Source organism: Triticum aestivum, chromosome 3D (assembly GCF_018294505.1).
Source record: "Triticum aestivum cultivar Chinese Spring chromosome 3D, IWGSC CS RefSeq v2.1, whole genome shotgun sequence".
Taxonomy (NCBI): Eukaryota; Viridiplantae; Streptophyta; class Magnoliopsida; order Poales; family Poaceae; genus Triticum; species Triticum aestivum.
This window is the reverse complement of record NC_057802.1, coordinates 361,870,075-361,941,658: the sequence shown is the minus strand read 5'-3', so window position 1 is coordinate 361,941,658 and position 71,584 is coordinate 361,870,075. Positions and strand designations below refer to the sequence as shown.

Sequence of the window (71,584 nt, the reverse complement as noted above, 5' to 3'; positions counted from 1 at the left end):
GGCTGCCATTAGAGGCATGAACCCTACCTCTGCCCCGGGTCCGGATGGCCTCCCGCTTAAATTCTTCCAGACCTTCTGGAATGTGATCAAGCCTGAGATCATGGCTATCTTCGACGAGTTCTTCGTTGGGTCCATCGACCTTGGGCGCCTCAACACGGGATCATTTCTCTCATCCCCAAGGTGACTGGGGCATCCGACATCCGCCAGTTTCGTTCGAACACGGTGATAAATGTGATCTTCTGGATCCTGGCAAAAGGGTACACCAATAAGGTGACCCTTCTTGCCGACCACATTACCCACCCCAACCAATCCGCCTTCATTCAAGGTCGGTATATCCTGGATGGGGTGCTAGTCCTTCATGAAGTCCTGCATGAGGTCCGATCCAAACACCTTAGGCGGTCTTCCTGAAGATCGATTTCCATAAGGCTTACGACACTGTTAGCTGGTCCTTCCTTCGGGAAGTTCTGCTCCGGAAAGGCTTCGACGAACGATGGATCACCAGAGTGATGCAGATGATCTCCTGCAGTCGCACTGCCGTGAACATCAATGGAGAGATTGGACCTTACTTCCCCACCCTTTGTGGGGTTAGACAAGGCGACCCTTTCTCCCCATTCTTGTTCAATATGGTGGTGGACGCTGTAAGTGCATCTAGTGCCATCCCTAGTTGGTTTTGGAGTATTGACGACAAACCTGGTTGAGGGACTAATGTGTTTGTGAGAATTGCAGGATAACACAGGTAGTAGTCCCTCATTGATTCGGTTTACCTACCGGAGTTGACCCCTAAAAATGTATGAAGACATTCAAGATAATGGTGGTATGTGAAGATATTCACATTGAAGACTATGACATGAGAAGACATCACGTGAAGACTATGGAGCGCGAAGACTTAGTTGTTTCGTTGTTTCCTTTTCTTCTTTGTTGAGTCATAGGAACCACCGTACTGTTAAGTGAGGTCCCAGTGAACAAAGTCAGAGTGACTGAAGTGATACTCACCCAGATCCTATGTCTTCGAGCGAACACAATGAGAGCAAATCTTATCCAGAGATGGATGAGTCAGCTTTACTTGTAGCCCAAGTCAAGTTGCCGCGTGTGTTTGAAATCTGACCGTTGGAACACGTGTCAGTTCCTTGGTGACCCAGGGTCATTTCGGACAAATCAGGTCGGGTTGCCTAGTGGCTATAATAGCCCACCCCCTACACCATAAATTGGGGGCTGCTCAGAGTTAGTGCACAGCTTTTGTCGTTTGAGAGCAACCCACCTCCGACGCTTTTGAGAGAGAGACATCCTTGCGAGGACAAAGCCCAAACACCCAGAGCCAAAGAGTGTTAGGCATCACTGAACTTTCTCTGTCCGCGTGACCTGAAGACTTGTTACACTTGAGGACTGTGAATCCTCCAGCCGGTTAGGCATCGCGTTCTGAGCATCCAAGAGTCATTGTGGATCGCCGATGAACGAAGCCTGTGAAGGTTTGGAAGTCTACCTTGAAGACTTACCAGAGTGATTGGGCGAGGACTGGGTGTCCTTAGCTCAAGGGGAATAAGGTGAAGACGTGGTCTTCTGAGTTGAATCTCAGCCTCCCTAACCAGACGTACAGTTGTCACAACAACTGGAACTGGTCCAACAAATCATGTGTCCTCACCAAGTGACTGGTTCTATCCTCTCCCTCTCTTTACTTACAATTTGTCTTCGTGAAGTCATTGCCTGCTTGCACTACCTGTTTGACTTCACTGTGTGACTACTATCATTGTTTGGCTTCATACTATCTTCCATCCTGATCTTTACTACCTAGCTGCTATTAGTCTTCGTGCTATCACTTCATTGCATACTTGACTATGGCTTGCTTAGTGTAGTCTACCTTCCGCTGCATATCAATAGGTTCATTTCTATTGTTTGTCTTTGAAACCCTCATGTTTTGAAGACTTTCATAAAAATCGCCTATTCACCCCCCCTCTAGTCGATAACTAGCACTTTCAATTAGTATCAGAGCAAGTACTCCCTTGTTCTGTGTGATTCGGTTTAACCACCTGGAGTTTTAGCTATGTTGACTGCATGGATAATCAAAGTCTCCGTTGCTTGCCCCGTCTTCGATGGAACTGAATATCCCTACTGGAAGAATAAGATGTGCATGCATCCTGAAGCCATTGATGTCGACCTCTGGTATGTCGTCAAGAATGGTGTCCCCAAGACTGGTGAAGGTGTCACCCCTGCTGATGTCAAGAAGTTCATTCAACTGGATTCTACTGCCAAGAACATCATCTGTGGTCATCTGACCAAAGGACAGTATGGCCGTGTGAGTGCTCTGGAAACGTCGAAGCTAGTCTGGGACTGGCTCTCCAAGGTCAACGAAGGCGTCTCAACCCAGAGAGATCAAAGGATCAGTGTTCTTCGCAACCTCTTCAACCGCTTCAAGAGAAACGACAATGAGAATGTCCAGCTCACGTTTGATCGCCTCACTGACATCACAAATGAGCTTCGTGCTCTCGGCGCCACTGAGATCACCAAGCATGAAATCGTCAAGACACTGCTGAGATCACTTGACAGCTCGTTCGACACCCTTGCCCTGATGATACAAGAACGCCCTGACTTCAAGACACTCGATCCGTCTGACATACTTGAGAGGCTCAACACACATGAGTTCCAGCTATCTGAGAAAAGAGATATCTATGGTCCCAACTATGGCCGAACTCGTGCTTTGAAGGCAAAAGCTGTTTCCTCATCTGAAGAAGAATCTGACTGCAGTTCTGGCGATCCTGAAGACATTGGAAAGGAGCTTGCTATGCTTGTGAAGAAGTTCCAGAAGTTCACTAAGAAGAAGGGCTTCGGAAAGTCTTCATGATCCAGCTCAAGAAATGATGAAGCTTTCACTCATGACTACAAGAAGAGAACATGTCACAAGTGCAAGAAATCTGGACACTACATCTCTGAGTGTCCACAGTGGGACAATGAGAACAACAAGAAGAAGAAGAGCAAGGAATATGATTATGATGACAAGAAGAAGAAGAAATCCTCAAAGTATTCTTCCAAGTCCTCATCCAAGTCTTCATCTCATAAGAAGAGCTCATCTGGCAAGGCTCGTGCTTTTGTTGGCAAGGAGATGGATTCAGAGGAGGAGTCTGCTTCTGAGGAGGCAGAGGTGGAGTCTGAGAAGGAGTCCGACCCTGGCGTTGCAAGTCTGGCTCTAGCTACAGCATACGTTGCCAAGTCTATCTTCAACACTGAAGACAATGGCCCCGTCACCAACGCCGATGCTAATGACAAGGACGACTCTGCTCCCACCTACTGCTTCATGGCACGTGGTGCCAAGGGTATGACACCTCATGCTTCAGAATGGATTATGGACAGCGGATGTACTAATCATATGACTGGTGATCGAAGTCTTCTCATGGACTCAACCTTACGTCCATCTGACAAGAGTCACATCACATTTGCTGACACTGGTAAAAGTAAGGTATTGGGTCTAGGTAGAGTTGCAATCTCAAAGGATCAACACATGGATAAAGTGATGCTTGTTGAATCCCTTGGTTTCAACTTAATGTCTGTCTCAATGCTTTGCGATTTGAACATGATTGTGATATTTGGAAAATATCGTTGCCTTGTACTAATGGAATCTGACAAATCTCTAGTCTTTGAAGGGTACCGGAAAGATGATCTGTACATGGTAGATTTCTCAGCAGGACCACAACTTGCCGTATGTCTTCTAGCAAAAGCTTCAGAGTGTTGGCTTTGGCATCGAAGGCTAGGGCATGCTGGCATGAGGAACTTGCACACTCTCGCAAAGAAGAAGCATGTCATAGGCATCGAGGGCGTCAAGTTCAAGAAGGATCACTTGTGCGGTGCCTGCGAAGCTGGAAAGATGACAAGGGCCAAGCATCCCTCGAAGACAATCATGATGACATCTCAACCCTTCGATCTGCTACACATGGACTTATTTGGACCTACTCACTACTCTACTCTCACTACTACTGCTTGTCTCTATGGCTTCGTCATTGTTGATGATTATTCAAGATATACATGGGTGCACATAATTCTCTACAAGACTGAAGTGCAGGATGTCTTCAGACGCTTCGCCAACCGTGCCATGAACAACTATGGTGTCAAGATCAAGCATATCAGAAGTGGCAACGGCACAGAGTTCAAGAACACCGGCCTCGACCTTTACATTAGGCATCACTCATGAGTTCTCAGCTCCGTACACACCTCAGCAGAATGGCATCATGGAGCGCAAGAACATAACACTCATTGAGATGGCTCGGACGATGCTTGATGAATACAAGACTCCAAGAAAGTTCTGGCCTGAAGCTATTGATACTGCATGCCATGTCATCAACCGTGTATATCTTCACAAGCTTCTTAAGAAAACATCCTATGAACTCCTCACTGGTAAGAAGCCAAATCTCAGTTACTTCAGAGTACTTGGTGCTAGGTGCTGGATCAAGGATCCACATCACACTTCAAAATTTGCATCGAAAGCACATGAAGGTTTTATGCTTGGATACAGAAAGGATTCGCACTCCTACAGAGTCTTGAACCTCTTTCTCTATAAAGTGGTTGAAACTGTGGATGTGCGGTTCGATGAGACTAACGGCTCGCAAAGAGAGCACCTTCCAAATGTGCTAGATGAAGTTCCACCTAGTGAATCCATCAAGCTCATGGGAACTGGAGAAATCATACCAAATGAAGCACAACCTGAAGAGGAACTTATCATTTCTGCACCTAATCAACCTGAAGACAGTGCTCAGCCCGAAGACAATCCTCCTAACGATGACAATGATCAGCAAGAGCAAAATCTTCGTCCGGTTCATCCTCGTGTTGCAAATGAAGTACAGATTGAGAAGATAATTGCGCCTGGTCCACTCACTCGTTCAAGAGCAACACAGCTAGCAAATTTCTGTGGGCACTTTGCATTTGTCTCAATATCTGAACCCAAGAAAGTTGCTGAAGCCTTCATGGAACCTGAATGGATTCAAGCTATGCAAGAAGAGCTTCAACAGTTCAAGCTGAACAATGTCTGGGAACTGGTCAAGCGTCCTGACCCCCGCAAGCACAACATAATAGGCACAAAATGGATATATCGCAACAAGCAAGATGAGCATGGTCAAGTTGTCAGAAACAAGGCTCGTCTTGTTGCTCAAGGATACACTCAAGTTGAAGGGATTGACTTCGATGAAACCTTTGCTCCTGTGGCTAGGCTTGAAGCTATTCGCATATTGCTAGCCTATGCAAACCATCACAACATCCTGCTATATCAAAATGGATGTGAAGAGTGCATTTCTCAATGGCAAGATTGAAGAAGAAGTGTATGTTGCACAACCTCCTGGCTTTGAAGATCCAAAACATCCTGATATGGTGTACAAGCTAAACAAGGCACTGTATGGCCTCAAACAAGCCCCTCGCGCTTGGTATGACACACTCAAAGACTTCCTGAAGAGCAAGGGCTTCAAACCTAGTTCCCTGGATCCCAAACTCTTCACGAAGACATATGATGGTGAACTGTTTGTGTGCCAAATATATGTGGATGACATTATCTTCGGGTGCACCAACCAGAAATACAGTGATGAGTTTGGACACATGATGCAAGAGCAATATCAGATGTCCATGATGGGTGAGCTGAAGTTCTTCCTTGGTCTTCAAATTCGTCAGCAAAGCAATGGCATCTTCATATCTCAAGAGAAATATCTCAAAGATTGCCTGAAGAAGTTTGGAATGCAAGACTGCAAAGGTTATACGACGCCAATGCCAACCAAGAGTCATCTGGGTCCTGACGCCAATGGTAAAGAGTTCGACCAAAAGGTATACCGCTCCATGATTGGTTCTTTACTTTATTTATGTGCATCTAGGCCAGATATCATGCTTAGTGTTTGCATGTGTGCTCGATTCCAAGCGGCACCAAAGGAATCGCATCACTTAGTTGTGAAGCGAATTCTTCGATATTTGGCTTACACCCCAACACTAGGATTATGGTATCCAAAGGGCTTAGAGTTTGATCTAGTTGGATTCTCGGATGCTGATTATGCTGGTGACAAGGTGGATCGCAAGTCTACATCAGGCACATGTCACTTTCTGGGACGATCACTTGTCTGTTGGTCTTCAAAGAAGCAGAACTGTGCATCACTCTCCACTGCTGAATCTGAATACATTGCTGCTGGATCTTGCTGCGCTCAGCTTCTATGGATGAAGCAAACACTCAAGGACTATGGCATCCATCTGAAACAAGTTCCACTCTACTGCGACAAAGAAAGCGCCATCAAGATTGCCAACAACCCAGTTCAGCACTCGAAGACAAAGCACATTGAAATTCATCATCACTTTATCAGAGATCATGTCATGAAGGAAGATATTGATATCATACACGTCAACACTGAAGAGCAATTGGCAGATATCTTCACAAAGCCCTTGGATGAGAAAAGGTTTTGCAAGTTGCGGTGTGAGCTAAATATCTTGGAATCCTCGAATGTCCTATGATCAGGCACACATCCTAACACTTATGCATGTTGATGACTTAGATGTGCAACACACGAAGTAATGTATGTCTTCAATCAATGAAGACTTACACTCTGAGTGTGAATACATTAATGCGGAATTCGACTTCGGAGCGCCACGATAATTGTACGCCGTGTCTGGGTCTAATACTTCCTATACGGTGGGTAACGCCACCACCAAACCTTATTTGAAGTGTTTCCCCTGGCGTTACATTTGCTAAGTCTTCGCATTTGGTTTGTCTTCAATATTAACATGACTTCATGTTTATCTTCACTATGTTGATTTGGTTTTATTCTGATATATACATATATTAGTGTTCTGTCCTCTACAGCATTCACTTATAGCTATGTCTTCTCGTTTGAATCTTTTGAACTAAGTGAATGTGATCGGACCCTAACCTCTCTATGCTTCCTATCTCAAACTCTATCTATCCAAATCATATGCATTCTGTTGAAACTGTCGAATGTCTTCTCTGCGTCCTTGTCAGCAGAAGATATAGAGACAAACATTAAATCTGTTTTAAATGCTCAATTCTTATTGCCTGGAACCCGGAGAAGCCGGAACGACCACCCGACAGTCCAGGCATGCGTGGGAACATGGGACAACTCCCAATGTGTTGCATGTTCGCCACGTGTCCCTCAGATGTGAACCGCCAGGGGCACCTGCGTAATTGCGCTGTGCCGTCCCTTTCCCTATAAATGCACATCCAATCGCGGTCAAAATCTTTCTTCCACCTCTCCACCTCGACAAACCCTAGCGCCACCGCTAGCTCTCGACGACGCCGGCGACGAAGTGCTTAGCTGCCGCGACCTCACTGACGCCATCTTCACGCCGGCCACGGACATCGTCTTCTCCGCCGCCGCCGTAGGTGTCCTCCGTCGCCAAGTTAGGGCACGGAAGATCGAACTGCTCGGCCTCATCTTCTACTCCGTCTAGCAGTTCATTGTGTGGTAAATTAAAACCCTCTTTTTACTGTCCTTTTTGATCCGATAGATTCATCCTTCCTACCAAAAGTGGTTTCTGCCTCCACAAATTTGGATCTATCCTGTTCTGCATCTCATATGATGCCTAGTATATTCACTTATGCTTCACACGTAGTTAGATTCCTCACTTGTACCTATTCTTGGATTCATACAAATTTGGAACCAACTCTCAACATATAAGTGAATGTCTTCGCGCTATGAGGTCAATGTCTTCTAAACTGATTTATCTTCAAAATCTTCTGAGAATGCATATGACCTCTTCCCCTTCCCTCGCATCTCTAATGCTGTCACAGGTACATGTCTGTGGGAGAATCCCTTGGTTCTCATAGTCTGCATTCATTTGCAGAATTCTTACAACATCATATCAACTCTCCCGAAGCCAGTTCATGTCTGACCAGCAGACGGAAGCCTTTGACAGTGTTGAAGCCATTCAGTCTGAACTTCATGGCAACGGATAAGTCAGCAAGGAAGGGTGGCAGACAGCGCCGTGGGAATACATCGAAGGATTTGCCACCAGACCTCTATGAGCTGTACAAGACAGATCCAGAGGAGGACTACAATCAGCGCAAGACACGAATCCAATGGATTCGAAGATATCGGGCAGAACAATGGTACAGGTACAGGTTCGTGACCCAGGAATATGCTGAAAAGAATGCCATCAAGCGGCACTGGGAAGACATTTTGTACAAAAATCTTCCACCCAGGTCCAGAGCTGAAGCCATTGAGCAAGGCTTCTACCCTTGCATGGTCCGTGGACCACAGCCTGCTGATGCCGACCCATCTTCTCTGCTATGGTGTCGTGACGACAATCTGTTCAAGCGCAACTTTCAGTTTGCCAAAAACTCGGCCAAAGAGAACAAGAAGTCGCGGGGATTAGACTTCTTGTTCTCATCATGCAGATGGCACATGCGAAGCTGAACCCAATCTTGTTGGGCCCTTCTACAACCTAGAAGGTCTCATCACTCACATTATGGTTCATGGGACAGTCGTGGATCAACCTGCAGATGACGCTGATTCTGACGAAGCGCCTGCACCACCGAAGCCTAAGAAGCTGAAGAAACCCAAGGCTTCGAAGCCTTCCACTGCACCAAAAGCTTCACGAGGAAGCCTCTGGCCACTGCTCCTCCTGCACCGAGTGTGCAGTCTGAAGATCTCTCACGCATCTCCAAGTCTGAGATGAAAAAGAAGAAGCCCGTGCACACCACTGGTCAAGCACTGACTCCTGCTGCTGTTCTAAGAAATGAGAACGACGCCATTGATCTGTCGAGTGACGACGATCTTGCTGATGATGCTCTAGAACTGCTGATAAAGGGCAAGCAAGAGGCGGGAATCTTCAATGATTTACCTCTCTTTGACGTGGAAGTGCTGAACAATTTCATTGATGAGTGGTTTGACACCCCCAATCTCAGCTTTCATGATCTGCAACTCCCCGTAGGCCTCAACGTCTCCTTCCATGCCGCCATTGCTCCTGAGCTGGCTCTTGCTCAGAAAATCGTTGAACTGAAGCACAAGATCGACTATGAAAAGGCTCAGTTCAAGAAGCATGTGGCCAAGCTCAGCGTGACAGACGTCCAAAACTTCAAGACTATGATGCATGAGCTCAAGGAAGCGTTTCACAAGAAACGTGATGAAGCCAAAGGTTCTCGAGGGCGAATGAAGCTTCTGGCTGCAAAGTGTGTTCAAGCTTACAATGAAGCTGAGAAGTGCAAGGCACTTGGGCGTCCTGGCATCGACCCCAAGATGGCTGCCAAGCAGAAGAAGCCTACTGTGGACCAAGCTGAACCATCCAGGCGGGAAGAACTCTCGCATTGTCTTCCCCGCTAGTATGACATGCGTGAAGCCTAAGGTCCTCACAGTGGCTTCAGAGCTTCAGAAAACCAGGGCAGCTGAAGCCAAAGCCAGAAAGCGCAAGACCAAGAACACCACTGACGATGCTCCACCCACCAAGAAGCGCAAGACCAAGAAGAAAGATCGGGCTGCTCCCACAGAGCCCCTTGTCGTCGAGCCAATTTCTGTTGCTCGTCCTGCATCTGCACAACAAGAGCGCCGTTTGATAGTTCATGAGCCTGCTTCCCCAGAGGCTCCTAAAGCTGAAGACATTCAAGCTATTGACCCCACCGCAGCTGAAGACATTGGTCATCAAGACAATGTTGAAGATGATGAAGTCCTTCCTCAGATCGAGCACAATATGGTATCATCGCCTGTTCTCACGAACAGCGAACTCATCAGCATTGGTCGTCCTTTGACGCCAATCGCCCATGATGACTCATGGGCTGATCACCCTCAAGAATCCCCCCGTGAAGAAGAAACACCAGTTACTCCCCCAACTCAAGTCACCACTCCGGTACTTGAAGATGAAGACTTTGTGGCCCAACCTACTCCATCTCCACAAGAGTCGCCAGCTTTCCGCAGGCTTCGTAAAGGACCAAGGCCACAAGTCACTCTTTCGAGTGTTCCAGAAGGAGAAGAGCGCCAATCAGTATCACGCCAAGTATTTCCTGAAGCCTCTCCTACTGCGAACGTCCCCGAGTCTGAAGCCAAGGTGGCTAAAGATATTCTGACTGCATCAGCCGATGACCAAGAAGAACCAAGAGTTGAAGAAGAACATGTTGCTACACCCCCAACCAACCCTGAAGTTGTTCTCGAGGAAAACGTGTCCGACCCTCTAGCTACTCGTGTGGAGGTCAACAACATTGAGGCGACCACCAACGCCAACATTGAAGCCAATAACGTTGTCATGGCTGACGCTAATGTGGCGCCTGAAGTTAATGTGGTGCCTGAAGTGATTGCTCCTGAAGCCAATGCTGCACCTGATGCAAATCTGCAGCCTGAAGTCAATGACACTGCTCCTGTACCGCCTCCAAGGCCACACACAATGGAGCAAGCATATGATCATGGTCATCTGGTCACTATTAGATGGCCCATTCTGGTTCCTCCGCCTATACCATGTTGAGCACAGGCCTTAGGTCCAGAAGCCTAAGCCAAGGTTGCCCAGGTTTCCAGGTACTGCCACTTCACCAGGGTCCTTCAATGCAAATGGCTTCATTGCGCACAACACTTTCTTTGATAGCGCCAAGAACCCCTACTCCAAGCCAAGAATATCATCTGATCGGTTCTAGAGCTATCTGCAGCGCAGTTACTATTCCTGTGTTCTCTATGATCAAGGTCGCATCTTCCCTCATATGCGTCTTGACTGTGAACCATTGCTGGATTGCCATGCCTTGAAGAAGCCCTTGACTGCTTCCGTGATGCTGGATTGCTGAACTTTGTGACTGATAAGGAGCATTGGAATGAAGAGCTTCTGCTGCAATTCTATGCCACCCTCCACATTCGTGGCTACAACAGGGATCCGAAGACATGGGTCCTTGAGTGGATGACAGGAAGCATACACCATGAAGCTAAAGCTCTTGACATTATTGAGCTCACTGGTCTGCCCACTCTAGGTGAACTATATGAACCTGGTTGTCAGCTTCAGCGCAATGCATTGGAGAGCATCTTTCAGAAGCCAGAGCCCAACATGAGCCAAATGCTGATCATGATGAAGCCTCTGCCACGCGACGTTGAATACCCAAGAGAGTTCTTTGTTGAAGACCTAGAGTATCTGCCCCGCACTATCTATCATATCATCAGGCGAACTCTATGGCCTGTCAAAGGACATTCTTCTGCAGCGACGCTTGAAGGAGCGATGAAGACATTGGTCTTTTATATCTTCAATGGCATCAGCTTCAATGCTCAAGACTTCTTTATCAGGCAATTGGCTGCATCAGGGTCTGATCTCTTTGGATTGAAATTCTACGCTCCATGGGTTATGCGCCTTATCAAGCTTCATTCTGCTGTCAACTATCAGCCTTCTGCTCGCAACCATCTCATATTTTTGCCAGAGGTTGATATGTCAGTTGAAGCCATATACCCAGAGCCTGCCAAGGAGCCTGTTTGTCTTCACAATGCTGATCACCAAAGCTTCACACAGCCCATTGAAGGAGTCCAGGCCGTCACTCATGTTTATCCTTTGGCTGGCAATACACGCTTACCTCACCATGCTCAAACTGAAGCCATTGAGAGCACTATTGCTCAAAGGCCTCAGAAGCGATCTCGTGTTCTCAATGACCGAGAGCTTCTCGTTGCCCTGCATCAGAAACAGGATAAGCATCACTACTGGCTGAAGCGGCAGATGCAAAGCCTCTTGGTGGACGTCAATCGAATTCGCAATCTTGCCACCAAGAATGCCTTTGTCACTCATGAAACCTGTCGGAGGTCATGGAAGAGTTTGACATTGCTGAGTGCTGAAGCAGATCTTCAAGACGATGGCTTCACTGAAAGATTCAAGTTTGACTCCACTCCTCCAAGGAATGTGTCTTGCGTCGAACTCCCTCTCTTGAAGACTCTGACTATTCCTCCTCAGCTGCAACGGTGAATGCCAGAGTCATAGATGACCAAGATGATGCTACCTCACCACCTCCAACTTCAGCGCGTATCGACACTGCACCAAGTTCTTCTGCACCGCCAAACCCCGACGCCGACCCTGCATCTTCTCCTACTCCTTCTGGGAACGAGTAGAGGCTCTATGTCTTCAAACCTTTTTGGTCCTTACTGACAAAAGGGGGAGAAGCATATGAGTTGATAGTCTTCAAGCGGGTCCATATGGGCGATTGCTTTATATTTTGCCTAGTGTTTACAACTCTCGCTTTTGATATATTTCGTTCTTTGAGTTGTAACACTTGAACTTGATGGTCGTCTACTACATTTTCTGCTATTCTGTGATGCGATGATAAATTCCGCATGTGCGATGATAAATCCCGCACTAAGTCATATTGCAGACGTCCATTTTTCATTATGCATGTCATTATCTTCGTTATATCAAATCATGCATGATGAATTGTCTTCATAAGTTGAAGAGGATCTCCACAAGTACAACCTGCCATGTGCATTTGCATTCCAAAAGCAAATTACTTATATGCACATCTTCAGGGGGAGCCTTTTGCTACTTATGAAGACAATACCTTTATCCTTTACAATTTCACATACTTTTATCCCCGTTGAAAACTTCAACCAGTTTGTCATCAATCACCAAAAAGGGGGAGATTGTAAGTGCATCTAGTGCCACCCCTAGTTGGTTTTGGAGTATTGACGACAAACCTGGTTGAGGGACTAATGTGTTTGTGAGAATTGCAGGATAACACAGGTAGTAGTCCCTCATTGATTCGGTTTACCTACCGGAGATGACCCCTAAAAATGTATGAAGACATTGAAGACAATGGTGGTATGTGAAGATATTCACATTGAAGACTATGACAAGAGAAGACATCGCGTGAAGACTATGGAGCGCGAAGACTTAGTTGTTTCGTTGTTTCCTTTTCTTCTTTGTTGAGTCATAGGAACCACCGTACTGTTAAGTGGGGTCCCAGTGAACAAAGTCAGAGTGACTGAAGTGATGCTCAACCAAATCCTATGTCTTCGAGCGAAGACAATGAGAGCAAATCTTATCCAGAGCTGGATGAGTCAGCTTTACTTGTAGCCCAAGTCAAGCTGCCGCGTGTGTTTGAAATCTGACCGTTGGAACACGTGTCAGTTCCTTAGTGACCCAGGGTCATTTCGGACAAATCAGGTCGGGTTGCCTAGTGGCTATAAATAGCCCACTCCCTACACCATAAATTGGTGGCTGCTCAGAGTTAGTGCACGGCTTTTGTCGTTTGAGAGCAACCCACCTCCGAAGCTTTTGAGAGAGAGAAATCCTTGCGAGGACAAAGCCCAAACACCCAGAGCCAAAGAGTGTTAGGCATCACTGAAGTCTTTCTGTCCGCATGACCTGAAGACTTGTTACACTTGAGGACTGTGAATCCTCCAGCCGGTTAATTAGGCGTCGCGTTCTGAGCATCCAAGAGTCATTGTGGATCGCCGGTGAACGAAGTCTGTGAAGGTTTGGAAGTCTACCTTGAAGACTTACCAGAGTGATTGGGCGAGGACTGGGTGTCCTTAGCTCAAGGGGAATAAGGTGAAGACATGGTCTTCTGAGTTAAATCTCAGCCTCCCTAACCAGACGTACAGTTGTCACAGCAACTGGAACTGGTCCAACAAATCCTTGTCCTCATCAAGTGACTGGTTCTATCCTCTCCCTCTCTTTACTTACAGTTTGTCTTCGTGAAGTCATTGCCTGCTTGCACTACCTGTTTGACTTCACTGTGTGACTACTATCGTTGTTTGGCTTCATACTATCTTCCATCCTGATCTTTACTACCTAGCTGCTATTAGTCTTCGTGCTTTCACTTCATTGCATACTTGACTATGGCTTGCTTAGTGTAGTCTACCTTCCGCTGCATATCAATAGGTTCATTTCTATTGTTTGTCTTCGAAACTCTCATGTTTTGAAGACTTTCATAAAAATCGCCTATTCACCCCCCCTCTAGTTGATAACTAGCACTTTCAGACGCGCTTGCCGCCATCCTGGACAAGGCTAAGGCTGCGGGCCATATTCATGGGATCACTCCCCATTTGGCCGGTGGCTCCAGGATCTCCCTGCTCTAGTACGCCGACGACACCATCATCATGGTCGAAGGCTCGGACGCGGACATCGCTAACCTTAAGTTCCTCCTCCTCTGCTTCCAACAAATGTCTGGCCTCAAGATCAACTTCGACAAGAGTGATGTGATGGTAATGGGCTACTCTCCGGCGGAGGCCCTCGACATTGCCAACCGCCTCAACTGCCGCCTAGGCTCCTTCCCCACGACTTACTTGGGAACGCCCATTAGTGACTTTCATCTTACCGTTGCGGACTTGCGTCCGACCGTGGCCAAGCTGCAAACGCGCATTGAGCCATGGTAGGGTAGGTGGCTGTCGAAGGCTCGGACGATTCTCATCAACTCCTCCCTCTCGAGCCTCCTCTTGTTCCTCATGAGTTTCTACAACCTTCACGAGACTCTTCACCATGAGATCGCCAAAGTCCAATCTCGCTTTTATTGGTCTGGCGATAACAATAAGCAGAAATACCATATGGTTAGCTGGCCAGACATCTGCAAGCCCCGAGATCAAAGAGGCCTCGGTATCATGTGCTCTAAGCGCATGAATATTGCCCTCCTTTCCCGCGGGCTCTGGCGCATTTCGCAAGGGCACGACGGCCTTTGGTTAGACATCATCCGGAACAAGTACCTGCGTGGGCAACCCCTGGCCTTCTGTCAAAGGTCCGGCGGTTCCCAGTTTTGGCAGTTGGTCATCCAACTGCTCCCCGTCCTACGCATTGGGACTTCCATCTCAGTTGGATCGGGTGCGGCGACTTTGTTCTGGTTTGACCGATGGGCGGGAGACACCCCCTTCACGGCTCACTTCCCCGACCTCTTCGCCATCGCCGTCGCCCCCTCGATCTCTGTAGAGAGGGCCCTTATTGACTTAGGGCGCCTCGCTTTTCGGAGGCCATTTGGGCCTCCGGAAGCCGCCGCTTGGTAGGAGCTGCTTGATTGTGTCGCTCTCCACGAGCCGGTAGTGGATCCTGGCCCGGATGAGGTTCGGTGGCGTCTTGAGCCTTCAGGCCAATTCTCCACCAAGTCCCTCTATATGGCCATCGCCTCCTCCTCTGCCCCTCCCCCCTTCCGGCGGTGTGGTCCATCCGCCTGCCACTGAAAATCCGGATATTCATGTGGCAATGGATCCGCGGACGGATCCCGTCTGGGGTGGAGGTTCGCAAGCGCAATGGCCCCAGTTCCGGCCTCTGCCCGCTGTGTGGTACCCCCGAAGATTCGAACCACATCTTCTTCTCCTGTGTGACCGCTCAATTCATGTGGAGCTGCTTTAGAGAGGTGGTGGGAGGTGATTGGTGCCACACCAACTTCCCCGACCTCTTCGCCGAACTCCAGAACTCCCCCTGCCCTCTCGCCACATTAGGTGGCTCGAGATTGGGGCTCTCGCGTGGACTCTCTGGACGATCCGCAATAAGCTTGTGATTCAGCACATCCCTCTTCGACGGGCTACGGACGCTCTCTTCAAACTGTCCGGTTACTTGCATCTTTGGCGGCCGCTTAACCGCCCTCAGGATCGGGACGCCATCTCCGCCTTCATCGCCGACCTTCGCTCGATGGCCGTCCGCCTGTAGCTGCCGCCCCCGGAGCCAGATTAGACGCCCGGCATGTTCTCCGGCTTCGGCCGCCTTTTTTTATGTTTTTTTGGGCTTGTTGAGCTGTGCCCTCAGCAGAACCTTTGTACTCCTTATTGTGTGACTTGGGTGTGTGTTCTGGACTCGTATGTATATATGTGCTCTTGACGGTTTGTTTTATTTATAAAGCGGGGCAAAAACCTTTTTTGATAAATTTGACGTGGCGACTCCCCTTGCGCCAAGATTTCTGCTCCTCGCCCAAAGCTGGGCACGACGCTCACTTTGATTTGGCTTTGAACTGACGTTAGATCAGTAGCATTCGAGCTTTTCCTGAAGACAGGAGACAAGTCGTTCTTTACATGGACCACCGCTGTCCCATTAACTTGCGGGCACGAACAAATCGTCGGCCACAAGACGAGCTCCATCACCGGGCACCAGTCAACCACATACAGTAGACACGTGACAACTCTTTGTAAAACATCGCACAAAAGGCTCACGCCTCCTATGCCTGGAGTAAAAGATAGAAAACCATGGAAAAAGAAGGAACTTTTGCTCCGTGGCCCAACGTGTTACCAGGGTCCGGCCGGTCGGTTGGTGCGTTCGACGACCGTCATGGTGGAATCTAACGTCGCGACGCACACGAAACTTGGTCGTCACTCAGTCGTGCTCGTGCACCCGTTGCTCTGTTGGCAGAACTCTGGCTGGTGGAACCGCAGAAGTTTTCGACCTTTACGGCCCGGGCAAATCTTTCTACGCGAGGTCTTAATCTATGGTGATCAGGAAGATGCACCAACTCTGATCGACCGACGGCAGCAGGCAACCATCGGTCTTTGTGACCTTGGAGGCGAAGCCACTCCATCATACGGACAGGAGAGCAACGGCCGAAGACGATCACCAGCTTACGTCTTCCTTCGTCGCGTCGCCATGGCATGCAGCTTTCAACCAACACATCACCTGAAGAGTGGCACGGGAGATAATTAAGGCGGAACCTGAAAAACAACGAAGGCATTCATAAGCGACGCTCGAATCGTTTTCGCACAATCTAGAGACGGTTCACGCATCCGTCGCGTGGGCGACACGCCTGCAGATGTAAAGCTGCTAGCTTACGAGAATCACTTACTGCCGGTAGGTTTACAAATTGACAAGCTATGACAGCGAGAAGGTCACATCAGTGAGCCAGGGAAAGGAAATGACATGATGCGAGGCGGAGAAAGAGGAGAAGGTAGTACTCCCTCTATCCCAAAATATAAGAACGTTTTTTTACACTAAGCTAGTGTCAAAAACGTTTTTATATTTTAAGATGGAGGGAGTACCATTCACCGGCCTAAATGATCAACATGCTAAGTGCTATTTTTCTTTTTGGTTCGGAAAAGGGAGGTTAAAAACTCCGGTCCCTGCATCATTGCGATGCACACAATCAGTTTTATTAAAGTTGATGCTAATGAGTGACATTTAATTAGCATGTGCATTTATACAATTTATGGCTACTTAACATGCGAGAGTATCCAATGAAAACCAGATTTCAAAGAAAACTACATGAAAACCATGTTCGAAAGTTTTGAAAAAATATGAAAAAATGTTAATAGGGTGATGTTCTATTGTCATGCGAAATTTCAAGTTCAAACACATTACGATTTACGAACTATGAAAAGAACAAATTAAACAATGAATAGTGATGTTTACTGTTTGGCACTATTAAATGATGATTTTGTTTTTTTGTACCTTATAAATGGTAATGTGTTTGAACATGGGAATGACATATGCTAATAGAGCACCACACTCTAAAACATTTCGTATTTTTCCAGAATTTTGCAAAACTTCAAAACAATGTTTTCACATGGTTTTCATCAGTTTCCATCAAAAACTTGATTTTCATGTGATATTCTCTCGCTTAACATATGACCAGCCTGATGAACATACTCGAAAGGGCCTACTCATTTTTTCTTGTCACGGGAGAGATATGTTTAGTCAAAATTCGAAGCGCGGCGGTACCACCACATTAGGAATTCCGATGATAAAAGTAATGTGATTGTCCTTTGTTCTCCTTTTGACTCTGGCACATGATGTATGCTGGAATTACTTTAATTATTTTAAAGAGTAGCAAGCTCCATCATTACTTCAATTTTTGAAAAAAGGACTAGCAAGTTCCATCATTACTAGTTCACACTCGAATTTCCTTGTGGGTTCTGTTCCCATTATCAGCCAAAATTAGACACTTTAACACCTTCGCGCATAACTCTTGGAGAACACACTAGCCACCTCCCAACACTTTTACACTTTAACACATTGTAGTACGGACATGAATAATCACGAGGCCAACCATTTCTATGGCGCTGCCTTACCAACACTTGATGCTGTGGGGCCTGCCTGATGGTAAATTAACACCAGATAAAGATGATATGACCCCCGGTATATGTGCCCATGAAGTTCCATACGTGAACCAAAATACTACTACATGCGAACCAAAACAGTATTTAACAAAAAAACTACCACAATTCATGAAACCGTGCCTACAAACTACCACTTTACAAATTTATGCCGAAAACTACCATTTTCTCACTAATCCTTGACTAAAAACTACCAAGTCTGAAAAGAACCCGATTTGGCTCTTTTAAACGCGTTTCTGACAAAATGGGCCCACCCGTCAACACCAATCTTCTTCTTCCTCCTCCATCCTCTCTCTCTAGCATTTTCTCAAACACCTCACGTGCACTCCGTGCTCTTCTCCATGGCGACGCCCCGGCGAAGCACGCGACTGCCGAGGTACACGCGCGCGGTGAGGCCCCACCCGCGCTCGCGCGTCGCCGCCTCCGGGTCGCGCAGCACCACGTCGTCCGCCACGTACTTGCGGGCCAGCGAGCTCTCGTTCGCCGCCGCGTCGTACTGCTCGTAGTGCATCTCCATCATGGCCGTCGCCTTCTCGTAGCAGCCGTGCGGCACGTGCGGCACGCCCAATGGCGCCACCTGCAGGAGCGCGGCGCGGCGCGGGCGGAGGAACAGGAGCTTGGTCGGGTCCGCGCCGTGCACGCCCACCAGCACGTCGCACGCGCTCAAGCGGCCAACGGCATCAGACAGACACGGGCCAACGGCGCCGGTGTGGCGGGAGCGGTGGTCGTCGCGGGGGTGGCCTGGGAACACTTGGGCGCGGGGGTAGCCAGGGTAATAGTGGGCGGTGCGGTCGCGTCGACGGCGGGCGGGGCGGGGGTAGCGGTGGGCGTGGCCGCGGCCGCTGTGGGGGCCGGCGTCGCGTTGGGCGATTTGGGCGGGGCGTTGCTGGCCGGGGCGAGCGACTGTGCGAGGGAGTGCGTCGCCGTGAGGCAGAGCAGCGCGGCGCAGAGGAGGAGGTGGAGGAGAGGAAGGCTCTGGTGACCGGGAGCAGCCAGGTGGTGAGGCTCAGCGACCTCGTTGTCCAGGACGCTGGCTTCCATCTGCTGGCCGCCGTCGGGTGCTTCGCCGGGGCGTCGCCATGGAGAAGAGCACGGAGTGCATTGTGAGGTGTTTGAGGAAATGCTAGAGAGAAAGGAAGAAGGAGGAGGAAGAAGATTGATGTTGACAGGTGGACCCATCCTGTCAGAAACACGTTTAAAAGAGCCAAATCGGGCTTTTTTCAAACTTGGTAGTTTTTAGTCAAGGATTAGTGAGAAAATGGTAGTTTTCGACACAAATTTATAAAGTGGTAGTTTATAGACACGGTTCCACGAATTGTGGTGGTTTTTTTTGTTAAATACTCGAACCAAAAAGAAGTAAACTTCATTTCAACATGGCACCATATATAGCCTGCCTGAGCAGACAACAAGCGACATCACGTCAGTGTCAGTTCTCCTCACCTACTATAATCACGCGCCCGGCTCCATTACATATCTCTCGCCACCACAAACGTGCGATCAGAGAGATAAGCATCAGCTGCTACTAAAGGGAGTTGGAAGAAGAAGATAGAGAGAGAGAGAGAATAATGGGTGACGAGGTGATGAGAGACAGAGGAGAGGAGGAAGAGGCAGAGGGGAGGGAGAGGAAGGATGCGGGCGCGACAAAGAAGAAGGTGGCCTTCTTCGGCATGTTCAGGTACGCCAGACGCGCCGACTTTGCGCTCATGGGCGTGGGCACGGTGGCGGCCATGGTGAACGGCATGTCGGAGCCGCTCATGACGGTGGTCTTCGCCGCGGTCATCGAGTCCTTTGGCGGCAGCGACAACAGCGCCGTCCTCCACCGGGTCAGCAAGGTACGACGAGTGCGTTAGATTCTCTGCACGCCACCGGTTCCAGCGAGAGGCTTCAGGTGATAGGTATTCTTCACCGAAAGATCAGAAGCTCCGTCGAGTCGGCCGGCCGGCGGCTTGGCAAACCAGTGGCAGCTCGGCTATCAGCGCCACGCGCTGCAGATATGCACGCCGGCACGGCTCGCCGCGCGCATGGTGGCCGGTGACCGCGCGCGTACAGGCGTGTAGTGACCATGCAGTTGGATATACGGCAGTCGAGGTGTGGCAGACAATACACGCACGTACGCAACGTAACGTGGGCACGGCCGGACGATGGGTCTGCATGGCGTTGAGACGTCACTGCACTATGGTTCCTCCAGCAAGCATGTCTGCTAGCAAGTCGGGTGCTACTTGGTAGGCTGCTTTTTGTTTTGTTGTTTGAAAAAAGGTCATTGCCCGGCTTTAAATTAATAAAACCCTTACATATAACCTACAACACAACACCGAAACACACACAACACAGACAGCTACAACCTTTTAGGCATTCTAGGTAGTACTCCCTGTTTCTAAACATAAGACGTTTTCGCATTTGAACTGTAAAAAGTCTTATATTTAGGAACAAAAATGATCTTTAAAACATTTTGGGACGGAGGGAGTAGTACTTAGTAGTCCTTTTTAAGTTTTCATCACAACTGAGACCGGGTGAAAGCAAAGCATGCGCTAGACATTTTTGTCTTTGCACAAAACACGCGCACCTGGTCACTAAATATGCCTGACGATTTCTTTAGATGATACTCCATGCTTTGCATGTTCTCAGAAAAAGAACGAGAGCGTCACCCGGAAAAAAGATGAGAAAAACAAGGAGCATCTCTGCCGGACGAGTACAGTACTAGAGTGGAGATAAGTACAGTACTGTACTAGATAATGGTACTGGCGATTGTGGTGGAGGCCGTTGCCGTGGTCCTGAAAGGCTGAAATTATCCTCATCAACGGATTTATGGATTTGCCGTTCTAGTCTGTGGCCACTGCAAGCACACGTGCGAAAACACACACGTGGACCGCTGATTTGACGCTTGGGCAACTATTTGGAGTACGTATATGGACCCTGGTGCTCACTTGGGAATATACACCCTCCTTTTTTAGGTCTACATCCTCCTATTATTAACCTCCCTCATAACACAAACAAGAAAAACAGTACTAATAAGAAATGGCAGTTTACTCTCAAATCCAGTCCTGCTTTCCCATGCATAACACAGGAATGCCCCAACTTCAGTACTATTTCATCTCACATTTGCTTTCTCCAGGTTGTTATGTACTACATCTATTTGGGAATTGGGACGGCACTAGCTTCATTTCTCCGTAAGTAGGCTTTTACTCTTGGACTAAATGTTTCTATAATTGATAGCCAAAACTCAACCTTATTTTTTTCTCAACTGTAATCCATACATGGAGAGTTTAATTTGTACAAATGACTGGATACTAGAAGTTGCTACTAATCTAGTAATATTCCTATATTTTACATTAGTGCCAGCTCTTCTCAAACTTTGATGTTTCCAAGCACAACACAAGTTCATATCCAAGTACCCCAAACAATTTGCAGCAAGGTACCAGTCAGATATGAAACTTCATGGTAGTACTCATTCTCAACAAAGAACAAATAAATAGTGCATGACAGTTAACACAGTAAAAATGCATCCCAACGCTCTTATATTTCTTTACAGAGGGAGTAAAACCTATCAACACAAGTTCACAAGTTTTAACTTAGAAAATGAAGTACCGAGCAGTATGAAATGGAGTTGGCAACATGCATATCACACATAGCAGTATTTCAAATGAGTGATTGAATGCCATTAACGTTATCCTGTTACCTGTGCCAGAGGTGTCGTGCTGGACAATGGCTGGAGAAAGGCAGTCAGCACGCATCCGTTCTCTATACCTCGAAGCTGTTCTCAAGCAGGATGTTTCTTTCTTTGATGTGGAGATGACAACTGGGGAAGCAATTTCTAGAATGTCTGCAGATACTGTACTGGTACAAGATGCTCTTGGAGAGAAGGTAACAAATGCATTTATTAGATAACATAGAAAGGATAAAAAACTATTTTCTGTAAATGAATCATTTGGTTTGAAATAAATAGAGCTACTTCATGTTCAGGTAGGAAAGTATGCACAGCTTTTGACAACCTTTGTTGGAGGTTTTGTCATCGGATTCGTAAGAGGCTGGATGTTAGCTCTGGTTATGCTGGCATGCATACCTCCAAGTATTCTCTCTTTTGCAACCGTCTCTCGACTACGTGCTCAAATATCTGCCAGGAGGCAAGCATCATACGACGATGCGGGCAATGTTGTCGAGCAGAGCATCAGAGCTATAAGAACGGTCGGTTCTAATGGTTCCCTTTAATTTATAAGTAATTATTTGATGGTTCGTTGTGATTGTATAATCCCGGTGACATTTCAAAGCAGGTTGTCTCCTTCAATGGTGAGAAGAAAGCAGTTGCATTGTATAATGCTCTCATAAAAAAGGCGTACAAGGCTACTGTCTTGGAAGGGCTTGTCACCGGTCTTGGAATAGGCTGTATCTTTTGTGTTGTCTTCTGCAGTTACTCTCTAGCCTTTTGGTATGGCGCGAAGTTAATCATCAGCAAAGGATATACTGGAGGGCAGGTCATCAATGTTGTATTTGCAATTCTTACTGGATCAATGTGAGCTTTCCCAATTTTGACTATAGTATCGTAAATAATAATATAAGATGTTAGTAAACTAGCACTTAAGTGTTTCATGCACAAAGTAAAAAAAACTTTCTTAACCTAAAAAATAAGATATTTCTTCCATGCATCTAAACTATATAGAAATACCTAGACCTGGAACTGTTACTAGTTCATATTTCTAGGTAACCACATTACTGCAATCGTTATAGTTAATTAGTTATTATTATTACTTCTGGCAGAGAGACCTTATACAACTTGTCAAGCTCAAACAGACAAGCACAATACTTTTGTCAATCAAATTAAATGTACTGCCAGAATCATGCTTTAGATTTTAGAATTAGATCAAATAATGTGGATAACCAATAGTATTGTTTACCATTGGAATTAATAGTAAATTTTGGCACTAAGGTATTTATTATTTGCAACAGGGCTATAGGTAATGCATCGCCATCGATTTCTGCTATTGCAGAAGGCCAATCTGCAGCACACAGGTTGTTTGAAATAATTAACAGAAAACCAAAGATTGACATCAGTGACACTTCTGGAATAGAATTAGATGATATCAAGGGCGACGTCGAACTCAACAATGTATTCTTTAGATACCCAGCAAGGCCTGAGCAGTTGATACTTAATGGGTTGTCTCTACAAGTGCCTAGTGGTACTACCATGGCTATAGTTGGAGAGAGTGGAAGTGGAAAATCAACATTAATTAGTCTGGTAGAGAGATTCTACGACCCACAGGCTGGTGAAGTGCTGATAGATGGAATCAACATCAAGAGTTTGAAACTCCAGTGGATAAGAGGGAAGATCAGTCTTGTTAGTCAGGAACCATTACTTTTTATGACCTCCATCAAAGATAACATAACCTATGGTAAAGAGGATGCTACGCTTGAGGAGATCAAGAGAGCAGCTGAGCTGGCAAACGCAGCAAACTTCATCGAAAAGCTGCCTAATGTACTTAAGAAAAACTAGTTATTTACAGAAGTATCTTACTCAAGTATCCTGCAATTAATGCTTATCTTACTTCCACATAATACAGGCATATGAGACAATGGTTGGTCAGAGTGGTGCTCAGCTTTCTGGAGGGCAGAAGCAAAGGATCGCCATTGCAAGAGCAATCCTTAAAAATCCAAAAGTCCTTCTGTTGGATGAAGCTACTAGTGCTTTGGATGTAGAGTCTGAGCGAGTAGTTCAAGAAGCACTAAATAGGATCATGGTAGGGATAACTACACTCATTGTTGCTCACCGTCTGAGTACAGTCAGGAATGCAGATTGCATAACAGTGGTTCATCAAGGAAAGGTAGTTGAACAAGGTAAGAGATACTTCATGTCTATCTTCCTTGAACCAATCAACCAGAGTGAGCTGTAGGTTATTAAATTATTTTCTTTCATAAATCCATTTTATACAGGTGCCCATGATCAGTTGATCAAGGATCCTGATGGAGCTTACTGTCAGCTTATTAAGTTACAACAGGTCCATACCGAAGGAATGCATGAGGTGCCATATGCGTCAGATTCAAGACTTAAAAATAGAAGTTTATCTTTGGAACAATCTACGAGAGATTCACCCAGGAATAGAAGACAACACTCCGTAAAACCCCTAGGACTCTCTGGATCTGATGATTTGCAGGGGCCTGCTAATACCAGCAGTCAAGAGCAAAAGGAATTTGGTGATAGTGAGGCTCCTCAGAAAGCACCAATTGGACGCCTTTTTAATCTTAATAAGCCAGAAGCACCAATTCTCCTATTAGCTGTTATAGCTGCTTTTGTGCATGGACTTCTTTTCCCTTTATTCAGTATTATGATGTCTGGTGGTATAAGGACATTTTACTATCCAGCGCACCAACTTCGAAAAGATTCGAGGTTTTGGGCATTGCTATGCCTTCTGTTGGCAATCATTTCTCTGATTGCAATCCAATTGGAATTTTTCTTATTCGGAATGGCTGGTGGGAAACTTGTAGAACGTGTCCGTGCCTTGTCTTTCCAGAGCATCATGCATCAAGAGGTTGCTTGGTTCGATGATCCTTCTAATTCCAGGTTTGTTACTTATTTTTCACTTTGCAACTCTATCTTTATCTGTGACAGTATGACCATCATGTTTTCCTTCTAACTTTTACAGTGGTGCACTTGGTGCAAGGCTGTTTATTGATGCTTTGAACATCCGACGCCTTGTAGGAGATAACTTGGCCATACTAGTGCAGTGCACAATAACACTTATTTCTGGCTTCGCCATAGCATTTGCTTCTGACTGGAAGCTTACGCTGATTGTCATATGTGTCATTCCTTTTCTCGGTTTACAGAATTATATTCAAGTGAAGTTCTTGAAAGGTTTCAGTGAGGATGCTAAGGTGAAATTAGAGTAAACCCTGTTTTGAACAATTGTTTTTAATTGAAGAAGAAACAAATAATTCCTGATACTTTTCACACTGTGAAACGAAGATGTGCACTTTTCTAGAGACCATGCAATTATCCTTTTCTAAGCTTATACCAAACATAATGTGGTTCTTCCAAAGTGAGTTATGTAGATAATCACTCCTAGAACAAATGATTGTTACAGGTGATGTATGAAGATGCAGGTCAAGTTGTAGCAGAAGCAGTTGGCAGTATTCGAACTGTAGCATCTTTCTGTGCAGAGAAGAGAGTAATTACAATGTACAGCAAAAAATGCCAAGCTACAATGAAACAGGGAATTAGAAGTGGAATGGTTGGAGGCCTCGGATTCAGTTTCTCAAACTTAATGTTGTACCTCACATATGCTCTTTGTTTCTATGTTGGTGCACAGTTTGTACATGACGGCAAATCAACCTTTAAAGATGTTTTCAGAGTAAGATATACGCATTTGACATGTGAGGTTATTTTATTCAATGACTTGACAAATCGGCCTGGTTGTTTGCAGGTTTATTTTGCTTTGGTTTTCACAGCTTTTGGAATTTCCCAAACAAGTGCAATGGCATCAGATTCAACAAAAGCTCAAGAGTCCACAACATCCATACTAGCTGTCATAGACAGGAGGTCCAAAATTAACTCAACTAATGATGAAGGCATAAAGCTAGAGAAAGTTGATGGCAACATAGATTTCAACCATGTGAGCTTCAAGTACCCATCCCGCCCAGATGTGCAAGTATTCAGTGACTTTACTTTGGGTATTCCCTCCGGAAAGGTAAGGTTAACTTGATACTTGCAATTTTTTTCATTCATCGCAAAAAAAGAAAGAAAAGTCGAACTGAACCTAGTTTACTGCCGGGTATGGAGGTTAGACCACGCTCGACCATGCAATCAACGACTGAGATACTTTAGTATAAAGTCGATAAACGTAGTGGATTCTTTTGCCTTGTTTCAATAATATAAATATTGTGCTAAATGTTTCACAACATGGTTCTAGCAACCTTGAACTGCTTTATTTCAACATGACTGACAGGAGGAACATGATTGTGCTACAGAATGTAGATACAGTTTTTTGCATACGCCGAGTATTAGAATACCCTACCGATAGCATAAGTTCGACGAGAATATTAGATATATGAAACCAAGTTCATCTGGCATTCAACAAAATTTTAAGTTTGAATACCATGTACACAAGGAGAACCAAAAAGACAATGGATGAAGTTAGAAAACAAGATCAAGAAAGACGAGAAAGTTACTATGCACTAAGATTTGTCTTTGTCAGTTATTTCATTCCTAAATGATGGAAGCACTGGATATTTCCTCAAAACGAATACTACGATGAACAAGAACAGAATTTCGTTGAGTTCATTATTTTCACCACAGTTGTAGTGACAGGTTTGAAAATGTTTGTCATATGCAGACTACTGCACTTGTTGGAGAGAGTGGAAGTGGCAAGTCCACAGTAATTGCTTTGCTAGAGCGATTCTATGATCCAGACTCTGGCACAATCTCACTAGATGGAACAGAACTCAAAAACTTAACACTGAGTTGGTTAAGAGACCAGATGGGGCTGGTAAGCCAAGAACCAGTGCTTTTCAATGACACGATTCGTGCCAACATAGCATATGGAAAGCGTGGAGAAGCAACTGAAGAAGAGATTATCACCGTGGCCAAGGCGGCCAACGCACATGAGTTCATATCGAGCTTGCCTCAGGGATATGACACCAACGTTGGCGAGAGAGGAACACAGCTATCTGGTGGGCAAAAACAACGGGTAGCTATTGCAAGGGCGATCTTGAAGGACCCTCGAGTACTTCTGCTAGACGAGGCAACAAGTGCCCTGGACGCTGAATCAGAGCGTATTGTTCAAGATGCATTGGACAAGATAATGGTGAGCAGGACCACCATCGTTGTAGCACACCGTTTGTCCACGATCAAAGGGGCGGATACAATCGCAGTGATCAAAGATGGTTCAGTTGCTGAGAAGGGGAAGCATGAATCGCTCATGGGCATCAAGGGTGGAGTCTATGCATCGCTGGTCGAGCTACACTCAAAGGCGTCAGCGTCATAAAAGGGTGTGTGCAGATTTATATTGTTCAGATCTTTTTCACAACTAGTAGAAGACGAAAACTGCATCGTGTATTTTGTATTAGAAGTTCTGTGATGTAAAATGTACGGAAATTTTAAGCCAATCGCCTGTAATTCTTGTTTTGGCTTGGCCTAAGACATCAGAGGTAAGATTGCCTCAGCATAGCATCTGTTCTAGTTGTTCTAGCTACTGCCGATGGCCGATGTATGCATTATAATAGAACAAAAAACACATCACTCTAGTGCATCAACATGTATGAACAGGGATAGCCTAGGAAATGGTGAACCTCAACTATCTAAATTCCACTATCAGAAATTCTGAAATTGACGACGTGGGGTATGTGAAGAGTAGAACGGAGTAACCTTCGATACTGCGAGGTCTCCCACGTTTCTTTCTGGAACATCCAACGCCAAGCTAGCCGCGGCGCACCGACTCTGCCGCGAACCCTTCATTTCTGCCCTCAGGGAGTCGCCTCCGGCCGCCGGAGATGGATTCGCCGCCGCCGACGACGGAACTGCGAGCGCGTTATTTTCCGCCCTTGTAATCCACAGTTCGTTGTCCGCGCCGTCTGAAAAGCTGGATCAAGGGCCTCGGTGTTGCTTGAGCTCACTCCCGTCGCTCGCGGACAATGGGACCTGGCCCAACGAGAGAGCGAACGTCTGTTATTTTTTCGTTTTTTCTCATTTCGTATTTTTCTTTTCGGCCAGTTTAATTTTAATTTGGAAAGAAATCAAGAATACAAATAATGTTAATGAATTGAAAATGTTTGCGAATTCAAAAATGTGCATGAATTCAAAAAATGTTCGTGCAATAACAAATGTTTGTGAATTCCGAAAACTTCATGAATTTAACAAACCGTTAATTTAAAAGAATCATGAACTAAAAAAGTGTTCATGAATTCAAAAAAGGTTAATGGATTTGACACAATGTTTGCAAATTCAAAAATTGTCATCAATTCCAAACAAAAAGAGAATACACGAATATTTAAAGGAAAATATTAGCATTTTTTGAAATTTCAAACATTTTTTTTAAAATTCTTAATAATTTTTAAAATTTCAAATATATTTAAAAATGTGGACAGTTTTTTAAAAAACAAACAATGTTTGGAATTTTGAATATTTTTGAAATTTAAAAAATAAAAAAGGAAAGGAAAAAGAATAAATAAACTAAAAAACATGAAAAAGAAAAACAATCCTTTCCTTGGGGCCTTGGGGACAGCGAGGTAAGGGTGCTTCGGATCGATTCAAGTGTTCAACAACTATGATTGCAGCTCCAAGGTGTTGGTTCTTAGGGGCACGTGTGGTCGTTCGGTGGTACAGGGACTTCGGTATAATTTTTGTTATGTTGAATATTTTTTTACTTCCCATGAACTTTATAATAGATTTGGACCTTTCTTCACAAAAGAAATATCAACGGATTAAGAAGGTAGAGAACAATGCAAGACAGAGGAGAAATAACAACAGAAAAAGGAGAACGACCTGCGGGACAGAGTATGATTAATGCATGACCAATCAGATATAAAGTCACTTAAAAGGGAACTAGGCATTCAGTTTTGCTAGGAATATTTTTAGTCACCATCATTGGAACCACTACTGTACACTAGAAGTCTCGTTCTTTGTTGAGAATAAAGGTGGCGACATCGCAAAAAAATAGAGAATAAAGGTGGCGAGACTCTCCTTTAATTTGTTCTCTCTTTGACTCACATGCGATGTCATCAAGCTCCATCATAAGCAGCGTATATATTTTGTCTTGTGCTATATGCCGAATATTGTCTTTGGAGGCCGAGCACCATGGAGCTCGGTTTTAAAAAAAATCAAATTTCATATTTTCTACATTTCAAAAAATTCTGAAAAAAACACAGATATACATGAAGGCATAACATACATGTGTGTAAATTTTGAGGGCAAAATATGTTGAAATGAGGGCTGTGCAGAAAAGACAAATTTGGGGCTTTTTAACCCATGATACTATTCATCCTCCCAGCCCGTGAACCACCTACCTAGCGTAGATTACAATTTTTCACTTTATACATTCATCATGGGGAGTTCATATAATTAATATTTTCCTCAAACAAGTTACTTTTGTGATTTGCATAAAGTTACTTTTATGACTTGCGTATATTTATCGATACCTCGAAAGAGCAGGGGAGCTGCTGCATTTTTTGAATATGAACAAAGAACTGTCCATTTAATTAAGAAAAATAATGTGAAACCCAGATATGAAGAGAACAAGATCTCCACCAGCTGACAAGGAAACTGAGACCACATAGAAACGCACTCCTAACCCAAACAATGAATACCGAGAAGCACAAAAGCCATCCACACTTTGATCACAACAAACTTTTGCTGGGCTCATATACAACAGGTGGTCATACATCCAACCTCTGCATTGATTGAAAGAAGATAAGATGGAACCTTGGATATGAACTAACGCATGAATACAAACTTATTCGGGCCTTTTTTATGAAAGAAATTTTTAATTTATTCATCATCTGTCAAGGCAGTACAAAGAACACCAGAAGTAATAAAAATATAATTTTCCCAGAAATAAATGATAAGCTATGTTTTACCTAAATGATGCTTAGAATTGGTACCTGATGGTAAACTATGTTTTACGTAAATGATGCTTAGAATTGGCTTACACTTCCATACCTGGTGGTGCAAGCTAAGCTCATGCTCAACAATCCTTTTTCTTCTTTGAAGTCCTGATTGCTACTGTATGGAACATCTGGAAGCAAAGAAATGCCAGCATCTTCGGTAATACTTGTTTTTCAATTTTAGGATGGGCCTCTTCCTGCTTGCTAAAGAATGAGCTTGCTTCCTCTCTTGGGGCATTTCTAACCGATCCCGTAAAAGTTAAGGGAGTATCCGGCGGAGTAAAGTTAGTGATGGGAAATTTTGCTCCACTAACGGTGGCCGCACCTAGCCGACCTCATATACTTAGTGAAGTAAAAGCAAAATTGTGTGATTTTGTGTCTTAGCCGCATGAACTTCAAACACTACACAACATATATCTTAAAAAACATCACAAGCATCACAAAGAGCAACATCCTCTTTGTGGTTGTAGTTGGCGGTGTGTGACCTTGACGGCCGCGTGCTTGCTTCGGTTACCTTCACAACCTCCTCATCGGCCACTACCTCCTCGGCCTCCTCCTCTTGGCTGGCCACCTCCTCCTCTTCCTCGGCCACCTCCTCCTCTTGCTCCATGTCTTGGGCCGCATCCGAATGATGCCAAATGGAGTCGTAGTTGAGCTCATCAAATCCCATCGTGGCCGAGGACTCCAAAGCCGCTAAGAACTCGACCCTTTCATCTTCGTACTACGACAAAGAAACAAAGAAACTACATCACGATCGGCTATAAACAATCACCGATCGGCTACAAACAATCATCGTGCCTGAAGATTTCTTTTACCTTGTAGGCATTTCATCGAGCACTTCGCAGCCGCGATGCTTGTTGCCGGCCGCGGCCACCGCCCCCGCAGGAGGAGTGGCTGTAGGGGGCGCCAGAGTAGTTGCACGAGGTGCCATTGTGGCCTTCTTCATCTTCTTCGCGGCCGCCATCGGCTTTCAAACTCGTTTGGCTCCGGCGGGAGCGGCGGGCGTTACCGGAGATACGGTGGTCACACTGGAGGCCATTGCCGTGATTGGAGGAGGAGCTTGAACCCGGTGGGCTTTTTTCATCCCCAAACTCTTCTTCGGCGCAGGCGGCGGTGCGTGGGTGATTTTTGGTGGCGAAAAGCCAGCGGCGGTGATCGGCAAGGCGAGGGAAGGGTCCGGGCTATCCATTCCAGTTGGGGGGACGGTCATCGGTGGCGGCGGCGAGGCATGGTGGCTGTGGCGGCGGGAGGCAAGGCGTCGAGAGGGGGAGAGAAAGAGAGGCCGCCACTTTTACTTGACCGTGGCGGGATGGAGTAAATTTAAAGAGATCGGGATGGATTTTCGGTGGAGGAGGGTAATTGTTTCTCCCTTACAGCAGATTGGGGTTCGGCTAGGTGCGCTATAAGGGAGGATAACCGAATTTATCCTGCGACCTTATTGGGGATCGGTTAAAAATGCCCTTAGGCTCTGGCTTGACCAGCCTAATGTATCCCTCTGCGAATTCCTAGTTTTCTCGCCAGCTCTTCCTGTACATTCCCCCTCTTGTACAGTTGTACATATTTTCTTTTAGTCAAATTTACTGTCAGGGTCTCCCTTATAGTTTCAGTTAAGAAAATATTAACATTTGCTTGATTGTTCATGAGTAATCAGGAGGCCAACTATTTCTATGACCTTGCCTCACCAACTGCCCATATTGACAATTAGCAATATGCTATCAGTTTCTTTCACCTCATCTTTCTCTCTTGTACATAGTTTTGCATTGCTTGTAGCAACGGCATGAAGTTTAGCCACCAATAAAATCACTTTTCTCCTAATTCACACAGGATTTGGTCGATGTGCCAAGACCTAACCTACGGCGACTTGCACTCCTGCCGGAGATACCCTTACAGTGTTGGCATGCACTTTACTTAATAAGTACTCCCTCCCTTTCATAATATAAGATATTATTACAATTTATATATTAATTTCTCCGTCTCATAATATAACGTAAATGAGCTTCGAAGCAGACTAGACCATTAATGATGGAACCTTGGTTCGGCGAGAATTCTTGGCAGATCTCACACCAAGACATGAATAATCGTATTGTAATTGTAAAATGTTGTGGACCATTCCAATTTTTTCCTTTCTAAATTATGATACATTGTACAATACTCAACAACTTTGAACACACACCTTTGAAATCATCAGGGGTCCCGCCATTGTTACACGAAAATCAGGAGGCCGTACAATTATTTAGCAACCACGTACGCATCCAGACAATATAAGCGACATCCTGTCAGTTTCGCTTGCCTACATATTAGCGCCCAACTCTCATCACCACAAGCATGCCAGGAGAGAGATAAGCTAAGCACAAGTTGCTAACTAGCAACTACTAGGAGGAGAAACATCAACCAACGTAGCCTAATGGATGATGAAGCCATGAGAGGCAGAGGAGAGGATGCAGAGACGGGGGAGAGGGAGAGGAAGACCGAGGGGGCTAAGAAGGTGCCCTTCTTCAGCATGTTCAGGTACGCCAGCCGTGCCGACATGGCGCTGATGGCCGTCGGCACCGTGGCAGCCATGGTTAACGGCATGGGCGACCCGCTCATGACCGTCGTCTTCGCCGCCGTCATCGACTGTTTCGGCGCCGGCGACAACGTCCTCCAGCGGGTCAGCAAGGTATCGACGTATACCTTTTTGAGAGTATCTCTAGTTCAGTTCATCATGAAACTCCCCTGAGAACAGATGTCACCGCAGGGTATGCAATAGATTGGTGCCTCGTGTGCTAGCAAGTACTCCCTCTGTAAAACTGCAAAAACGTCCTACATTTGTTTACAAAGAGACTAGCAAGGATGAAACTTGCATGTACGCCACATGACATAATCAACTGGTTTCCGACAAAAAATAAGATATAATCAACCGGAGATAAGTAGATAAACCCTGATGCTCAATGGGAACATTCCCCCTTCAATTTTATCCTATTATTATTGACCTAGCAGATAGAAGACAATAGCTTTTTTGCAGGTCAAGCTCCATGGCACCCCTTATTCTTACCCTCCAACATTGCTTTGAGATCTATGCTGACCAACTAACTTACTACATGAAAGTCCCTCTTTTTTGCTTCTCTCAAATGAAACAACATATGGACTCCAAACTTTGTAGGTCAACCAAACTTTAGAACTTCAATGTGTGAAAAAACTTTCGGATTTTTTGGTCCGACATAAATATGCAAAATGAGATTATTATTTTTGAGTAAAAAGTTATTATAATTATTTACTCCCTCCGTCCCAAAATAAGTGACTCAACTTTGTACTAACTTTGTACAGTATGATGCATGAAAAATTCCAAAAGTTTTTCCCACATTATAGTTAGAATATTTTGTTGTCCTGCAAAGTTTGAAGTTCATATGTTGTTTTATTTGGGATATAAAAAAAGACAAAAGCGCTTGCACGGGTCATGAGCAGAAAATGGGCGTCTAGATAAGGGGTGCCATGGAGCTCGGCCTAGGCAACAACTTTCCGATAAAGAAAAGAAGACAAAATATGCTTACGTGAAAAAACAAATAATGACACATTAATCAAAGAACCAAAGAACGCCCCAGTAGTTCACATACTAATTTATTTTTGACATTTGCTTTCTCCAGGTTGTTATGTACTACATCTATTTGGGAATTGGGACGGCACTAGCTTCATTTCTCCGTAAGTACACTTCCACTCGTAGACTAATGTTTCTAGAATTGATAGTCGAAACTCAACCCTATTCTGTTCTGAACTAAAAGGTCAACACGGCACGTGATAAACAGTCGAGCACTCAAAAAGAATCAACAAATAAAATATTGACATTCACTATTGTAATCCACACACTGAGAATATAAATTGGCTACAAATGATTGAATACTAGTTGCTATTAATCAGTAATATTCATGTATTGTACATTGGTGTCAGTGTCTCACAACTTTGATGTTTCCAAGCATCGACAGACCTGTTCATATCCAAGTACCCTAACAATAGCATGACTTACCAGGCAGATCTGGAACCTCATGAAATAATTGATTCTCAACAATAAATAAATAAACAAATAATGCATGAAATCTACCACAATTGAAATTTAAAATTTACAACTACCAGTAATTTTCCAATTTTAACTTGAACCAAAATACCGAGCAGTAAGGAGTTGCATAATCTCTGCTTTTAGTTGGATTGCATTCACACGCAACAGAATTTCAATGGAGTGGCTGAAAGCCTTAAACTTAACCTGCTTGCTACCTGTGCCAGAGGTGTCCTGCTGGACAATGACTGGAGAAAGGCAGTCAATACGCATCCGATCTCTATACCTCGAAGCTGTTCTAAAACAGGATGTTTCATTCTTTGATGTGGAGATGACAACTGGGGAAGCAATTTCTAGAATGTCTGCGGACACTGTACTGGTCCAAGATGCCCTTGGAGAGAAGGTAACAAATGCATTAGACAACATAGATAAAATACCTTAATAAATCTATGTTCTGTAAATGCATCAGTTGATTTCAAGTAAATATGGATTCCTCGTGTTCAGGTAGGCAAGTATGCACAGCTTTTGACAACCTTTGTTGGATGTTTTATCATCGGATTCATAAGAGGCTGGATGTTAGCTCTTGTTATGCTCGCATGCATACCTCCAAATATTCTGTCTTTTGCAATTATGTCTCGGTTACGTTCTCAAATATCAGCCAGGAGGCAGGCATCATATGCCGATGCGGGCAATGTCGTCGAGCAGACCATTGGAGCTATAAAAACGGTGGGTTCTAAACGTTTGAATTATGTATAACTACTTTATCGTCAGTTGCAAGGCCGAGCATCTGCTCAGGTGGCTAGCTTGAGCAGGTGTGCTCATAGGCCCACCCACCCACTTTTCGAGGTGCAACCTCCGCAGGGTGGTGCTCAGATTTCTTCTAATATAAAAAATGATACCAGGGCAAGTCCCTGGTTGGTCGAGTTTACTAAAAAATATGGTAACATTTCAAAGCAGGTTATCTCCTTCAATGGTGAGAAGAAAGCAATCGCATTGTACAACACTCTCACAAAAAGGGCATATAAGGCTACAGTCTTGGAAGGGATTGCCACTGGTCTAGGAACAGGCGGTATCTTTTCTGTTTTCTTCTGCGGTTACTCTCTAGCCTTTTGGTATGGTGCTAAGTTAATCATCAACGAAGGTTATACTGGAGGGCAAGTCGTCAATATCGTACTTGCAATGTTAACTGGTTCAATGTGAGCTTCCAATTTTCTATCATATAGTGTTGTCAATGATAATATGAGATGTCAGAGTAAAGTAGCACTTAGTCTTGCACAAATAAAACTCCAAACTCTTCTTAACCTAAAAACAAGAATGCTACATTTATTTATTAAAAGCATAAAAAAATCTAAATCTGGAAAATTTACTAGAAACTATTTCTAAATTACCCCATCACTGCTATGAATATAGTTTACATAGTTGATATTACTATTGGTAGCGAAGTGATGGGCCTAACATTTTTGTCCGTCAAATAACATGCACAACTAGAATCTATTTCAAAATATGGAAATAATGAGGATAACCAATAGTATATGCTAGGATTGAATCTATAGTAAATACTAACACAGGCCTTAATTTGTAACAGGGCTATAGGTACCGCATCGCCCTCAATTTCTGCTATTGCAGAAGGGCAATCTGCAGCATATAGGTTGTTTGAGATAATGAACAAAGAACCAAAGATTGACATCACTGACACTTCTGGAATAGTATTGGACGATATCAGGGGCGATGTTGAACTCAACAATGTGTTCTTTAGATATCCTGCAAGGCCTGAGCAGTTGATACTTAATGGGTTGTCTCTACATGTACCTAGTGGTACTACAATGGCTATAGTTGGAGAGAGTGGAAGTGGTAAATCAACAATAATTAGTCTGGTGGAGAGATTCTACGACCCACAAGCTGGCAATGTGCTGATAGATGGAATCAACATCAAGAGTATGAAACTCCAGTGGATAAGAGGAATGATCAGTCTTGTTAGCCAAGAACCATTGCTTTTTATGACCTCCATCAAAGACAACATAACCTATGGTAAAGAGGATGCTACGCTTGAAGAGATCAAGAGAGCAGCTGAGCTTGCAAATGCAGCAAATTTCATCGAAAAGTTGCCTAATGTACTTACAGAAAAAAAATAGTTAGTTACAAAGTACCTTAATCAAGTTTGCTGTAACTAATGCTTATCTGATTTCCACATGATACAGGCGTATGAGACAATGGTTGGTCAGAATGGTGCTCAACTTTCTGGAGGGCAGAAACAAAGGATTGCCATTGCAAGAGCAATCCTTAAAAATCCAAGAGTCCTTCTGTTGGATGAAGCTACTAGTGCTTTGGATGTGGAGTCTGAGCGGGTAGTTCAAGAAGCATTAAATCGGATCATGGTAGGGATAACTACACTCATTGTTGCTCATCGGCTGAGTACAGTCAGAAATGCAGATTGCATAGCAGTGGTTCATCAAGGAAAGGTAGCTGAACGAGGTAAGAGATACTTCCACACCCAATATATGGTTTTCTTCTTCTTGGAACCTAGTCAATTCTTTTCCTTCACAATTTATTTCATGCAGGTGTCCATGATGACCTGATAAAGGATCCTGATGGAGCTTACTCTCATCTTATTCGGCTACAACAGGCCAATACTGAAGAAACGCCTGAGATGCCATATGTGGCAGGTTCAAGATTCAAAAGTACAAGTTTATCTTTGGAACAATCTATCAGGGATTCTCCCAGGAATAGAAGACAACACTCCAGTAAATCCCTTGGACTGTCTAGATCGGATGATTTGTTCAGGCATGTTGCTAGCAGAGAGGAACACCTGGAAATTGGTGATAGTGAGGCTCCAAAGAAAGCACCAATTGGACGCCTTTTTAATCTTAGCAGGCCAGAAGCACCAATTCTCCTGTTAGCTATCATAGCTGCCACTGTGCATGGACTTCTTTTCCCATCATTCAGTATTATGATGTCTGGTGGTATAAGAACATTCTACTATCCAGCACACCAACTTCGAAAAGATTCAACATTTTGGGCATTGATGTGCCTTCTGATGGCAATCATTTCCCTGGTTTCAATCCAATTGGAATTTTACTTATTTGGAGTAGCCGGTGGGAAACTTATAGAACGTGTCCGTGCTTTGTCTTTCCAAAGCATCATTCATCAAGAGGTTGCTTGGTTTGATGATCCTTCGAATTCCAGGTTTCATACTCTCCTTTTTCTCCTTACAAGTTTATGTCTTCTCTAACATCGGGGATATTAAGTTTTGCTTCTAACTTTTACAGTGGCGCACTTGGTGCAAGGTTGTTTATTGATGCTTTGAACATCCGACGCCTTGTAGGAGATAACTTGGCCGTACTAGTGCAGTGCACCGTAACACTTATTTGTGGCTTTGGCATAGCATTTGCTTCGGACTGGAAGCTTACACTGAGTATCATAGGTGTCATTCCTTTTCTGGGTTTGCAGAATTATATCCAATTGAGGTTTCTGAAAGGGTTCGGTGAAGATGCTAAGGTGAAATCAGATAAAACCACGTTATGAACATAAATGTTTTATTTGTTAAAGAAAAGGAAACAATGCTTGATGCTTTTCACATTAGATAAAGGTGTGCACTTTTCCAAACAACATGAAATCTCCTACTACTAGTCACACATTTGAAGCTTAGCATCAACAGAAAGTGGTAGTTAGAAGTATGAGTTATAAAATAATCTCTCCCAACTAATGATTGTTACAGGTGATGTATGAAGATGCAAGTCAAGTTGTGGCTGAAGCAATTGGTAGTATTCGAACTGTAGCATCTTTTGGTGCAGAGAAGAGAGTGATTACCCTATACAGCCAAAAATGCCAGGCTTCAATGAAACAGGGAATTAGAAGTGGAATGGTCGGAGGTGTTGGTTTCAGTTTCTCAAATTTAATGTTGTATCTCACATATGCTCTTTGTTTCTATGTTGGTGCACAGTTTGTACATGACGGCAAATCAACCTTTCAAAATGTTTTCAGAGTAAGATATACACAGTTGATATGTGAGGTCATTTTATTCAGTGACTTGATAAATCGATCTGGTACTGGCAGGTTTACTTTGCCTTGATTTTCACCGCTTATGGAATTTCCCAAACAAGTGACATGGCATCAGACTCAACAAAAGGTCAAGAATCTGCGACATCCATACTAGCATTCATAGACAGGAAGCCCAAAATTGACTCGACCAGTGATGAAGGTATAAAGCTAGAAAAAGTTGATGGCACCATAGAGTTCAACCATGTAAGGTTCAAGTACCCATCCCGACCAGATGTCCAAATATTCAGCGACTTCACTTTGGGTATTGCTTCCGGAAAGGTACACCCAACTTGACACTTGTCCTGATGTCTTGCAGAATTAAAAGTTTACTACTCATTCACTGCAAATTGGGGAGAGAAGTCATGTACCTAGTTTACTGTCTGTCATGAAGATTAGACCATGCAGCAGCACACATCCATGTATTATCCTGCTATGTGTTTCGCAAAAGGGTTGCAGCAACCTTGAACTGCTTTATTTTAACATCAATGACATGAAGAACATCAAGTGCTGCAAAAACTTTGTTAGTGTACTCCATGTGTTAGAATGTCCACCTATGAGTTTCACATAATTCTAGAGAGGTGACACCAATTTCATGTAGCACTGTACAAATGTTCAAGTTTAAACACCATGTTCACAAGAAAAAGTAAAATAAGCAATGAGATGAAGTTAGAAAACAGGAAAGTCTAGAAAGGAGATAAAGTTGTTATGCATTAGGATTTTTCTTTGTCGGTTATTTCGCCCCTTGGAAGGGCTGGCCTGGCACAATGGTAGAATATTGTGTGACCTGGAGGTCCTGGGTTCGAGCCAGCCTCCTTGCAGAAATATTATGTAAGGGTAAGGCTGTCTAGAAATTCCCTTCCCCAGACCCCCAACTTGTGTGGGAGCTTTCAGCACTGGGCACGCCCTTTTTTCAGTTGTTTCTTTGCATTTATATTTCCGCCCATGGTTGTACTGAACATGTTAAAACTGATTATTATGTGCAGACTACCGCACTTGTCGGAGAGAGTGGAAGTGGCAAGTCCACAGTAATTGCTTTGCTGGAGCGATTCTATGATCCGGACTCTGGCACAATCTCACTAGACGGAACAGAACTCAGAAAGTTAACACTGAGTTGGTTAAGAGATCAAATGGGACTAGTAAGCCAAGAACCAGTACTTTTCAATGACACAATTCGTGCCAACATAGCATATGGAAAGCGAGGAGAAGCAACTGAAGAAGAGATAATCACCGTGGCCAAGGCAGCCAATGCTCATGAGTTCATATCGGGCTTGCCTCAGGGATACAACACCAACGTTGGCGAGAGAGGAACACAACTATCTGGTGGGCAAAAGCAACGGGTAGCTATTGCCAGGGCGATCTTGAAGGACCCTAGAATACTTCTGCTCGACGAAGCAACAAGCGCCCTGGACGCTGAATCAGAGCGTATTGTTCAAGACACACTGGACCAGGTAATGGTCAGCAGGACCACCATTGTCGTAGCACACCGCCTGTCGACGATCAAAGGGGCAGATACGATCGCAGTCATCAAAGATGGTTCAGTTGCCGAGAAGGGAAAGCATGAATCTCTCATGAGCATCAAGGGTGGAGTCTACGCATCACTGGTCGAACTACACTCGAAGGCGGCATAAGGGGATGCGCAGATATTTATTGTTCCTTTCTTGTTTCCCGTACTACGAGATGAAAAATGTTTGTATTGCATAAATTTTAAGGGCATTCGCCTGTAATTCTAGTTCTCTATTTGTTAGGCCTAAGACATCAGAGGCCAGATTGGCCCAGCATGTGTTTCAGACTTTCAGTCGTTGTGGGGTACCAGAGATGTACGCATTATCATAGTTACATAGTAAGTATATACTCCCTTTTGTTCCTAAATATAAGTCTTTCTAGATCTTTAATATGGACTACATACGGAGCAAAATAAGTGAACTACGCCCTAAAATACGTCTATATACATACGTATGTAGTCCATATTGAAATCTCTAAAAAGACTTATATTTAGGAGCAGGAGCAGAGGGAGTAGTATACAAAAGAAACACAACATTCTAGTCATTCAAAAGAGCTGGTGAACATCAACCATCGACAATTCCACTAGCCAAAAATTAACGATTTGTAGGGTAATGTGAAGAGTAGAACGGCGTAACCTGTCTTTCTGGAACAGCGGACGCCAAGCTAAGCCGCGGCCGCGCCAACTCCGCGAGCGCTCCCGTCGTTCCTGGCCTCATGGTGCCGCCTCCGGCCGGAGACGGGTTTGCCGCCACCGCCCCGTCCCGTACCGTAGAAACTGCGAGCGCGTGACCTTTCCCCCCCACCTAATCTACCGTTCGCCATCTGCCACTGCCAGTCATCTGCCTGTGGTTTTTTATTTTCTTTATAGGGAAATCGGGCTGGGGTGTGGACCGTGTACATTCGGCCGGCCAGCCCAGCCCAGCCCAGTAACACAAAGAGAGATGCCCTCGAAACAAAAGGACCTCGCCGGGGAAGACGGCGCGGCCGACGGCAGCAGCGCCGTCTGTGAGGAGGTCGCCGGCCTAGAGGTATGCGATGCTCTGAATTTTGCATGGATTTTGATGTACTTTTTCCCTTCAGACCCCGCGCATCTGGTAGCCGCGCTTAGCAGTTTCGCCGATGTCGCCATTTCCCAGAAACCTTGTTTGAGTTCGTACTATTTGGTATTTGATTGAGTACGCGAGACGACTATCTGTAGTACTGCGTGCGAGCGGTTTGCGTCGAACCTGCAGTACTTTTGAATTAAGAGCTCAATTTTCCAAGGGGGGCAGTGCTGGAAATCCCGTCTCTTATTTCTTCTAGAGTATCATATTCAAATTTCAAAAAAGCATAGGCGTTAATTTCTTTTTGCACCTACTTGCACTTTTCTAGCTTACGCACGATTAGGCGAAATTAGGCGTTAGTACTGTAACTTGAAGAAATAAGCTAGATGGGCTGGCGTAGCCCATTAAACCACAGACCTGTCTTCATATCCTCCTACTAAGGCTCTCCTCTCCTGCAGTCGATAAGAAATTTAGGTTTCCTCCTCACGCCGCCTCCCCCCCTCGTTCTCTCAGTCTTGCTGCACAAGGCTGTCTCTCCCCCTCTTCCTCTGTCCCTTGCTGGAGAAGCTTGCTCCCTCCCCAGAGAAAGCTCGATTTGTCGGGCAGTTGAATCCCTCGTGAATCCTCGCAGGGGAGGTCGAATCCTCACCGGGGAGATTGATTTATCGCCGGAGGACCTCGTCGGCCGTTTTTTTAGTACCTATGGCCAAAGCGAGGCGCTATGCCAATGCCCAACGCTTAAGCACTCCTAGGCGAGCGTCTAATAGCGCTTTTTTGAACTATGATCATATTTAGTAAGCATGGTAAATACGGCATGCAACTCATACCGGTGCTAGGGTTGTGCGGGAAGGAGTGAGTGAGTATACCGAGGCGAGGCGTGGCGTGGTGAGGCGAGGCGGGTGGCGGAGGAGGAGCGCGCGTGTACAACTCCTCTTTCCAAGCTCCCAATGGCATGTGGTAGAGCAACCCTTATAAAGAGGTCTCACTCTCGTTACTGTAGTAATATGGTTCTAAACTTCCCACCACTTGCCATGCACCTAAATGGGCCTTAGAGATTAACCATAAATTATTGTCTTATATAGGCTTACCGAAAAAGGCTTTCGCCCCGCTTTATAAATAAAGCAAACCGCCAAGAGCACATACAAGGACTAGTTCAGAACACACACACCCAATTCTCACAACAATAAATCCAGAGGTACTGCTGAGGGCACAGCTCAACAAGCCCAAAACGCACACGAAATAAGAGACAGGCTCAGCCGGGGTCAAGGCCGGAGAGCAAACAGACGACTAATCAGGCTCAGGTGGAGGCGGCGGGGGTGGCGGCGACAGGCGGACGGCCATCGAGCGGAGGTCGGCAATGAAGGCGGAGATGGCGTCCCGGTCCCGAGGACGGCTAAGCGGCCGCCAGAGCTGCAAGTAACCAGACAGTTTGAAGAGAGCGTCAGTAGATCGTCGAAGAGGGGAGCGCTAAATCACAAGCTTATTGCGAATAGTCCAGAGCGTCCACGTGAGGGCCCCAATCTCAAGCCACCTAATGTGGCGAGAGGACAGCGGGGAGGCCTGTAGCTCGGTGAAGAGGTCGGGGAAGTTGGAGTGGCACCAATCCCCACCAACCGCCTCTCTAAAGCAGCTCCACACGAACTGAGCAGACACGCAGGAGAAGAATATGTGGTTCGAGTCTTCGGGGGTATCACATAGGGGGCAGAGGCCAGAGCCCGGGCCATTGCGCTTGCGGACCTCAACTCCAGACGGCAGCCGGCCGCGGATCCATTGCCACATGAAGATCTGGATTTTAAGGGGCAGGCGAATGGACCATACCGCCTGGAGGGGCGGCGGGGCGGAGGATGGGGCGATGGCCGCGTAAAGGGACTTGGTGGAGAATTGACCCGAAGGCTCAAGGCGCCACCGAACCTCATCCGGGCCAGCATCGACAGCCGGCTCATGGAGAGCAATACAATCAAGAAGCTCATGCCAGGCGGCCACTTTCGGGGGCCCAAATGGCCTCCGGAACGCGAGGCGCCCTAAGTCAATAAGGGCCTGTTGAACTGAGATTGTAGGGACTACAGCGATGGAGAAGAGGTCAGGGAAGCGGGCCGCGAATGGAGCGTCACCCGCCCATCGGTCAAACCAGAACAAGGTCGCTGCTCCCGATCCGACCGAGATGGAAGTCCCAATGCGGAGGATGGGGAGCAGTTGGATGACCGACTACCAGAACTGGGATCCACCCGAACGTTGGCAGAAGGCCAGAGGTTGGCCACGCAAGTATTTATTCCGGATGATGTCTAACCACAGACCGCCATGCCCTTGTGAGATGCGCCAGAGCCAGCGGGAGAGGAGGGCAATGTTCATGCGCTTCGAGCACATGATGCCAAGGCCTCCCTTCTCCCGGGGCTTGCAGATGTCGGGCCAACTAACCATATGATACTTCTGCTTGTTATTGTCCCCAGCCCAATAGAAGCGCGATTGGATTTTAGCGATCTCGTGATGGAGGGTCTCGTGGAGGCTGTAGAAGCTCATAAGGAATAAGAGGAGACTAGAGAGCGAGGAGTTGATGAGAATCGTCCGGGCCGCCTTCGAGAGCCACCGACCCTGCCAAGGCTCAATGCGCGTTTGCAACTTGGTCACCGCAGGACGAAGGTCCGCCACAGTGAGCCGAGAGTCACTAATGGGCGTTCCCAGGTAGGTCGTTGGGAAGGAACCCAGGTGGCAATTGAGGCGGTTGGCAATGTCAAGGGCCTCAGCCGGGGAATAGCCCATCACCATCACATCGCTCTTGTCGAAGTTGATCTTAAGACCAGACATTTGTTGGAAGCAGAGGAGGAGGAATTTAAGGCTAGCGATGTCCGTATCCGAGCCTTCGACCATGATGATGGTGTCGTCAGCGTACTGGAGCAGGGAGATGCCAACGCCCCCAGTCAAGTGGGGGGTGATCCCACTAATATGGCCCGCGGCCTTAGCCTTGTCCAGAATGGCCGCAAGAGCATCGACCACCATATTAAATAGGAACAGGGAGAATGGATCACCCTGCCTCACCCCGCAGAAAGTGGGGAAGTAGGGGCCGATCTCCCCATTGATGTTGACGGCAGTGCGACCACACGAGACCATCTGCATAACCCGCGTCACCCAACGGTCATCGAAGCCTTTCCGCAGGAGAACTTCCCGAAGGAAGGGCCAGCTAACAGTGTCATAGGCCTTATGGAAATCGATCTTCAGGAAGACCGCCTTGAGGTGTTTGGAGTGGACCTCATGGAGGACTTCTGAAGGACCAGCAACCCATCCAGAATATAACGGCCTTGGATGAAAGCCGATTGGTTGGGGTGAGTAATCTGGTCCGCGAGCAGGGTCACCCTATTGGCGTACCCTTTCGCCAGAATCCGGAAGATCACGTTAATCACCGTGATTGGGCGGAACTGACGGATGTCAGAAGCACCAGGAACCTTGGGGATGAGCGAGATCGTCCCGTAGTTAAGGCGCCCGAGATCGATGGACCCAACGTAGAACTCGTCGAAGATGGCCATGACCTCCGACTTGATCACATTCCAGAAGCTTTGGAAGAACTTGACTGGAAGGCCATCCGGGCCAGGGGCCGAGGCAGGGTTCATGCCCTTGATGGCGGCCCAGACCTCGCCCTCTGAGAAGGGGGCCATAAGAGCCACGTTCTCAGGCTAGGAAACAAGCTGGCGACCGGACCAGCAGTCAGGGGCCAAAGATAAGCCGCTCCGAGGAGCGGCTGTGAACAGGGCCCTATAGAAGCCGTCGACGTGGGACCTAATGTCCCGCGGGGACTGCAAGAGGGTCGAGCCATCCCAAAGGAGAGGAATGGTGTTGCGCCTACGTCGGCCATTAGCAATGGCTTGGAAATATGCCGTATTCGCGTCGCCCTTCAAGACCCATTTCTGAGCACCACGCAAACGCCAGTAGGCCTCTTCATCAGTGTAGATGATAGAGAGCTGGTCTTCCAAGTCGTAGCGGGAGAGCCACTCCTCGGGAGAGAGGCCGGTAGCATCGGCGTGCAGGTCCAGGGCTTGGATCGCAGACAGCAGAGCCTTCTTACGCTCGCGGAGGTCACGCCCCAGGTTGGCGCCCCATCCCTTCATGAACTGTCGGCCTCGCTTGGCGCAGACGTGCCAAGAGTCGACAGCGGAGGAAGGGCGGGAAAGAGACTGCGAGAGGGCGCGAGTCTCCAACCAACGGGCACCGACCGCGTCGGCGAAGCCAGCTTGGGACAGCCAAAATGTCTCAAACCGGAATCGGGGGGCGTTCATCAGCGGAAGACAGAAGGAGGGGGACGTGGTCGGAGCCAATCCGAGTGATGGCCCGAAGGGAGGCAAGGGAGCAACGGAGGTCCCATTCCGGAGAAACTAGGACCCGGTCCAGGACGGACTGGGTCGGGGCAGCCTGACGGTTGGTCCAGGTGAACCTGGCACCAACCCGGTCAATCTCACGGAGGCCAAGATCAGCAATGCAATCGTTGAACATTTGCATAAGAGCAAAGTTGACGTTGGCATTGCTCTTGTCCTCCGCGAACCTAAGGAGATTAAAGTCACCCCCCACAACAACCGGCAGTGTCGCAGCCGACACCTTCCAGTGGAGCTCCTCAAGGAAGGAGGCGGATCGGCTGTGGTCGGCGGGGCCGTAGACAATAATGACCTCCCACTTGAAGTTAAGGGAGCGTTCAAAAATCTCCATGCTGACAAAGAACTGACCCCGGTCCATACTGCCCACCTCGAAGGTGGCATCCTTCACACCTAACAGGATGCCACCGGAATGGCCCACGGTCCCACTAGAAGGGAGCCAATACCAGGCGAAAAGGTGGGAGCTCAGGCTGTCAAGCTCCGGGAGGGAGAAATCCGTACGCATGGTCTCCTGGATGGCCACAATATCAATGTGTTCGTCACGCATGTACTCGATGAGTTGGCGGCGGCGGCCATCATGGCCGAAACCGCGGATGTTCCAGAAGAGGGCACGCATCAGGCAACCATTGAGGGGTTGCTTGACCCCAGGACACGAGATGCGCTTTGGGCGCGGAGAGCGGCAGTCCGAGAACGGGTACGACCCCGAAGCTCGGTGGCGGTCAGGGGGGAATTCCACCAATCCTCCGAGGAGGGGGTGGCATAAGTTCCGCCGACTCGGACGACGAGCCGGGGGGCAAGAGCAGGGTTGCTCTAGCCGCAGCCAGCCTCCCGTCGAGGATCTCGCGGGCCCTAATGGCCTCGATCTGGGCTAAGGGGGCCCGACCTCCCCCTAAAGATGATCGCGGAATCGGTCCCGATCTTCACTAGGTTTCCAAGCGGCACCGACTCGAGAGCAGAGAAAGAAGAAGTAGCTGCCGAGGGGGGACTGAAGGGGTACCTGGCTCCAGGTTCCGTGCAGTGGCACGAAGCTCCGCCCGCTCGCGGATGGGCAGCGCCGGGCTACCCTCCGGGCGCGCCGCGTCCAACCGAGCACTCCGGCGTGAAGCAGTCGCCGGAGAGGAGGCCGAACGGGCGCGCCGAGAGAAGGCCACGACGCGTGGAGGCGGAGGCGGGGCAACCAGGGGGGTGGTCACCTGGGACTCCCCCTCCAGGCCAGAGACCGCAGCGGGGAGGAGCCGAAGAGCCGGGGTCAGAGTGGAAGACGGCGATGGCATCGGTGTCGGGGATGACGGTGGTGGAGCAGAGTGGGTGACGAGAGCCGTCTGGGCCACAGGCGGGGCCTGGGATAGCAGGGGGGCCGCAGCCGGAGACGGCAGGACGGCCGACGGGGCGACGACGGGAGCGGCGCCGGGGGAGGGAGCAGGGATGGCCCCCACGCCCCCGGCGAGCGGCGAGGGCGGGTCCTGGATCACCAACCCCGTAGGGAGGAGAACCATGTCCAGAACCAGCCCGTCTGGAGCGGTGGAGATAGGGGAGCGTGGAGAGGAGGCGGGGCAGACGATCAAGCCCACGCTGGAGGCGTCGCTGGCGGCAGGGGACTCGGCCACCGGACCGAGGAGGGCCTCGAGGGGGGCCCGGCGCGGCCTGGCGCCCATGCCCGCCATTGGCCGGAGGCGAAGGCGAGCGGGACGGCGACCGTGAGGGCGAGTCATCCGAACCTTCCCCGTCCTCCGACCGGCGGGAACGGGGGTGGTGGCGACCGTGGTAGTCCCCACCGGTCCCCGGGTTGCCGCCGGGAGGCCCATCGTCGGTGAAGCGGGGGCGGCCGATGTGGTTGGGGGGCTCGGGGGCGATGCGGAGGTCGTAGCCCTGGTCATTGAAGAAAACACGGACGGTGACGTGAAGCTTGGAGGAGTCTAAGTACTTGACCTTGACCCGGACCTCCTCCTCCTTGCGGAGGGAGAGCTCGTCCATCACCACCACCACCTTGCCCAGGATCCTGGACATCTGGCGGATGACGAGCTCGGACCGGGCGATGTCGGGGAGACCACCCACAAGGAGCCAGGCGGTATCCAGAACAGCCATCGCAGGGGCGTCGAGGACCGGCTCGGTGATGTCGACAACAAGCTGGTTGAGGGCGAGGGTGATCCGGCCACTACGAGTGGCGTAGCCGTAACTGACGGAGTCGGGGAAGACCACGGTGAAGATGTGACTGGCAATAGGAGTGACCAACCAGTCCCACTGGCGACGGTAGAGGTGGTTGAGCTCGGCCTCAATCATCTCCGGAGAGGCCACCCCGTCGACCACAGTAACGATCGCCTGAAGGGAGGGGGTGGGCAAGGGGAGATCGGGGACCTCGAGGTGGAAGAAGCCCAACCCCTCAATCCCGTGGCCATACATCATGAGCTCCGACGTCACAGGGCGAGCAGGACATAGCAGGGCGGGATGGCTAGGGTCCTGGCATATGTAGCAACACTGGGGGTTGACGCAGCTAACTTGCGAGTGCCCCGCCACCCCGCAATTGAAGCACGGGGGACGAGGCAGGTTGGAGACCGGGCCCGGGGCCGGGGATGAACCCGGAGCCATCGGGGGAAGCGAAGCGGGGGCGCCCCGCCCCTGACCGCGGCGCTTCTTCTTCTTGGACGGACCCTGACGGCCGCGGGATGGGTCGATGCCCGGGGTGGCCGAGGGAGCCGGCACCGAAGGCGAGGCGGTGTGGGGCGGGACATACTTCCGCGGGGCCGGTGCAGAAGGCTGAGCAGGGGGCGTGACGAGGCGGGGAGCGACGAGCGAGGCGGGGAAGGAGTTCGGCCGCGCCGAGGCGGAGGGGACGGCGAGCGGTGGCGGGGGCGCCAGTCGCCCAAAGCAGCTGGACGGGGAGAGCGAGACCGGCCCCTGGAGTCACGACGAGCCGGCGAACGCCGGTCATCGCGCCGGCCGTCGCGGAGCTCCCGCAGCTCCCGGCGCAGTACCTCCTCGCGGTGCAGCGCATCAGGAGAGGGACGGTGGGACTCGCGGCGGTCCTCCGACCGCCTCTTCTGCCGCGGCTCGCCGTCGTTTCCCTCACGCATGGCAGGCTGCTGCGGAGGAAAGGGAGGCGGGGTCGAGCACGCAGCGGGGGACGGCGGGGAGGAGGGCGGGTGGGGAGAGACACGCGGTCGGTGGAGGGAGACAGGCGTGGCGGCGGGGGAAGAGATGGGGACCGAGCACCCCCGAGGGAGCCAAATCGAGCCGACCGACTGCGTGGGCCTAGGGCACCGCGGCGGCCCAGCCAACTCGGGCCGGCCCAGCCGGGGCGAGGGGAGCCCAGCGGGCGCGGAAGGCTGATGGGCTGGACCGCGGCCCAGGATGCCCCGGCCGGTCGAATCAAGGCCCAGCGGGCGACGGGGAGGGGCGAGCCGTAGGGTTTCCCCTCTATCTGCAGGCGGCGCCTCGGCCGTCGGCATCAGCAACCCGCCGCCGGCGAGGGCCGGCACGGGGCGGCGCAGGGGGAGGGAAACGCGGACGTAAAGGAAGGATGACCCGAACGAAGCAATAAAAGGGCGGAAGGGGGAGACGCAGGCCACCGGAGCCGAGAGGACCGGGACTGGGCGCGACGGCGGCGACGCCGGAGCAGTCGCCAGCCGCGCAGCCGGCGGGCGGCGCCAGGACGCGTGGGCGGAGCCACGATCAGAGCGGCCCGCCATGCCCCACGAACGGACGCGTCGGCGGCGGCCCTCCCCACCCCTCAAGCTCCGGCCTTGCGCGCCGGCGGCCCGAGACGAGCTCGAAGGCAGCGGCGGCGACCGCACCTGCTGCGAGCCGGCGGCAGGACCCCGCTCGTGGGGGGCTGAGCCACCGGCCCGGCCGGGCTGGGCGGTGCGGCAGGGAGCGACGGGAGGAGAGGGGAGCGGCTCCTCGTCCGCGAGGTCAGCCCACCTGACGCGAAGGACAGGCGCGGGGGCGGGCGAGGAGGGCGGCAGGGCGGCAGACGCTGCCGGAGCCGGCGGCGGGGAGGGGAGCGCGGTGGACGGGGAGGCGAGAGGGCCGACGAGGGGAGCGACGGGAGCCAGCACCGCGGCCGGGGCCGCGTCGCCGTTGGCGTCGCAGGAGCGCTCCATCCCCTGCCCCAGTCAATTCAAAGGCAATTAGCCCATCTATAATCCAGCACAACAAACGTCGGCCAGTTAACATTACCGATAATCAATTGGTACACAGAGTTGACTTACTCTCATTCCTACCGTGCTCATATGCCTTCCGCGCAACAAACTGCTAGCCTCTTGCATTCACTTCTCAAATCACAAATCATTGTATTGCATGGCCAAATGATTGTACTAGGAACAAACAAATGTTGTAAGCAAAAAGGATTTTTTGGGGGTCAAATATACACATATTCTACTCAGAATTTGAACGAAGTTCTACTAGCGATGCATAGACTCCATCCTTGATTCGCATCAGGGCCTCATGCTTGCCCTTCTCAGCAACTTTGCCTTCCTTGATGACTGCAATCATATCAGCCCCTTTGATCGTGGAGAGGCGGTGAGCCACCACTATTGTGGTCCTGCTCACCATGACTCGATCCAATGCATCTTGAACGACACGCTCCGATTCCGCATCCAGGGCACTGGTTGCCTCATCAAGTAGTAGTATCTTCGGGTCCTTTATAATGGCCCTTGCAATAGCTACCCGCTGTTTCTGCCCACCAGATAGTTGTACTCCTTTCTCGCCAACCGGAGTGTCGTATCCCTGTGGCAAGCTTGATATGAACTCATGAGCATTTGCTGCCTTCGCCGCAACCGTGACTTGTTCCTCTGTCGCCTCTCCGTGTTTCCCATATGTTATGTTTGCACGGATTGTGTCGTTGAAAAGCACTGGCTCCTGGCCTACCAACCCCATCTGATCTCTTAACCAGCTAATCCTCAAGCTCTTAATTTGGACTCCATCTACTAAGATTCTACCAGAATCAGGATCATAGAAACGCTCCAGTAAAGCAATTATCGTGGACTTGCCACTACCACTTTCTCCAACTAGTGCCATGGTCTGAAAAAGGTTACAACATAGCAGTTTTTGTGGTTGTGAATGATGATATGTGAAATAAATCTGCTGAAAGCTTCTTATATATGGTAACACTAACTAGATGCATCACCTGTTTTTAAGTTGTATTCTTGGTTTTATGCCAAGAGGTGACATAAAGTTAGTTATCTGAGTGGCAAAACAATTGGGTGCAACAATAATAAACAAGAGTACACAAGGTTGCAAATCATACCTTTCTGGAAGGAATATGCAATGTAAAGTCACTGAATATTTGGACATCAGGGCGTGATGGGTACTTGAAACTGACATTACTAAAATCAATATCGCCAGTGACATTTTCCAACATGAGGCCCTCATCACTGCTTGTATCAATTTTTGACTTCCGATCTAGAATACTGAAAACAGAAATAGCTGAATGTCTTGCCTTTGTCGCATTAGATGCCAATGCACTTGCCTGCGAAACCCCAACAGCCGCCAAAACTAAGGCAAAGAAAACCTGGAAAAAAATCCAATGAATTGGTGAATGGTCATTAAAACTTACTTCCTCCGTCCCATAACATAAGAGCGTTTTTGACACTAGGGTAGTGTCAAAATTGCTCTTATATTATGGGACGGAGGGAGTAATATCTATATACAAATTGTTACTTCAAATGGTTCAGCAATTCTCACTTTGAAAACATCCGCAAAAGTAGTTTTTCCCTGACGTACAAACTTTGCACCAACATAGAAACATAGAGCATATGTCAGATACAAAACCAAGAGTGAGAAACCAAAACCAAGCCCTCCAACAATTCCAGTTTGAACCCCTTGTTTCCTTAAAGCTTCACATTTCTTGTTATATGTTGTAACCACTCTTTTCTCTGCACAGAAAGATGCTATAGTTCTGATACTACTGACAGCATCAGTTGCAACTTGACTTGCATCTTCATACATCTCCTGCAAAATAATTATAAGATCACATTATTGCTCATCCTGCATCAAACAGTAAATAAATTATAGAGTTGTTATCCGTCACCTTAGCTTCTTCACTGAACCCCTTGAAGAACTTCACCTGAGCATAACCTTGTGCACCCACTAAAGGAATGACACAAGTGATAATGAGTGCAAGCCTCCAGTCCGCCGTAAATGCTATGACAAAGCCAGTGATTATTGCGGCTGTAGACTGCACTATAATGCCCAGGTTATCTCCAACTAAGCGCCGAACATTTAATGCATCGACTGAGAGCCGTGTACCAAGTGCACCACTGTAAGTGATAAAGCAGAATCTTAGTATCTGTGTAGATCTATGTACGAGAAGATAAAATAATTGAGATCATTCGAAATATGATACCTGGAATTTGAGGGATTATCAAACCAAGCAATTTCCTGATGCACAATATTTTGAAATGACAGAGTACGAACACGCTCTATAAGCTTGCCACCAGCAATTCCAAACAAAAGATATTCTGCAGGGATTGCAATGAAAGCTGCAACCCCCAGAACAACAGCTATCAATGCCCAAAAGCTAGAATCTTTTCGCAGCTTATCTGGTGGCTCGTAGAATGATTTTATAATGCCAGACATTAGTATGCCAAACAATGGGAAAATGATTCCATGCACCGATGCTGCTATAACACCGAGCAGAAGAAATGGCACCTCTGGCTTGTTAAGATAAAAAAGACGTCCAATTGGTGCTTTCTGAAGGGTCTTCCCATCGGGAAGGTCGTCTTTGTTCTGTTCACCTGTCATTTCATCCTCTTGCAACTCAACAGATCTGAAGGAGTATTTGTTGCTATTGCCAAAAGAATCTTTAGGCATTGACTGTCTAATTGACAAAGAAGTGCTTTTTGATAAGGAATTGTGCACTCCAGGATCCTGTATTTTACGTCTTTCATTACCATGAGTTTCTTGTAGCCTAATAAGCTGGGAGTAAGCTCCACTGGGATCCTTCACCAATGCTTGATGAGGACCTGTACATATAGGATACGCAATGGGGTGAATGAATCATCATAGGTTGACGATAGAAATTTTCTAGAATGGGAAAAGTAATGTGTATTCAAGAGATTCTAACCTTGTTCCACTATTTTCCCCTGATGAACAACTGTGATGCAGTCAACATTCCTTACAGTGCTCACACGATGGGCAACGACGAGTGTGGTTCTTTGTACCATTATCCTATTGAGTGCCTCCTGAACTATCCTCTCAGATTCTACATCCAGTGCACTTGTTGCTTCATCTAGCAAAAGAATTTTTGGATCTTTAAGGATGGCTCTTGCAATTGCAATTCTTTGTTTTTGTCCTCCAGAAAGCAGAGTGCCATGTTGGCCAACCAATGTATTGTATCCCTGGTATGAAATTAGAATTTTGTTAGCTTAAATTTCAATAAGTTATTTGAAGCATTCAATCTTTATTTACATACATTTGGTAACTTGTCGATGAAGCTTGCTGCATTCGCGAGCTCGGCTGCTCTCTTGATCTCTTCAAGAGTTGCATCTTCTTTACCATAGATTATGTTATCTTTAATGGAGGTCATAAACAGCGATGGTTCTTGGCTAACAAGGCCGATCTGCCCTCTTATCCAGTCAAGATTCAGATTCTTGATGTTGACTCCATCTATCAAAACTTCGCCAGCCTGTGGATCATAGAATCTTTCAACTAGGCTGATAACAGTTGACTTGCCACTTCCACTCTCTCCAACTATGGCCATTGTTGTTCCACAAGCTACTTGTAATGACAGTCCATCTAATACTAACTGTTCGGGTCTTGCAGGGTAGCTAAAGTATACATCCTTTATCTCAACATCACCCTTGATATTTTCCAAGACTATGCCGCTGGTATCATCTGAATCTATCTTGGGTTTCCTCTCAATCGTTTCGAACAGTCTGTATGCTGCAGATTGACCTCCCACAATTGCAGAAATTGATGGTGTTGCATTACCTAACGAACTGTTACAAAAAATTGGAGAGTGCCCTGTTTAGGACATTAACATACGAGTACCATATGCAATAGCCACTTTTTTATTTCTTGGCCTGAAGTACAATTTTAAAATAACCACTAATCCTTCACGTATGTATGCTTTGCTGAGGAAACATAAAATGAAAATAGAGAAATGGAAACAGAATAATTTACACCTGGTTAAAAATTGTGCTTCCTGTGGTCGATTTGGTTGATCTGTCTAGCAAGAGGTTTTTTTATATAATTTGATCCCGAAAGTAGAAATGTAGATCAGACTATTTTTCTTTAGAATTTATGGTAGTTATTTTAGGATTATTGTTGGATTTCTTCTACCCTCAAGGAGAAGGAGGCACCTTGCATCTTGTGGGCTATTTGTATTTATATAAAACAATTATTATCCTTGAGCTCAAGCATTACCAATTGACATTATTTACCACTAAACGTAATAAATAAGTAATCAAATATGGACTATCTAAACGTAATATCTGAACACGCCTTGAAAGGTACATCAAATTGCCATGTAAAGTTTCTTATAGAATTTACGGAAACTATGTATTCACAAGGCATGCGTAAGGAAAAAGGTTATCTGGATTTTAAAGTTTTATTATGTAATGTTTTATATTTTCATTCATTCAAGTAGCTCTTCAATAAATTGAGGGTTATATACAGCAAATATTAGTACTGATCAGGGTAATGATTTCAGGAACTCACGTTGCGCCAGTCAATACGGCGAACAAAACAGTGATGATCTTCCCTCCGGTATAACCTTTGTCAATGATCAGCTTTCCACCATACCAGAAGGCTAGGCCATAGCTGCTAAATATGATGCAGAAGACAGAGCCCATGCCAAAACCACTGACAAGGCCTTCCTCAACAACAGTCATGTATGCATTTTTTATGAATTTATTGTACATTTCTATAGCCTCTTTCTCGCCATTGAAGGACACAACCTGTTAACATGAGTTGCTAGATTAGTGGCTGCTACAATTTGAATTAACTGAGGTAACTGATACAGTTTCCAATAACTGATATAAGTTGAACTCACTGTTCGTATAGATCCAATTGTAAGTTCAACTGTGTCTGCAGCATCACTATACGATGTTAGTCGCTTGCTAGAAATCTGGGTTAGCAGTTGTGCAGATACTGAACCAGCGATAGCAATTAGTGGTAGTGATGTTAGCATGGCAAGGGTAAGGAGCCAGCCTTTTGTGAATGCTATGATAAAACCCCCAAAGAAGGCGGATGTGTGTTGTACAAGCTTCCCTGCCTGTAAATCAGAATGAATGAATGTCAGCAGTTGGGCTGCATAGAATGTATGAAATACACTCAGGTAAGTAGAACAAAAATTTCTGTAGTAGCGATAAAAATACTGATGCTTGCAGTTGACTTTTGCGCACCTTTCAATGTGTTGAAAAATATTATGTTTCTTGATTTAGTACCACAACAAAAATATTACCTTCTCACCAAGAGCATCTTGAATCATGACCGTATCGCTAGACATTCTAGAAACTGCTTCGCCTGTTGTCATTTGTGTATCGAAGAATGCAATGTCTTGCCTCAGAACTGATTTCAGGTACAAGGAACGGATGCGGGATGAGTGCCTTTCTCCTGCCATCATCCAGCACGACACCTCTGAAAATGAATAAAGGGTGAGCCTAACTAACATTTCTGCCATTAGCATGTAATTTAACTACACATATTCCATATTAGGAATGCAATTGGTACTTCTCATGGGATGAATACAGGATTACTGATGATGATTGCTCTATTCTGATCATTGCATCTGCTTGTTCATCACTCAAGCGAGAACAAACTTGCGTGTCCTATCTCGGTCACACTCCAAAATGTGTATCCTTTTGTATTAAGACGAAGACAACAACGACAACAAAACTCACCCGACAGCTAAGTACACAAAAACACAAGTTAAACAACAAAGAAGAAGGGAAAAGCAGACCAACCTACACTAGCCAACAGAAAACCAATATCAAGCTACGGCCAAGGGGCCAAGCCCACGTGTCCTTGTGTTCCACTTATTCAGTTACGAAAATTTTCAATTCGAAGTAGTACGTGAGACTTTGGAATCTACCAAAGGAATATGTGAAATTATCAGTGTGAATATGTATCCTTTTGTTGCGTATCTCTGTTCATTTCACTGACCACTGCTTGTCAATTTTATACCTTGGAGATGCGGTTGAGTTTGAAATAAAAAATTTACAAGCTTATCAGCTCTCCCCATGGAGAAAGCTGGTTCCCAACTTGGTTACTATCCTCTGCATTTTAGTTTATTTGAAAATGCTATATACTGAATGTATAACTATCTTTTCATGTGTAGTATTTGCTTGACGTCTAAAGTTTGACTGACAGGAAACATGCACTCCAAGAATATATAGGATGGAGATTCCACTCACGAAGGAAGGAAGCCACTGCTGCCCCAACGCCCAGATATATGAAGTTGAGACAAACCTGGAGATCGAAAGAACATTAATTCTCTGTTAAATCGTCTTACCACTCTTCAAGTTAAGGGAGTGATCACCGTAGGCCGTGGCAGTTCACCTTGGTGACAGCGCGGAGGACGGTGCTGGTCGTGCTCTGGCCGAAGGAGTTGATGACGTCTCCAAAGAGGATGGATATGAGGGGCTCCGACACGCCGTTGGCCACCGCCCCCAGCGAGCCGACCGCCATGAGCAGCACGTCGAGGCGGTCGGCGTACCTGAACATGCCCAACAACGGCACCTTCTTCTCCGGCCGGTCATCTTTTCCTCCACCGCTAGCTTCTGCTGTGGCGTCCATTTCCTGGCTGCTAAGCTTTGCTGATGTGCTTCTCTATTGTTCACCGATAACTGTTCTTGGAAAAATAGGAGGTGTGGACAGATATAGCAAGCTGATAGGACTGTGGAATGTGTAGATTACTATAGTAGTTCCTTTGCATCGTCCGTGGAGGGGTGGACGGAGATGGGCAGACGTCAGAGGGCACGCACATGCAGCTAACTTGGGCACAACGTCTCGACGACACAACCAGACGCCTTGCGCCGTTGCACGGTTAATGCACACGAGGCGTCCTGTTCCTTTCTACCAGGTCATCTCGACCCAGTTGTACAACCAGTCAACCACATATCAGAAAGAGAAGAGCCGATATATCCAAGTGTCCAAACTCGAAGGTCTTAACATCACAATGGAATCAGGTCACCTACACAATCTTATTGAAATCAAAGCACTACCATAGTACCATGGCCACACCACGGCTAGCTTACAAACCACTTGTTTAAGTTTTTCTAACATGCCAATCACAACTAACCATGCCGTGTTTCTTTCTTTAGGATCACCCCAAGGACATAGAGTATCTCAACACTCCCACCCAAAACTACTCACATATGCAACAGATCTTCTATGGGCTGGCTACCGTCAAGCATGCCAGGGGCTCAAGTGAGTCACTCGGTTCGCCTATGCGTGACTATTCAGACACTCAGGAATCAGAGACCGTCATCCGTATTGGTCATGAGAAGGCTACTGATCACGTTCCTATGCTTGATAGGAAGAGGAAGAGGGTGACTTGATGGACGAGGAGTTGATCATCTTTAGCAGCATGACTGGCGCCGTCAAGGAGGTGGCAATCGCCATTAGGCAGAGCAAGCCGGTCAGGGCATCCACCTTGACCCGTACAGTGCCGTCATGGAGCAAGGTGGCTCTTAGTCACCTATTGGACAATAGGGCATATGGTGTTGGGTTTGTTGCCATGGGGGACGCCCATAGGGTGCTCTGGCTTAGGACCTGGCTGGGCAAGCACTACTACTAGTGTTGTTTCAGTTGAAAAGGTAGTAGAAAACAAAAAAATCACCCTACAATCAACCAGAAACACTATGAAGATGCGATGAACGGTTTAGATCAGATCATTACCGACTTCGAGTTGCAGCGGAAGAAGACGAGTCGGTGTCGATCGTACTCAAAGTCCCAACCGTAACGATCCCGCGAACCACTCACGAACTGTCCCTCGAACAGAAGACCGAAAGTACCGCCTCTTTAGGAGTTGCAAGCGTGCAGTCTTCACGATCAGGCAGCACTTCGCCGTCTAGAGCTAATCGTCGCCGGAGAATTAGAGGGAGGAGATTAGAACCACGGTGGGCTTCTAATTATGAGGATTAGAGGTTCTAGGTTTAGTTCTAAGTGTGAGCCATAGGCTTGCGCTCAATGCTGCATAGGTAATTGAGCGGTTGAATAACGCAGGCAGACGATCTTGCTATTGTACCTAGTATGCCTCGGGTTGGTGTTTTTTAAGCGATCGCTAATGCAAGATTTATTTTTGTCTATGATAGTTATTGTTGTGTTCCTAACATAATATTGACCTTCTTCCTAAACCTTTGGCAATGAGAATTTGGGCTCCACAAAAATATTTTCCTCTTTCTCAACCTCCATGGCAATGGAACTAAGAGGATAACTTGTATTACTCCCTTGCCGGTTAACTTTTGCATGCTTGCACGATGAACATGGATATCACTTTTCGGGTTTGGTTCAGTGTATGCTTTAGAGTTGGTAGCATTGAGCTTTTGGTAATCAACCTTCTTACTCGAGGACGAGCAAGGTTTAAGCGTGGGGAGGTTGATGGCTCTATATTTTACGCATTTTTAGAGCTCATTTATCGCATGTTCTCTTTATATAACATGTCCCATTAAACCAAACAGTTGTCCATTATGCATGATTACCGGGTTTCGCACTTATCATTATGAGCATTGCACATTTAGTATTTTATTAGTTTTATTTATTTTTCTTGTGTCCACATATGTTTTGGAGCAACCTAGGATCAAGCACAATGAAAGGACCAAGGATGGGTTCGATACAGAGTGAGCTAGAGGTCAAACTTAGCCATTTCGAAGGTAAGAAAAAAAATCATTTTTTTCCAAAGTGCTCTAAATCAAGATCTAAGACCAGAAATAGATCGGTGTTGTTCATACAAATCCAACAAACCCAAAAACTGTTGGGGAACGTAGTATTTCAAAAACATTCCTACGATCACGCAAGATCTATCTAGGAGAAGCATAGCAAAGAGCGGGGAGAGTGTGTCCACGTACCCTTGTAGACCGAAAGCGGAAGCGTTAAGTAACGCGGTTGATGTAGTCGAACGTCTTCGCGATCCAACCGATCAAGTACCGAACGCACGACACCTCAGCGATCTGCACACGTTCAGCTCGGTGACGTCCCTCGAACTCTAGATCCAGCTGAGGCCGAGGGAGAGTTCCGTCAGCACAACGGCGTGGTGACGGTGATGATGAAGTTACCGGCGCAGGGCTTTGCCTAAGCACTACGACGATATGGCCGAGGTGTAAAACTGTGGAGGGGGCACCGCACACGGCTAAAGATCAACTTGTGTGTCTATGGGGTGCCCCCCTCCCCCATATATAAAGGAGGGAGGAGGGGAGGGCCGGCCGGCCCCTAGGGCGCGCCCCAAGAGGGGAATCCTACTAGGACTCCAAGTCCTAGTAGGAATCCACCAAGAGGGAGAGAGGGGGAAGGAAAGGAAGAGGGGGGAGGGAAGGAAAGGGGGGCGCCGCCCCCTTCCCCTAGTCCAATTCGGACCCAAGGGGGGGCGCGACCAACCCCTCCTGGCCCTTCCTCTCTTCCCACTAAGGCCCATAGAGGCCCATTAGTTCTCCCAGGGGTTCCGGTAACCCCTTCCGGCACTCCGGTTTTATCCGAAACTCTCCAAAACACTTCCGATGTCCGAACAACATGGTCCAATATATCAATCTTTATGTCTCGACCATTTCGAGACTCCTCGTCATGTCCATGATCACATCCGGGACCCCGAACAACCTTCGGTACATCAAATTACATAAACTCATAATACCAATCGTCATCGAGCGTTAAGCGTGCGGACCCTACGGGTTCGAGAACTATGTAGACATGACCGAGACACCTCTCCGGTCAATAACCTATAGCGGAACCTGGATGCTCATATTGGCTCCTACATATTCTATGAAGATCTTTATCGGTCAAACCGCACAACGACATACGTTGTTCCCTTTGTCATCGGTATGTTACTTGCCAGAGATTCGATCGTCGGTATCACCATACCTAGTTCAATCTCATTACTGGCAAGTCTCTTTACTCGTTCCGTAATGCATCATCCTGCAACTAACTCATTAGTCACATTGCTTGCAAGGCTTATTGTGATGTGCATTACCGAGAGGGCCCAGAGATACCTCTCCGACAATCGAAGTGACAAATCCTAATCTCGATCTATGCCAACTCAACAAACACCATCGGAGACACCTTTAGAGCATCTTCATAATCACCCAGTTACGTTGTGACATTTGATAGCACACTAAGTGTTCCTCTGGTATTCGGGAGTTGCATAATCTCATAGTCAGAGGAACATGTATAACTCATGATGAAAGCAATAGCAACAAACTAAACGATCATAGTGCTAAGCTAACGGATGGGTCTTGTCCATCACATCATTCTCTAATGATGTGATCCCGTTCATCAAATGACAACACATGTCTATGGCTAGGAAACATAACCATCTTTGATAAACAAGCTAGTCAAGTAGAGGCATACTAGGGACACTCTGTTTGTCTATGTATTCACACATGTACTAAGTTTCCGGTTAGTACAATTCTAGCATGAATAATAAACATTTATCATGATATAAGGAAATGTAAATAACAACTTTATTATTGCCTCTAGGGCACATTTCCTTCAGTCTCCCACTTGCACTAGAGTCAATAATCTAGATTACATAGTAATGATTCTAACACCCATGGAGTCTTGGTGTTGATCATGTTTTGCTCGTGAGAGAGGCTTAGTCAACGGGTCTGCAACATTCAGATCCGTATGTATCTTGCAAATCTCTATGTCCCCTTCCGACACTTGATGGCGGATGGAATTGAAACGTCTCTTGATGTGCTTGGTCTTGTGAAATCTGGATTCCTTTGCCAAGGCAATTGCACCAGTATTGTCACAAAAGATTTTCATTGGACCCGATGCACTAGGTATGACACCTAGATCGGATATGAACTCCTTCATCCAGACTCCTTCATTTGCTGCTTCCGAAGCAGCTATGTACTCCGCTTCACACGTAGATCCCGCCACGACGCTCTGTTTGGAACTGCATCAACTGACAGCTCCACCATTCAATATAAATATGTATCCGGTTTGAGACTTAGAGTCATCCGGATCAGTGTCAAAGCTTGCATCGACGTAACCATTTACAACGAGCTCTTTGTCACCTCCATAAACGAGGAACATATCCTTAGTCCTTTTCAGGTATCAGGATGTTCTTGACCGTTGTCCAGTGATCCACTCCTGGATAACTTTGGTACCTCCCTACTATACTTATAGCAAGGCACACATCAGGTCTGGTACACAGCATTGCATACATGATAGAACCTATGGCTGAGGCATAGGGAATGACTTTCATTTTCTCTCTATCTTCTGCAGTGGTCGGGCATTGAGTCTCACTCAACTTCACACCTTGTAATACAGGCAAGAACCCTTTTTTAACTGATCCATTTTGAACTTCTTCAAAATCTTATCAAGGTATTTGCTTTGTGAAAGTCCAATTCAGCGTCTTGATCTATCTCTATAGATCTTGATGCCCAATATGTAAGCAGCTTCACCGAGGTCTTTCATAGAAAAACTCTTATTCAAGTATCCTTTTATGCTATCCAGAAATTCTATATCATTTCCAATCAGTAATATGTCATCCACATATAATATTAGAAATGCTACAGAGCTCCCACTCACTTTCTTGTAAATACAAGCTTCTCCAAAAATCTGTATAAAACCGTATGCTTTGATCACACTATCAAAACGTTTATTCCAACTCCGAGAGGCTTGCACCAGTCCATAAATGGATCGCTGGAGCTTGCACACTTTGTTAGCACCCTTTGGATCGACAAAACCTTCTGGTTGCATCATATACAACTCTTCTTCCAGAAATCCATTTAGGAATGCAGTTTTGACATCCATTTGCCAAATTTCATAATCATAAAATGCGGCAATTGCTAACATGATTCGGACATACTTAAGCATCGCTACGGGTGAGAAAGTATCATCGTAGTCAACTCCTTGAACTTGTCGAAAACCTTTCGCAACAAGTCGAGCTTTGTAGACAGTAACATTATCGTCAGCGTCAGTCTTCGTCTTGAAGATCCATTTATTCTCTATGGCTTGCCGATCATCGGGCAAGTCAACCAAAGTCCACACTTTGTTCTCATACATGGATCCCATCTCAGATTTCATGGCCTCAAGCCATTTCGCGGAATCTGGGCTCATCATCGCTTCCTCATAGTTCGTAGGTTCGTCATGGTCAAGTAACATGACATCCAGAAATGGATTGCCGTACCACTCTGGTGCGGATCTTACTCTGGTTGAAGTACGAGGTTCGGTAGTAACTTGATCAGAAGCTTCATGATCATCATCATTAGCTTCCTCACTAATTTGTGTAGGAATCACTGGAACTGACTTTTGTGATGAACTACTTTCCAATGAGGGAGCATGTATAATTACCTCATCAAGTTCTACTTTCCTCCCACTCACTTCTTTCGAGAGAAACTCCTTTGCTACCTCTTGAGCACTGCGTTGGTTTTCCCTTGAAGAGGAAAGGGTGATGCAGCAAAGTAGCGTAAGTATTTCCCTCAGTTTTTGAGAACCAAGGTATCAATCCAGTAGGAGGCCACGCACGAGTCCCTCGCACCTACACAAACAAATAAATCCTCGCAACCAACGCGATAAGGGGTTGTCAATCCCTACACGGTCACTTACGAGAGTGAGATCTGATAGATATGATAAGATAATATTTTTGGTATTTTTATGATAAAGATGCAAAGTAAAATAGAAGCAAAATAAAAGGCAACGGAAATAGCTTGTTGATGGGAGATTAATATGATGGAAAATAGACCCGGGGGCCATAGGTTTCACTAGTGGCTTCTCTCAAGAGCATAAGTATTACGGTGGGTGAACAAATTACTGTTGAGCAATTGACAGAATTGAGCATAGTTATGAGAATATCTAGGTATGATCATGTATATAGGCATCACGTCCGAGACAAGTAGACCGACTCCTGCCTGCATCTACTACTATTACTCCACACATCGACCGCTATCCAGCATGCATCTAGAGTATTAAGTTCATAAGAACAGAGTAACGCTTTAAGCAAGATGACATGATGTAGAGGGATAAACTCATGCAATATGATATAAACCCCATCTTGTTATCCTCGATGGCAACAATACAATACGTGCCTTGCTGCCCCTACTGTCACTGGGAAAGGACACCGCAAGATTGAACCCAAAGCTAAGCACTTCTCCCATTGCAAGAAAGATCAATCTAGTAGGCCAAACCAAACTGATAATTCGAAGAGACTTGCAAAGATAACCAATCATACATAAAAGAATTCAGAGAAGATTCAAATATTGTTCATAGATAAACTTGATCATAAACCCACAATTCATCGGTCTCAACAAACACACCGCAAAAGAAGATTACATCGAATAGATCTCCACGAGAGAGGGGGAGAACATTGTATTGAGATCCAAAAAGAGAGAAGAAGCCATCTAGCTAATAACTATGGACCCGAAGGTCTGAGGTAAACTACTCACACATCATCGGAGAGGCTATGGTGTTGATGTAGAAGCCCTCCGTGATCGATGCCCCCTCCGGCGGAGCTCCGGAACAGGCCCCAAGATGGGATCTCACGGGTACAGAAGGTTGCGGCGGTGGAATTAGGTTTTTGGCTCCGTTTTTGGTAGTTTGGGGGTACGTAGGTATATATAGGAGGAAGGAGTACGTCGGTGGAGCAACAGGGGGCCCACGAGGGTGGAGGGCGCGCCTAGAGGGGGTAGGCACGCCCCCCTACCTCGTGCCCTCCTGGTTGATGTCTTGATGTAGGGTCCAAGTCCTCTAGATCACGTTCGTTCTGAAAATCACGTCCCCGAAGGTTTCATTCCGTTTGGACTCCGTTTGATATTCTTTTTCTGCGAAACTCTGAAATAGGCAAAAAAACAGCAATTCTGGGCCGGGCCTCTGGTTAATAGGTTAGTCCCAAAAATAATATAAAAGTGTATAATAAAGCCCAATAATGTCCAAAACAGAATATAATATAGCATGGAACAATAAAAAATTATAGATACGTTGGAGACGTATCAAGCATCCCCAAGCTTAATTCCTGCTCGTCCTCGAGTAGGTAAATGATAAAAACAGAATTTTTGATGTGGAATGCTACTTGGCATAATTTTAATATAATTCTTCTTATTGTGGCATGAATGTTCAGATTTGATATGATTCAAGATAAAAGTTTAATGTTGACATAAAAACAATAATACTTCAAGCATACTAACTAAGCAATTATGTCTTATCAAAATAACATAGCCAAAGCAAGTTATCCCTACAAAATCATATAGTCTGGCTATGCTCCATCTTCCCCACACAAAATATTCATATCATGTACGACCCCGGTTTTGGCCAAGCAATTGGTTCATACTTTTAACGCGCTTCAGCCTTTTCAACTCTTACGCAATACATGAGCGCAAGCCATGGATATAGCACTATGGTGGAATAAGGTATAATGGTAGGGGTTATGTGGGAAGACAAAAAAGGAGAAAGTCTCACATCAACGAGGCTAATCAACGGTCTATGGAGATGCCCATCAATTGATGTTAATGCGAGGAGTAGGGATTGCCATGCAACGGATGCACTAGAGCTATAACTGTATGAAAGCTCAGAAAGGAACTAAGTGGGTGTGCATCCAACTTGCTTGCTCACGAAGACCTCGGGCATTTGAGGAAGCCCATCATTGGAATATACAAGCCAAGTTCTATAATGAAATTTCCCACTAGTATATGAAAGTGACAAAATGAGAGACTCTCTATCATGAAGATCACGGTGCTACTTTGAAGCACAAGTGTGGTAAAAGGATAGTAACATTGTCCCTTCTCTCTTTTTCTCTCATCATTTTTTCCCTTTTTTTTATTTGGGCCTTTTCTCTTTTTTATGGCCTCTTTTTTTTAGTCCGGAGTCTCATCCCGACTTGTGGGGGAATCATAGTCTCCATCATCCTTTCCTCACTTGGGACAATGCTCTAATAATGATGATCATCACACTTTTATTTACTTACAACTCATGAATTACAACTCAATACTTAGAACAAAATATGACTCTATATGAATGCCTCCGGCGGTGTACCGGGATATGCAATGAATCAAGAGCGACATGTATGAAAGAATTATGAACGGTGGCTTTGCCACAAATACAATGTCAACTACATGATCATGCAAAGCAATATGACAATAATGGAGTATGTCATGATAAATGAAACGGTGGAAAGTTGCATGGCAATGTATCTCGGAATGGCTATGGAAATGCCATGATAGGTAGGTATGGTGGCTGTTTTGAGGAAGATATAAGGAGGTTTATGTGTGATAGAGCATATCATATCACGGGGTTTGGATGCACCGGCGAAGTTTGCACCAACTCTCAAGGTGAGAAAGGGCAATGCGCGGTACCGAAGAGGCTAGAAAATTGCGGAAAGGTAAGTGTGCGTATAATCCATGGACTCACATTAGTCATAAAGAACTCATATACTTATTGCAAAAATTTATTAGCCCTCGAAGCAAAGTACTACTACGCATGCTCCTAGGGGAAGGGTTGGTAGGAGTTAACCATCGCGCGATCCCGACCGCCACACAAAGGAAGACAATCAACAAATACTTCATGCTCCGACTTCGTTACATAACGGTTCACCATACGTGCATGCTACGGGAATCACAAACTCCAACACATGTATTTTTCAATTCCACAATTACTCAACTAGCACAACTATGATATTACTACCTTTATATCTCAAAACAATTATCAAGCATCAAATTTCTCATGATATTAATTAAAGCAAATTGCCATGCTATTTTAAGACTCTCAAAATAATATAAGTGAAGCATGAGAGATCAATAGTTTCTATAAAACAAATCCACCACCGTGCTCTAAAAGATATAAGTGAAGCACTAGAGCAAAACTATATAGCTCAAAAATATAAGTGAAGCACATAGAGTATTCTAATAAATTCCGAATCAAGTGTGACTCTCTCAAAAGGTGTGTACAGCAAGGATGATTGTGGTAAACTAACAAATAAAGACTCAAATAATACAAGACGCTCCAAGCAAAACACATATCATGTGGTGAATAAAAATATAGCTCCAAGTAAAGTTACCGATGGAAGTAGACGAAAGAGGGGATGCCTTCCGGGGCATCCCCAAGCTTTGGCTTTTAGGTGTCCTTAGATTATCTTGGGGTGCCATGGGCATCCCCAAGCTTAGGCTCTTGCCACTCCTTGTTCCATAATCCATCAAATCTTTCACCCAAAACTTGAAAACTTCACAACACAAAACTCAGCAGAAAATCTCGTAAGCTCCGTTAGCGAAAGAAAACAAAAGACCACTTCAAGGTACTGTAATGAACTCATTCTTTATTTATATTGGTGTTAAACCTACTGTATTCCAACTTCTCTATGGTTTATAAACTATTTTACTAGCCATAGATTCATCAAAATAAGCAAACAACACACGAAAAACAGAATCTGTCAAAAACAGAACAGTCTGTAGTAATCTGTAACTAACGCAAACTTCTGGAACTCCAAAAATTCAGCCAAAATAGGAAGACCTAGAAAATTTGTTTATTGATCAGCAGCAATTGGAATCAATATTTTATCACGTTCTGGTGATTTTTAACAATTATTTTCGTGAACAGAAAGTTTCTGGAATTTACAGCAAGATCAAATAACTATCATCCAAGAAGATCCTATAGGTTAAACTTGGCACAAACACTAATTAAAACATAAAAACACATCTAACCAGAGGCTAGATCAAATATTTATTCCTAAACAGAAGCAAAAAGCAAAAGAACTAAAAATTAAATTGGGTTGCCTCCCAACAAGCGATATCGTTTAACGCCCCTAGCTAGGCATAAAAGCAAGGATAGATCTAGGTATTGCCATCTTTGGTAGGCAATCCATAAGTGGCTCTCATAATAGATTCATAAGGTAATTTTATTTTCTTTCTAGGGAAGTGTTCCATGCCTTTCTTTAATGGAAATTGGAATCTAATATTCCCTTCCTTCATATCAATAATTGCACCAATCGTTCTAAGGAAAGGTCTACCAAGAATAATAGGACATGAAGGATTGCAATCTATGTCAAGAACAATAAAGTCTACGGGCACATAGTTCCTATTTGCAACAATAAGAACATCATTAATTCTTCCCATAGGTTTCTTAATAGTGGAATCCGCAAGGTGCAAGTTTAAAGAGCAATCATCAAATTCACGGAAACCTAATAAATCACATAAAGTTTTTGGAATCGTGGAAACACTAGCACCCAAATCACACAAAGCATAGCATTCATGATCTTTAATTTTAATTTTAATAGTAGGTTCCCACTCATCATAAAGTTTTCTAGGGATAGAAACTTCCAACTCAAGTTTTTCTTCGTAAGATTGCATCAAAGCATCAACGATATGTTTGGTAAAGGCTTTATTTTGACTATAAGCATGAGGAGAATTTAGCACGGATTGCAACAAGGAAATACAATCTATCAAAGAGCAATTATCATAATTAAATTCCTTGAAATCCAAAATAGTGGGTTCATTAATATCTAATGTTTTGATCTCTTCAATCCCACTTTTATCAATTTTAGCATCAAGATCTAAAAACTCCGAATTTCTGGAACGCCTTCTAGGTAAAGGTGGATCATATTCAGTCCCATCATTATCAAGATTCATATTGCAAAACAAAGATTTAATAGGGGACACATCAATAACTTTTAGATCTTCATCTTTATTTTCATAGAAATTTGAAGAACACGCTTTCACAAAGCAATCTTTCTTAGCACGCATCCTAGCGGTTCTTTCTTTGCACTCATCAATGGAAATTCTCATGGCTTTGAGAGACTCATTGATATCATGCTTAGGAGGAATAGATCTAAGTTTTAAAGAATCAACATCAAGAGAAATTCTATCAACGTTCCTAGCCAATTCATCAACTTTAAGCAATTTTTCTTCAAGCAAAGCATTGAAATTCTTTTGCGAATTCATAAATTCCTTAACACTAGTCTCAAATTCAGAAGGCATCTTATTAAAGTTTCCATAAGAATTGTTGTAGGAATTACCATAATTATTAGAGGAATTACTAGGATAAGGCCTAGGATTAAAGTTTCCTCTATACGCGTTGTTACCAAAATTATTCCTACCAACAAAATTCACATCCATAGGTTCATTATTATTCTCAATCAAAGTAGACAAAGGCATATCATTAGGATCAGAAGAAACACTCTTAGTAGCAAATAATTTCATAAGTTCATCCATCTTTCCACTCAAAACATTAATTTCTTCTATCGCATGCACTTTTTTATTAGTAGATCTTTCAGTGTGCCATTGAGAATAATTAACCATAATATTATCTAGGAGTTTAGTAGCTTCTCCTAAAGTGATTTCCATAAAAGTGCCTCCCGCGGCCGAATCTAAAAGATTTCTAGAAGCAAAATTCAATCCGGCATAAAATTTTTGTATAATCATCCACAAATTCAAACCATGCGTAGGGCAATTACGTATCATTAATTTCATCCTCTCCCAAGCTTGTGCAACATGTTCATGATCAAGTTGCTTAAAATTCATAATATCGTTTCTAAGAGAGATGATCTTAGCGGGAGGAAAATATTTAGAGATAAAAGCATCTTTGCACTTATTCCAAGAATCAATACTATTTTTAGGCAAAGATGAAAACCAAGCTTTAGCACGATCTCTAAGCGAAAAAGGAAATAGCTTCAATTTAACAATATCATTGTCCACATCTTTCTTCTTTTGCATATCACACAAATCAACGAAGCTATTTAGATGGGTAGCGGCATCTTCACTAGGAAGGCCGGCGAATTGATCTTTCATGACAAGATTCAACAAAGCAGCATTGATTTCACAAGATTCAGTATCGGTAAGAGGAGCAATAGGAGTGCTAAGAAATCATTGTTGTTGGTATTGGTGAAGTCACACAATTTAGTATTATCTTGAGCCATCGTGACAAACAAGCAATCCAACACACGAGCAAACAAGAAGCGAGCGAAAAAAGGCGAACTGAAAAGAGAGGGCGAATAAAACGGCAAGGGTGAAGTGGGGGAGAGGAAAACGAGAGGCAAATGGCAAATAATGTAATGCGGGAGATAAGGGTTTGTGATGGGTACTTGGTATGTTGACTTTTGCGTAGACTCCCCGGCAACGGCGCCAGAAATCCTTCTTGCTACCTCTTGAGCACTGCGTTGGTTTTCCCTTGAAGAGGAAAGGGTGATGCAGCAAAGTAGCGTAAGTATTTCCCTCAGTTTTTGAGAACCAAGGTATCAATCCAGTAGGAGGCCACGCACGAGTCCCTCGCACCTACACAAACAAATAAATCCTCGCAACCAACGCGATAAGGGGTTGTCAATCCCTACACGGTCACTTACGAGAGTGAGATCTGATAGATATGATAAGATAATATTTTTGGTATTTTTATGATAAAGATGCAAAGTAAAATAGAAGCAAAATAAAAGGCAACGGAAATAGCTTGTTGATGGGAGATTAATATGATGGAAAATAGACCCGGGGGCCATAGGTTTCACTAGTGGCTTCTCTCAAGAGCATAAGTATTACGGTGGGTGAACAAATTACTGTTGAGCAATTGACAGAATTGAGCATAGTTATGAGAATATCTAGGTATGATCATGTATATAGGCATCACGTCCGAGACAAGTAGACCGACTCCTGCCTGCATCTACTACTATTACTCCACACATCGACCGCTATCCAGCATGCATCTAGAGTATTAAGTTCATAAGAACAGAGTAACGCTTTAAGCAAGATGACATGATGTAGAGGGATAAACTCATGCAATATGATATAAACCCCATCTTGTTATCCTCGATGGCAACAATACAATACGTGCCTTGCTGCCCCTACTGTCACTGGGAAAGGACACCGCAAGATTGAACCCAAAGCTAAGCACTTCTCCCATTGCAAGAAAGATCAATCTAGTAGGCCAAACCAAACTGATAATTCGAAGAGACTTGCAAAGATAACCAATCATACATAAAAGAATTCAGAGAAGATTCAAATATTGTTCATAGATAAACTTGATCATAAACCCACAATTCATCGGTCTCAACAAACACACCGCAAAAGAAGATTACATCGAATAGATCTCCACGAGAGAGGGGGAGAACATTGTATTGAGATCCAAAAAGAGAGAAGAAGCCATCTAGCTAATAACTATGGACCCGAAGGTCTGTGGTAAACTACTCACACATCATCGGAGAGGCTATGGTGTTGATGTAGAAGCCCTCCGTGATCGATGCCCCCTCCGGCGGAGCTCCGGAACAGGCCCCAAGATGGGATCTCACGGGTACAGAAGGTTGCGGCGGTGGAATTAGGTTTTTGGCTCCGTATCTGGTAGTTTGGGGGTACGTAGGTATATATAGGAGGAAGGAGTACGTCGGTGGAGCAACAGGGGGCCCACGAGGGTGGAGGGCGCGCCTAGGGGGGGGGGGGTAGGCACGCCCCCCTACCTCGTGCCCTCCTGGTTGATGTCTTGACGTAGGGTCCAAGTCCTCTGGATCACGTTCGTTCCGAAAATAACGTTCCCGAAGGTTTCATTCCGTTTGGACTCCGTTTGATATTCTTTTTCTGCGAAACTCTGAAATAGGCGAAAAAACAGCAATTCTAGGCCGGGCCTCCGGTTAATAGGTTAGTCCCAAAAATAATATAAAAGTGTATAATAAAGCCCAATAATGTCCAAAACAGAATATAATATAGCATGGAACAATCAAAAATTATAGATACGTTGGAGACGTATCATCCTTCTCTAGAAAGGATCCATTCTTAGCAACGAAAATCTTGCCTTCGGATCTGTGATAGATGGTGTACCCAACAGTTTCCTTTGGGTATCCTATGAAGACACATTTCTCCAATTTGGGTTTGAGCTTATCAGGTTGAAGCTTTTTCACATAAGCATCGCAGCCCCAAACTTTAAGAAACGACAACTTGGGTTTCTTGCCAAACCACAGTTCATATGGTGTCGTCTTAACGGATTTAGATGGTGCCCTATTTAACATGAATGCAGTCGTCTATAAAGCATAACCCCAAAACGATAGCGGTAATCAGTAAGAGACATCATAGATCGCACCATATCTAATAAAGTGCGGTTACGACGTTCGGACACACCATTACGCTGTGGTGTTCCGAGTGGCGTGAGTTGCAAAACTATGCCGCATTGTTTCAAATGAAGACCAAACTCGTAACCCAAATATTCACCTCCACGATTAGATCGTAGAAACTTTATTTTCTTGTTGCGATGATTTTCCACCTCGCTCTGAAATTCTTTGAACTTTTCAAATGTTTCAGACTTATGTTTCATCAAGTAGATATACCCATATCTGCTCAAATCATCTGTGAAGGTCAGAAAACGATACCCACCGCGGGCCTCAACACTCATCGGATCGCATACATCAGTATGTATTATTTCCAACAAGTCTGTAGCTCGCTCCATTGTTCCGGAGAACGGAGTCTTAGTCATCTTGCCCATGAGGCATGGTTCGCAAGCATCAAGTGATTCATAATCAAGTGATTCCAAAAGCCCATCAGCATGGAGTTTCTTCATGCGTTTTACACCAATATGACCTAAACGACAGTGCCACAAATAAGTTGCACTATCATTATTAAACTTATATCTTTTGGCTTCAACACTATGAATATGTGTATCACTACTATCGAGTTCAATAAAACTAGACCACTCATCAAGGGTGCATGACCATAAAAGATATTACTCATATAAATAGAACAACCATTATTTTCTGATTTAAATGAATAACCGTCTCACATCAAACAAGATCCAGATATAATGTTCATGCTTAACGCTGGCGCCAAATAATAATTATTCAGGTCTAAAACTAATCCCGAAGGTAGATGTAAAGGTAGCGTGCCGACGGCGATCACATCGACTTTGGAACCATTTCCCACGTGCATCGTCACCTCGTCCTTAGCCAATCTTCGCTTAATCCGTAGCCCCTGTTTCGAGTTGCAAATATGAGCAACAGAACCAGTATAAAATACCCAGGCACTACTGCGAGCATTAGTAAGGTACACATCAATAAGATGTATATCAAATATACCTTTCACTTTACCATCCTTCTTATCCGCCAAATACTTGGGCAGTTCCACTTCCAGTGACCAGTCCCTTTGTAGTAGAAGCACTCAGTCTCAGGCTTAGGTCCAGACTTGGGTTTCTTCACTTGAGCAGCAACTTGCTTCCCGTTCTTCTTGAAGTTCCCCTTCTTCCCTTTACCCCTTTTCTTGAAACTAGTGGTCTTGTTGACCATCAACACTTGATGCTCCTTCTTGATTTCTACCTCCGCAGCCTTTAGCATTGCGAAGAGTTCGGGAATTGTCTTATCCATCCCTTGCATATTATAGTTCATCATGAAGCTTTTGTAGCTTGGTGGCAGTGATTGAAGAACTCTGTCAATGACATTATAAACCGGAAGATTAACTCCCAGTTGAGTCAAGTGATTATGATACCCAGACATTTTGAGTATATGTTCACTGACAGAACTATTCTCCTCCATTTTGCAGCTGTAGAACTTCTTGGAGACTTCATATCTCTCAATCCGGGCATTTTCTTGAAATATTAACTTCAACTCCTAGAACATCTCATATGCTCCATGACGTTCAAAACATCGTTGAAGTCCCGGTTCTAAGCCGTAAAGCATGGCACACTGAACTATCGAGTAGTCATCAGCTTTGCTCTGCCAGGCATTCACAACATCCGGCGTTGCTCCTGCAGCGGGTCTTGCACCTAGCGGTGCTTCCAGGACGTAATTCTTCTATGCAGCAATGATGATAATCCTCAAGTTACGGACCCAGTCCGTGTAGTTGCTACCATCATCTTTCAACTTAGCTTTCTCTAGGAATGCATTAAAATTCAATAGAACAGTAGCACGGGCCATTTATCTACAATAACATAGACATGCAAAATACTATCAGGTACTAAGTTCATGATAAATTAAAGTTCAATTATTCATATTACTTAAGAACTCCCACTTAGATAGGCATCCCTCTAATCATCTAAGTGATCACGTGATCCATATCAACTAAACCA

At 45.8% G+C, this 71,584-nt stretch overlaps 3 protein-coding genes and 1 long non-coding RNA gene across 4 annotated transcripts; 2 read left to right on the top strand and 2 right to left on the bottom strand.

The window, feature by feature from the left end:
- Window positions 1-19,463: 19,463 nt before the first annotated feature.
- LOC123078900 (ABC transporter B family member 4) lies at window positions 19,464-27,167 on the top strand. Its single transcript, XM_044501547.1, has 12 exons — window positions 19,464-19,762; window positions 21,043-21,097; window positions 21,616-21,791; window positions 21,891-22,112; window positions 22,199-22,437; window positions 22,872-23,397; window positions 23,483-23,756; window positions 23,853-24,480; window positions 24,563-24,791; window positions 25,001-25,267; window positions 25,340-25,603; window positions 26,249-27,167. Exons 1-12 carry the CDS (start codon window positions 19,496-19,498, stop codon window positions 26,897-26,899), a joined length of 3,798 nt encoding a protein of 1,265 aa, XP_044357482.1. The 5' UTR covers window positions 19,464-19,495; the 3' UTR covers window positions 26,900-27,167.
- Window positions 27,168-31,749: 4,582 nt separating this feature from the next.
- LOC123078897 (ABC transporter B family member 4) lies at window positions 31,750-39,327 on the top strand. Its single transcript, XM_044501545.1, has 12 exons — window positions 31,750-32,172; window positions 33,137-33,191; window positions 33,768-33,943; window positions 34,045-34,266; window positions 34,498-34,736; window positions 35,126-35,651; window positions 35,739-36,012; window positions 36,099-36,723; window positions 36,807-37,035; window positions 37,256-37,522; window positions 37,594-37,857; window positions 38,562-39,327. Exons 1-12 carry the CDS (start codon window positions 31,918-31,920, stop codon window positions 39,204-39,206), a joined length of 3,777 nt encoding a protein of 1,258 aa, XP_044357480.1. The 5' UTR covers window positions 31,750-31,917; the 3' UTR covers window positions 39,207-39,327.
- On the bottom strand, window positions 33,304-38,566 carry LOC123078899 (uncharacterized). Its single transcript, XR_006437759.1, has 2 exons — window positions 37,947-38,566; window positions 33,304-33,931 (listed from the first exon to the last, which is right to left on the bottom strand). It is a non-coding gene; the product is annotated as an uncharacterized lncRNA (long non-coding RNA).
- An 8,624-nt stretch (window positions 39,328-47,951) lies between the features above and the next one.
- Window positions 47,952-55,302, bottom strand: LOC123078898 (ABC transporter B family member 4-like). The gene is made up of 12 exons (XM_044501546.1): window positions 54,980-55,302; window positions 54,835-54,889; window positions 53,883-54,058; window positions 53,472-53,693; window positions 53,138-53,376; window positions 51,891-52,416; window positions 51,543-51,816; window positions 50,823-51,441; window positions 50,508-50,736; window positions 50,162-50,428; window positions 49,725-49,988; window positions 47,952-49,498 (listed from the first exon to the last, which is right to left on the bottom strand). Exons 1-12 carry the CDS (start codon window positions 55,214-55,216, stop codon window positions 48,854-48,856), a joined length of 3,753 nt encoding a protein of 1,250 aa, XP_044357481.1. The 5' UTR covers window positions 55,217-55,302; the 3' UTR covers window positions 47,952-48,853.
- Window positions 55,303-71,584: the final 16,282 nt, after the last annotated feature.

Excerpts from the sequence above, each read along its gene's own strand:
- LOC123078900 (XM_044501547.1), top strand. The coding sequence starts at position 19,496 with ATGGGTGACGAGGTGATGAGAGACAGAGGAGAGGAGGAAGAGGCAGAG. Across the intron at positions 22,113-22,198 it reads GCATCAGAGCTATAAGAACG|GTTGTCTCCTTCAATGGTGA; the intron begins GTCGGTTCTAAT and ends ATTTCAAAGCAG. Across the intron at positions 23,398-23,482 it reads TCATCGAAAAGCTGCCTAAT|GCATATGAGACAATGGTTGG; the intron begins GTACTTAAGAAA and ends CACATAATACAG.
- LOC123078897 (XM_044501545.1), top strand. The coding sequence starts at position 31,918 with ATGGATGATGAAGCCATGAGAGGCAGAGGAGAGGATGCAGAGACGGGG. Across the intron at positions 33,192-33,767 it reads GGCACTAGCTTCATTTCTCC|AGGTGTCCTGCTGGACAATG; the intron begins GTAAGTACACTT and ends TACCTGTGCCAG. Across the intron at positions 35,652-35,738 it reads TCATCGAAAAGTTGCCTAAT|GCGTATGAGACAATGGTTGG; the intron begins GTACTTACAGAA and ends CACATGATACAG.
- LOC123078898 (XM_044501546.1), bottom strand. The coding sequence starts at position 55,216 with ATGGACGCCACAGCAGAAGCTAGCGGTGGAGGAAAAGATGACCGGCCG. Across the intron at positions 53,694-53,882 it reads AAGATGCTCTTGGTGAGAAG|GCAGGGAAGCTTGTACAACA; the intron begins GTAATATTTTTG and ends TCTGATTTACAG. Across the intron at positions 49,499-49,724 it reads TGCATATTCCTTCCAGAAAG|ACCATGGCACTAGTTGGAGA; the intron begins GTATGATTTGCA and ends AACCTTTTTCAG.